This window comes from Salvelinus fontinalis, unplaced genomic scaffold (genome assembly GCF_029448725.1).
Source record: "Salvelinus fontinalis isolate EN_2023a unplaced genomic scaffold, ASM2944872v1 scaffold_0806, whole genome shotgun sequence".
NCBI classification, from domain to species: Eukaryota; Metazoa; Chordata; class Actinopteri; order Salmoniformes; family Salmonidae; genus Salvelinus; species Salvelinus fontinalis.
The window spans coordinates 1-70,617 of record NW_026601015.1 but is presented as its reverse complement, the minus strand read 5'-3'; the positions used below and the strand labels follow the sequence as shown (position 1 = coordinate 70,617).

General features: G+C 45.0%; 5 protein-coding genes across 8 annotated transcripts in view; 2 read left to right on the top strand and 3 right to left on the bottom strand.

Moving 5' to 3' along the window:
• The window catches only part of LOC129847377 (interleukin-12 receptor subunit beta-2-like), a gene marked incomplete at its 3' end in the record, with an annotated part of 27,807 nt that extends 16,831 nt beyond the window's left edge, over positions 1–10,976 (bottom strand). Inside the window, 3 exon segments of the mRNA XM_055915152.1 lie at positions 3,185–3,326; positions 8,848–8,946; positions 10,679–10,976. Of these exon segments, the coding sequence (XP_055771127.1) occupies positions 3,185–3,326; positions 8,848–8,920 (215 nt within the window).
• Positions 10,977–11,890: 914 nt separating this feature from the next.
• LOC129847378 (relaxin-3-like) lies at positions 11,891–15,080 on the bottom strand. Its single transcript, XM_055915153.1, has 2 exons — positions 14,707–15,080; positions 11,891–13,820 (listed from the first exon to the last, which is right to left on the bottom strand). Exons 1-2 carry the CDS (start codon positions 14,867–14,869, stop codon positions 13,555–13,557), a joined length of 429 nt encoding a protein of 142 aa, XP_055771128.1. The 5' UTR covers positions 14,870–15,080; the 3' UTR covers positions 11,891–13,554.
• Positions 15,081–18,972: 3,892 nt separating this feature from the next.
• On the top strand, positions 18,973–37,408 carry LOC129847376 (MHC class II regulatory factor RFX1-like). 2 transcript variants are annotated; one of them, XM_055915151.1, is made up of 19 exons: positions 18,973–19,129; positions 22,814–23,076; positions 23,278–23,406; positions 24,401–24,513; positions 25,243–25,347; positions 26,839–26,936; positions 27,240–27,669; positions 29,526–29,701; positions 30,035–30,154; positions 30,361–30,491; positions 30,893–31,011; positions 31,662–31,771; positions 31,892–32,043; positions 33,706–33,803; positions 33,920–34,069; positions 34,543–34,751; positions 35,005–35,158; positions 35,288–35,333; positions 35,557–37,408. In XM_055915151.1, the coding sequence occupies exons 2-19, from the start codon at positions 22,836–22,838 to the stop codon at positions 35,709–35,711; spliced, it is 2,736 nt and encodes a 911-aa protein (XP_055771126.1). In that variant the 5' UTR covers positions 18,973–19,129; positions 22,814–22,835; the 3' UTR covers positions 35,712–37,408. The 2 variants fall into 2 exon arrangements, with proteins under 2 accessions (XP_055771126.1, XP_055771125.1); XM_055915150.1 differs by having other exon boundaries at positions 18,974–19,129; positions 29,520–29,701.
• Positions 37,409–42,700: 5,292 nt separating this feature from the next.
• Positions 42,701–52,528, bottom strand: LOC129847375 (far upstream element-binding protein 2-like). Of its 3 annotated transcripts, XM_055915146.1 has the most exons (18): positions 52,303–52,528; positions 51,604–51,709; positions 51,406–51,465; positions 50,153–50,189; positions 49,930–49,988; positions 49,456–49,527; positions 49,215–49,272; positions 48,855–49,026; positions 48,465–48,563; positions 48,186–48,293; positions 47,889–47,991; positions 47,595–47,719; positions 46,917–47,228; positions 46,606–46,709; positions 46,378–46,457; positions 45,621–45,842; positions 45,103–45,278; positions 42,701–44,900 (listed from the first exon to the last, which is right to left on the bottom strand). In XM_055915146.1, exons 1-18 carry the CDS (start codon positions 52,426–52,428, stop codon positions 44,892–44,894), a joined length of 2,028 nt encoding a protein of 675 aa, XP_055771121.1. In that variant the 5' UTR covers positions 52,429–52,528; the 3' UTR covers positions 42,701–44,891. The 3 variants fall into 3 exon arrangements, with proteins under 3 accessions (XP_055771121.1, XP_055771123.1, XP_055771122.1); XM_055915148.1 differs by lacking the exons at positions 42,701–44,900; positions 45,103–45,278 and having other exon boundaries at positions 45,813–45,903; XM_055915147.1 differs by lacking the exons at positions 42,701–44,900; positions 45,103–45,278 and having other exon boundaries at positions 45,818–45,908.
• Positions 52,529–52,609: 81 nt separating this feature from the next.
• LOC129847374 (ATPase family AAA domain-containing protein 5-like) lies at positions 52,610–70,552 on the top strand. The gene is made up of 21 exons (XM_055915145.1): positions 52,610–53,470; positions 53,668–53,730; positions 53,847–55,606; positions 55,930–56,020; positions 56,152–56,316; positions 56,596–56,734; positions 57,167–57,233; positions 57,357–57,538; positions 57,829–57,977; positions 58,086–58,551; positions 58,722–58,818; positions 61,332–61,414; positions 61,595–61,728; positions 66,655–66,811; positions 67,299–67,478; positions 67,668–67,916; positions 68,058–68,122; positions 68,357–68,546; positions 68,642–68,805; positions 68,991–69,991; positions 70,289–70,552. The coding sequence occupies exons 2-21, from the start codon at positions 53,680–53,682 to the stop codon at positions 70,446–70,448; spliced, it is 5,550 nt and encodes a 1,849-aa protein (XP_055771120.1). The 5' UTR covers positions 52,610–53,470; positions 53,668–53,679; the 3' UTR covers positions 70,449–70,552.
• The last annotated feature ends 65 nt before the right edge of the window (positions 70,553–70,617 follow it).

Genomic DNA, 70,617 nt, shown 5'->3' with positions numbered 1-70,617 from the left:
GTTGTACTATTTAATGGTTTTGATACAATGATTTATTTCAGAAATTCTGACATAGATTAAGATGTAGTATATTTAATTCAACTGCTAATAATACTAGGTACATTTCATATTCACAAATGGTCTAATTCAAAATCAAACTTATTTCAATTTATAAATGAATTTAAACAATATGGCACTTACTTTAACTAAAATGAAAAACAAAGGCAGATAAAACTTGTTGTATTATTAATGAATTTGATTTGTTTGTTTAGGATTCCTGGCAATGTAAATTGTTTGTATGTATGCTTGTTTGCATGTGACTATTCCTCTTTTGTTTGTTGATATTTGTTAATAAAAAAAAAAACATTTAAATATTTATTTTTAAACACGGTCGTCTCGCGTCGAACTGCGCATGTGCAAACCGTCAAATCCAAAGGCACTCCTTCAAGTCGTTTTTGACGATTATTAAAACGTGTCAGTTTGTCACCTTCACGAGGTTTGAGTAATAACAAGTTTAACTACTTAAAGCTACAATATGTAATTTTTTGGGCAACCGGATCAAATTGACATAGAAATTAGTGTTATAGATCTGTCACTCATGGAAAGGAAGTTTAAGAATAGGTACATATGTTCTATGTGCACTTGGACTCCAATGAAGTTGTAGAAACATCTCAAGGATGATCAATGGAAAGAGGATGCACCTGAGCTCAATTTCAAGTCTCATAGAAACAATTCTGAATACTTATGTAAATAAGGTATTTCTGTTTTACATTTAATCATTTTGAAAAAAGTTTAAAAGTAAAAAAAAAAATGTTTTCGCTTTGTCATTATGGGCTATTGTGTGTAGATTGGTGAGGAAAAACGTAACAAAATGTGTAAAAAGTCAAGGGGTCTGAATACTTTCCAAATGCACTATACGTACATATAACTAGGAATAAAGTGACTAGGCAACAGGATAGATAATAGACAGTAGCAGCAGCATATGTGTGATGAGTCAAAGAAGTCAAAGAAGTTAGTGCAAATATGGTCAGTGCAGATTGTCCGGGTAGCTATTAAACTAACTATTTAGAGGTCTTATGGCTTGGGGATAGACGCTGTATTGGTGTGTGTGGACCATGATAGATCCTTAGTGATGTGGACATCGAGGAACTTGAAGCTCTCGGCCCACTCCATTACAGCCCTGTCGATGTGAATGAGGGGGTGCTTTGCCTTCCTTTTCCTGTAGTCCACGATCAGCTCCTTTGTCTTGCTGACTTTTGAGGGAGAGGTTGTTGCCCTGGCAGTCTCTGATCTCCTCCCTATGGGCTGTCATCGTCGCTGATCATGCCTACCACCGTTGTGTCGTCAGAAAACTTAATGATGGTGTTGGAGTCGTGCACGACCACACAGTTGTGGGTGAACAGGGAGTACAGGAGTGGACTAAGCATGCACCCCTGAGGGGCTGTGTTTAGGGTCATTGTGGCGGATATGTTGTTGTCTACCCTTACCACTTGGGAGTGGCCCGTCAGTAAGTCCAGGATACAGTTGCAGAGGGAGGTGTTCAGTGCCAGGGTCCTTAGCTTAGTGATGAGCTTGGAGGGCATCATGGTGTTGAACGCTGAGCTGTAGTCAATGAACAGCATTCTCACATAGGTGTTCCTCTTGTAAAGGTGGGATAGGGCAGTGTGAAGTGCAATAGAGATTGCGACATCTGTGGATCTGTTGGGGCAGTATGCGAATTGGAGTCGGTCCAGGGTGTCTGGGATGATGAGTACCTTGATGTTCTTGGGCACAGTGACTATGGTGGTCTGCTTGAAACAAGTAGGTATTACAGACTGGCTCAGGGAGAGGTTGAACATGTCAGTGAAGACACTTGTGTGGAGTAAAGGTGATCTAGAGTTTTGTCGTCTGTAGTTGCACAGGTGACATGCTGGTAGAAATGACCTAAGACAGATTTAAGTTTCCCTGCATTATAATCACTGGCCACTAGGAGCACGGCCTCTGGAAGAGCATTTTCTTGTAAGTTAATAGTGCCATACAGCTTGTTGAGTCTTAGTGCCAGCATCGGTTTGTGGTGGTAAATAAACAGCTACAAAAATATAGATGAAAACTCTCTTCGTAAATAGTATGGTCTAAAGCTTATCATGATGTATTCTAACTCAGGTGAGCAGAACCTCAAGTCTTAACATTAGAGAATGCACACCAGCCATTGTTAACAAAGAGACACACACCTCGGCTTTATACCTCTTCAAACAACACAAACAACGCAGTTTGCACTCTTTCAGTTTGTTTGCCAACTCATAGAAGTAGTAAAAACATTTTTTTGACTACTTCAAAATGGAGATGGCCTCAATGGCACTGCCCGAGTGCTCACAGATGCCATAATGGGACATATATAAAGATGATATCTCTATCATTCTCTGTGTTTACCACACATGAATGGAAGAAAAAAAATCCCCCAACTGGTAATTACTAGAGGGAAACTTGTCTGTTTCACTCGCTTGAATGCTTTATCTGAGATTGACACGTCTTTCTGTCGATGGCCTCTCTGTCAAATAAATGATCGCTATTTCAATATTTTATGTGGACTGACAAGGAGGTACGGTAAGACACATAAGCCCGGCCCTGGCACGGGCAGAACCATTGAGCCATCTCCATTTTGAATTAGTCCATTTTCTTCTTCTACTACTTCTATGAGTTGGCAAACAAACTGAAAGGGTGCATACTGCCATCTAGAGTGTGTTGTTTCAACAGGTATAAAGCCAAGGATGGTGATTTACTACCACCTACAGTTATGGAATGTTTACTCACGAGTATAATTCATTGGCTGATCCCTCCTGATGCCCTGGATGGAATCATGTGATCCTTCCTTCACCCATAGGAAGTCCCACCCAGTTGACTACTTTAAAATGGTGAATCCTTTGATGACAATATCCATGCCAAATGGGTTTTATCCATATAGAGTCCTCTATCTAAGGTTATGGTGGTAAATTCCCACTTCCCGCTCGGTTACAAACGCAGCATTAACCCATCGGTTTCTAAACACCACGAGTCACCGCGGGTTTCCAAACACAGCGAATTAACAGCTATTCTTGCATCTGTGTAGGAACAGTATATGATAGTTATGATAGCCTATGTCTGGGTCATTTGTGAATATGATTATATATGTCCTGTATATACTGTATTAAGATGGGATGTATACAGGCTATAGTAGACATGTATTTACCCCTCCGTAGAATTCCAATGCAGGCTGTAGGAGGTGGGGATCTGTGGGTCCTGTCCTGGATCCCAGAAACAGTGGATATCTGCCTGTCGTCCCTCCGTATAGGGGATGTGACACTGTGGAGTGGAGGGAGGAGATGGAGGTCCTGCAGAGAGGGAGGGAGACAATGAGGAGGGAGGTAGAAGTGAATTTCAACTGATAGACAAAAAGAGACAGACAAAAAGAGACAAATCCAATCAAAGTTTATTTGTTATGTACACAGTTTTGCAGATGTTATCACAGATGCAGCAAAATTCTTAAGTTTCTATCTCCAAAAATACAACAATATCTAGCAATACAATAATAATACACACATAATCCAAAAGCTAAAAGAAATAATGAAAAATTAAGACATATCAGAACGAGCAATGTCAGAGTCTGGAATATAAATAATATATATATGAATATGATGGTGTGTATAGACAGTATTGACACTATGTAAATAGAAAAGGATTGTACAGCAGTAGTTTTGTAATTGTTTTATTTTTTTATTTCACCTTTATTTAACCAGGTAGGCCAGTTGAGAACAAGTTCTCATTTACAACTGCGACCTGGCCAAGATAAAGCAAAGCAGTGCGGCACAAATAACAACATAGAGTTACACATGGAATAAACAAATAGAGTCAATAACACAATAGAGAAAAAAGTATATATACAGTATATATAGTATAAAGCATATATACAGTGTGTGCAAATGAGGTAAGATAAGGGAGATAAGGCAATAAATATGCCATAGTGGCGAAATAATTACAATTTAGCAATTAAACACTGGAGTGATAGATGTGCAGAAGATGAATGTGCAAGTAGAGATACTGGGGTGCAAAAGAGAAAAAAAAGAACAGTATGGGGAGGAGGTAGTTAGGTAGGATGGGCTATTTACAGATGGGCTATGTACTAGAGGTCGACCGATTATCATTTTTCAACGCCGATACCGATACCGATTGTTGGAGGACCAAAAAAGCTGATACCGATTAATCTGCCAATGTTTTTTATTTATTTGTAATAATGACAATTAGAAGAATACTGAATGAACACTTATTTTAACTTAATATAATAAATCAATCAAATCAATTTAGCCTCAAATAAATAATGAAACATGTTAAATTTGGTTTAAATAATGCAAAAACAAAGTGTTGGGGAAGAAAGTAAAAGTGCAATATGTGCCATGTAAGAAAGCTAAAGTTTAAGTTCCTTGCTCAGAACATGAGAACATATGAAAGCTGGTGGTTCCTTTTAACATGAGTCTTCAATATTCCAGTTAAGAAGTTTTAGGTTGTAGTTATTCTAGAAATGATAGGACTATTTCTCTCTATACCATTTGTATTTCATATACCTTTGACTATTGGATGTTCTTATAGGCACTTTAGTATTGCCAGTGTAACAGTATAGCTTCCGTCCCTCTTCTCGCCCCTACCTGGGCTCGATCCAGGAACATATCAACAACAGCCACCCTCGAAGCATCGTTACCCATCGCTCCACAAAAGCCGTGGCCCTTACAGAGCAAGGGGAACAACTACTCCAAGTCTCAGCGCGAGTGATGCTTGAAGCGCAGCGAAGAGCTGCTGGCATACGCACGAAAGTGCTGTTTGAATGAATGCTTACGAGCCTGCTGCTGCCTACCATCGCTCAGTCAGACTGCTCTATCAAATATCAAATCATAGACTTAATTATAACATAATAACACACAGAAATACGAGCCTTAGGTCATTAATATGGTCAAATCCGGAAACTATAATTTCGAAAAACAAAACGTTTATTCTGTTCCGTATTTTATCTAACGGATGGCATCCCTAAGTCTAAATATTGCTGTTACATTGCACAACCTTCAATGTTATGTCATAATTATGTACAATTCTGGCAAATTAATTACGGTCTTTGTTAGGAATAAATGTCCTTCACACAGTTCGCAACGAGCTAGGCGGCCCAAACTGCTGCATATACCCTGACTGCCACAATCGGTGTCCAAAAATACCGATTACCGATTGTTATGAAAACTTGAAATCGGCCCCAATTAATCGGCCATTCAGATTAATCGGTCGACCTCTACTATGTACAGGTGCAGTGATCTGTGAGCTGCTCTAACAGCTGGTGTTTAAAGTTAGTGAGGGAGATATATGCCATTCAGTGATTTTTGCAATTCGTTCCAGACGATGGCAGCAGAGAACTGAAAGGAATAGTTATATAGGATGAGCCATGACTAGAATACAGTATATAAATATAAAGTGGGTAAAACATTATTACAGTGGCCTCCCAAATGTCGCAGCGGTCTAAGGCACTGCAGTGCTAGGCGTCACTACAGATCCAGGTTCGATCCCGGGCTGTGTCGCAGCTGGCCGCGACCAGGAGACCCATGAGGCGGTGGACAATTGGCCCAGCGTCGTCCGGGTTAGGGGAGGGTTTGGCCGGCCGGGATGCCCTTGTCCCATCGCGCTCTAGCGACTCCTGTGGTGGGCCGGGCGCATACACGCTGACACGGTCGCCTGTTGTACTGTGTTTCCTCTGACACATTGGTGCGGCTGGCTTCCGGGTTAAGAGAGCAGTGTGTCAAGAAGCAGTGTGGCTTGGCAGGTTTGTGTTTCAAAGGACGCATGGCTCTCGACCTTCGCCTCTCCCGAGTCCGTACGGAAGTTGCAGCAATGGGAAAAGACTGTAACTACCAACTGGGGAGAAAAAGGGGTAATTTAAAAAAATAATAATAACATTATTAAGGTGACCAGTGTTCAATGACTCTATGTACATAGGGCTGCAGTTTCTAAGGTGCAGGGAAGAGTACCGGGTGGTAGCCGGCTAGTGATGACTGTTTAACAGTCTGAGATGGCCTGGAGAAGCTGTTTATCAGTCTCTCGGTCCAGGCTTTGATGTGCCTGTACTGTCTCCACCTTCTTAATGGTAGAGAGAAGAACAGACCATGGTTTGGGTGACTGAGGTCCTCGATGAGCTTCTTAGCCTTCCTGTGACATCGGTGCTCTAGATGTCCTGGAGGGCAGGCAGTTTGTCCCCAATGATGTGTTGGGCTAACGGCACCACCCTCTGGAGAGCCCTGCGGTTGAGGGTGGTGCAGTTGCCGTACCAGGCGGTGATACAGCCCGACAGAATACTCTAGGTGGTGCATCTGCAGAAGTTAGTGAGGGTCTTAGGGGCCAGCCTCCTGAGGTTGAAGGGGCGTTGTTGACCATTTCAGGTCCTAAATGATTTGCACGCTGGGGAACTTGAAGCTTTTGACCCTCTCCACTGCAGCCCTGTCAACGTGGATGGGGGCGTGCTCTCTCCGCTGTCCTTCGTTTTGTTGACGTTGAAGGAGAGGTTATTTTCCTGGCACCACTCCGTCAGGGCTCTCACCTTCTCCCTGTATGCTGTCTCGTTGTTGTTGCTAATCAGGCCTACCAGTGTTGTGTCGTCTGCAAACTTGATGATTGAGTTGGAGACGTGCGTAGCGGTTTCACGAAAACAGATAGTGAGAGAGAAAGAGAGAAATAAAATCCAGATGACATTCACCTTTAAGGGAACTGTGCCAGTTTAGCGTTCCTTCTGTTGTCAATGCATCCTCTTTGACCTAGACCCCCCCTCACACACACACACAACGTTGAAACCACAAGCACACACTGAGAGCGTTTCAAGGAACATGAAGCCCAAACAGGAAATGATAACAAGACAGAGATCTTGCGAGGTGATGACACCCTTCCTCTCTCAGAGTTCCTCTCCTCTTCTAGTATCAGTATGAAACATAAAATCATAACCACACACTAAGGGTTGTGTTCATTAGGCACCAAACAGACGAAAAACGTCTGAAACAGGGTGGAACTACCTGGACTATTCCAATAAGAAACACTCATATGCGTTTTCCATTTAAAAATGTTTTCCGTTGCCTTCTATTATGAACACAACACAAGGTCCATAGCATATGTGATATGACTAACAGGGTGGTGATTAGGAACCATTTACCTCTTGGTCCCCTACGCATTAATTAAGAATGATACTGATATGATCTCTATAGAAGGTTGTGTTGAATAAAATGAAGGAAATGGGGATGCAGAAAGTCTAGCAGATGTTATAGCGGGTGCAGCGAAATGCTTGTGTTACATTGCATGTCAGAGCAAAAACCAAGCCATGAGGTTCAAGGAATTGTTCTTAGAGCTCCGATTGTGTCGAAACACAGATTTGGGGAAGGGTACCAACACATTTCTGCAGCATTGAAGGTCCCCAAGAACACAGTGGCCTCCATCATTCTTAAATGGAAGAAGTTTGGAACCACCAAGAGACTTCCTAGAGCTGGCAGCCCGGCCAAACTGAGCAATCGGGGGAGAAGGGCCTTGGTCAGGGAGGTGAAAAACCCGATGGTCACTCTGACAGAGCTCCAGAGTTCCTCTGTGAAGATGGGAGAAACCTCCAGAAGCACAACCATCTCTGCAGCACTCCACCAATCAGGCCTTTATGGTAGAGTGGCCAGACGGAAGCCACTCCTCAGTAAAAGGCACATGACAGCTCGCTTGGAGTTTGCCAAAAGGCACCTAAAGAACTCTCAGACCATGTGAAACAAGATTCTCTGGTCTGATGAAACTAAGTTTCAACTCTTTGGCCTGAATGCCAAGCGTCTGGAGGAAACCTGGCACCATACCTACTGTGAAGCATGGTGGTGGCAGCATCATGCTGTCAAGATGTTTTTCAGCGGCAGGGACTGGGAGACTAGTCAGGATCATGGGAAAGATAAATGGAGCAAAGTACAGAAAGATCCTTGATGAAAACCTGCTCCAGAGCACTAGGGACCTCAAACTGGTGCGAAGGTTCACCTTCCAACAGGACAACGACCCTAAGCACACAACCAAGACAACACAGGAGTGGCTTCGAGACAAGTCTTAGGAATGTCCTTGAGTGGCCCAGCCAGAGCCCGGACTTGAACCCAATCGAACATCTCTGGAGAGACCTGAAAATAGCTGTGCAGCGGTCCCCATCCAACCTGACGGAGCTTGAGAGGATCTGCAGAGAAGAATGGGAGAAACTCCCCAAATACAGGTGTGCCACGCTTGTAGCGTCATACCCAAGAAAACTCAAGGCTCTAATCACTTTCAAAGGTCCTTCAACAAAGTACTGAGTAAAGGGTCTGAATATTTATGTAAATGTTATATTTCAGTTCTGATATTTTTATGGGGTATTGTGTGTAGATTAATGATGGAAAAAAACAAATTTAATACATTTTAGAATAAGGCTGTAACTTAACGAAAATGTGGAAAAAGTCAATCGGTCTGAATACTTTCCAAATGCACTATAAATACACAGTATGTATAAACAGTATAACAAAAATGCAATGTACAGTAGTAGATATATTAAAATGAGATATGTGAAGAATACAGTACATGAATACACAGTGTGAAAAACAGTATAAAAGAAACGGTCCAGTGTTTAATAATAAGAATGAACTAATAACATAGACATACAATCAGATCAAACATATAGATCAGCATTACGGTTTAGTCCATCTGAATTATTTGAAGAAATCCCAGAGCTGATCAGTGAATGGTGGATCTGAGGGTGTGTCAAATAGAGATTATAAATAGTCACAAGGAAAATTTCCTGGTCACATGACTTTACCAGGAAAAAGATCTGGGATCAGTCCAGTGTGAAGGACTCACCTGGTTGAGGTAAGCAGGTGTGTAGTAGGAGCAGCAGGATCAACAGGAGGCATGGGACTCTGGGCCATGCCATTACTCACACCACTATGCCATCAGCACCTGTGGAAAACATACACACACATTTCTGGGTAACAAATAAAAAGTACCTTACTGTGATTGTTTTCATTTAAAATGATCAACAACAACAACATAGCTTCTTAACAAAGAGCGATTTACAAAGCAAGAATTTTGCAGGGACTGTCTGGGAGGGATCTGAGTAGGGAATGGAAAACTGAAAACTAGCTGTTATTGGCAGAGAGGTTTGAAACTCTCTTTCTTATTGGTCTATTAACTCATTTAACGCCAGGTGATGTCACCAGGCAGGTAAAATCTCCATCCCACCAAAACAGACTGAAATGTCAGGTGGCCTTTTCAAACAGCTCCTACACTAAAATGGCATTATCATAATTTTCACAATTTCACAGTATTATTCCAACCTCATAGTGTGGAAATATATTTAAAACACATTTACATTTAAGTCATTTAGCAGACGCTCTTATCCAGAGCGACTTACAAATTGGAAAGTTCATACATATTCATCCTGGTCCCCCCATGGGAATTGAACCCTGGTCCCCCCGTGGGAATTGAACCCACAACCCTGGCATTGCAAGCGCCATGCTATTCCAACTGAGCCACACGGGACCACAGGGGCATCACTGCACTGGGCCTATAGTCCTTAATTGAAATAATAACAAAGTGTTCAACCGCCTCTGTTTTGGTAAACAGATGAGGGATGGGCCTGGAGAAATGTAACCACTCTCAAATTCATAGGCAGGGCTATGGATGCAAGGACTGACCATGCATGATATCAAAATTATAGTGTTAACCATGCTTTGAGGCTAGACAGTGTTTGTTAACATTTACATTGTTTACAAACATTGAAGTAAAACAAGAATGATCTTTGGTGATAGGTGTTGTTCACACAGTAACGTGCAAACCTTTTCAGTGTTACAGCCAATGATTTATATATACACCAGATGACTGCTAGGGGGCGATGTGCTGAAGCCCCAGTGCCTCCCGCGTGGCACTCCCTTCCTTACTGTTATAATGTCAACATTCGTTTTTGCCACATGTATTCTATTATAGACACCTTAGCTGACAAGGGAAAATCTGTCGTTCTGTCCCTGAACAAGGCAGGTAACCCACTGTTCCTAGGCCGTCATTGAAAATAAGAATTTGTTCTTAACTGACTTGCCTAGTAAAATAATACATACTTTAAAATTATATTATGTGTGCTTAACATAAACATTTTAAATATATACAAATGTTTTCCTTAAAGTACACTTTTTAGAGATTACTAATGTTACTGACCCACTAAAACAACAAAAATTACAAAAATAAATGTAATTTCGTCCATGAAACATTTAATGGAAATACTGTAGAATTTCATTCATTCCTATAGATTGATGTTCCTACCATTGAGTGGCTTCACTCAGTGGCTAATACACAACAATCAGCAATCCAGAGTTTATATACATCATTGGTTACATATCTGTCACTGTCTTCGCCACTGACATATCTGCCACTCTGTGTATTGTGTAGCCGACATACATGTTTTTAAGCCAAAAGCACATGATGACAAAAGCCTCTGGTTTCTATTAACCATTGTTGTCATGTTATGATGCTAATTAGCTTACCATAGCCATAAGTATAGAAATGAGAGTGAACATTCAAAGTCTTGTATTATTTCAAGTCTAAAAACGTTATACTGGTAGGCCTAATGATCAATATGATTTCGGCAAACTGTAAGTTATGTTGAAAAATAAGTGGTTCGAAAAATAAGAGCTATTACCTCGTCGTCAAGAAAGACATCAAAATAACGGAACTTCCATCTTTCGCCGGCATTCTTGAATGAATGTTTGCGATGTTTACGTGCGCAGAAGTTTGGGTGCTTTTCGCTGCACACTGGCTGTATTTCATTCTATGTGATGCTTCCTCCCTTGCATCCTCGCTCACTCCCTTTCCCGAAATGATCAGACTGAATAGGTGAAAGCAATATGGCAGAAACTAGATTGGATGTGTGTGTAGACCTAACTATTTCTCACACACCCAACTTGTCTATGATCCGCAAAGCGGAGTGTAATGAGCCCCGAAGGGAGTGGACACATCTCTAAAAGCTCTGTAATCTGTCTATGACCCGCCTACTTTGTTTTACGGAAATTGCCTTTGGCAGCGATTCTGTATTGCATCAAATTTAACCCTACATAATAATGGTGTTTTCACATATAGTCAGTCCTCTTTAAAATAACTGATTTCAGTCCTCTTTAAAGTGAACTCTGTGGTAAAAAAAGCTAAATATCTCAGTTCTCTTTGTATTCACACTGCCCTTTCCTTTGAATGAGGACTCAATTCTTTTGCCAGTTCACTTCACCTATTTTGTGGCCCGAATCCGTTTTGCATTCACATTTCTATGTCTAGAAGGCAACCAAGATCTTTTTCCAACATTCGCTTAATGCACTGTGGGTTTTTCAAAGTGCAGGCGGAGCCATTCAATCAGAAGGTGTTATCAGACAGCTAGATATACCTTATACCTACTTACATTTTGGAAGCTAATAGATTGCATTTAGTGAAAAGATGAGATATAATAATTGTAATCAGAATATACTTTTAACATGTACATAGTATTGGTAACATAATAAATAGTAGAAGAATAACAACAGATTAAATGATGCTGTAATTGATGTAGGCCACTGCCACTTCCAGATTGTATCCGTTTTGTTCAGTTCCCTTAGGGGCTCTTTTGAGGGGTCAAGTGTGTTTTATTCCAGTGCGATTGTGCTCCATTTGAATGAGTCATTTTATTCAAAACGCAATATTTTTGTGCAGTAGAATTAAAAGTTGCTTTACACATGTCATAGGCCAACTCCATTATGTCCTATGGCCCTATGTTTTCCTATGTCATGATTCTGGCATTGACCGTATCTGTGGCTGGTGGAAAAACTATTAGGGATTTGCGTCAATTCAAATCTGGTATCAGGACAAAATGTGATTCAGAGTCACCGAATATACTTTAAGTATTTTTATTAAACTCAAGCGATAAATGGTAAATGCAATTTTCATATATACGGGTTCTCTGTATCACCTCGCAGGGCAGAACAGAGAACTGGCAGGATGTAAGTAAACAGCTGTTCTTATACTGTGATAGACGTAGTTCCAACCCGTCTGTTGGCCTATCACAGTAGAGGCTGAGCGTGGTTTAAACTTGCTCAGCCTATCGCCGGCGCTCAGGCAGGTCCCAGCCTCTTGGCGCTCCTTGGTGTCCGGCGCTGTTGCTGTGTAGATTACGCTCCCATACCCTAGAGACTGGGGCCAGACAGTTCTGTAACATAGTTTGAGCTATTTGCACCTGCATAGAAAGCATACTGTTCTCGCTCAAGGTCAACCACAGCTTCTCAGCACACTATCTGGGGCAAAATGCCACTTCCAGCACACACACATAGACACCCAGGCGCCCAGGCCAACAGTTGCTAATATTATATTACATGTGATATAGTATTGGGTTATAGTGCAATAAACAGATCCTCACAAAACATACCAAAAGTCGGAATGTTAAGCAAATCAAATCTTTATTAAAACCTTTATAACAGGTTCATAGTCCAAAATAAAACAGATTTGACAGATTTAAAAAAAAATAAGGGCCATGTGAATGACGACAGTGAGTGGACAAAAAGTACAAAGGATCCAAAAACAACAATGGAGAAAAAGGTCTGGAATCCACATTTCATCACAGCTAGCCAAATTCCACACGTATAGAGACAGGAAGATATCGGTATTCAGTCCTAGTCGGTAATGACGTAATAATAAGGAATTCCCGTAGACCACGCCCATAAATTGGGGAAAACCCGCAGATTTTTTTGTTATACAGAAATAACAAAATATGCCGAAATACTCCTGTGTTGTTCAATGTACATGTAGTAAGTAGCCAGGTCAGAAATTCCGACCGGTGGTTCGCAATGGTCCCACGTTGGGAAATAGAGTCTGCGAGAAGAGCCCCGTGGCTTCAGGCTATTCGGTGTGGGAAATGTGGGGATGCGGTGTCCAAGTAGGCTACACGTAGCTATGTGTGTGTGGAAAACATTTCATCACGGTTAACACATTTAACTTGTTTAGCTCATACTGTCCGTTTGTAATTCCACTAGCTGGATAGTCAGATTGTTTGTGTTGTTGGTCTTGGCTAGCTTAATGTTCCGGTCAGTAGCTAGCTCTCACTCAAGTTGCTGCTAGCATTGTCATGAAAAAGGGCATAATAAGGGAAGCCTTACAATATTACGTTTTTCTAAGTAGTGAGAACGCTAGGAGCAGGCACTGTTGAAAAGTAATCTTTAGACATGTTGTACTTTCTTAAATGGAGTTTTGTAATTGACTAAAACAAGCAGACAATAAGAAGATTGCGTTTTAAAAATATAACGTTTTTGCTGTGAGCCAATGGGGAAACCTAGGTAAACACAGGTTGTTTTACAGGCAGGTAGGGTCATGACGTTCAATCTAATACCGACTGGGTCTATTTGGAGAATAAGGTTATATTCTCCCTGCACAGTTAACATGATACTTTAACTCGGAAACACTGGGGAGAGCAGTTAGAAAAACCGAGAGAGAGAGATATGAGAAAATACCAGGTATGTGTATGGCTACGTGTGTGCATGGGAGGGGAGAGAATGGGGTGGATTCTCAGCAAAGGGAGCTGATGTCTCCCTTGCTGCAGCCCCACTTGCAGCAGGCGTTGGACAGGCCCACCACCACATCACGGCCCTTGCGGTCTGACATACGGAGAGCCTCCAGTATCTCCTCTGAGATGAGGGAGCGGGCTGGCCTGCGGATGAACACCCCACCCTCCTGGACATGCTGGAAGGGACCCTCTGGGAACTGGGAGTCTGAGTTCCAGCCTTCAGATGAGTCCTCGTCATGGGAGCTGAAAGGGTCCTGAGGGAAGTCTCCTGAAATGCAGTTTATAGTAGGAGTGTTGAAAAATGATATTGACTCTCAGTGCTGCTCAATTTATACATTCAAAAGTCAAAGATTACTGTGTTTCTATTTCAAATCAAATGTTATTTGTAACATGTGCCAAATACAAGAAAAAATAGATAAGTAATGCAATGTAATAAAAGTTACAAATAATTAAAGAGCAGCAGTAAAATAACCCTAGCGAGGCTATATACAGGGGGTACCGGTACAGAGTCAATGTGAGTAGCAGTAGCGTAAAAGGGGGTGGCAATGCAAATAGTCTGGGTAGTCCTTTGATTAGCTGTTCAGGAGGCTTATGGCTTGGTGGTAGAAGCTGTTTAGAAGCTGTTTGGACCTAGACTTGGTGCTCCGGTACCGACTGACACTCGGTAGCAGAGAGAACAGTCTATGACTAGGGTGGCTGGAGTCTTTGAATTTTTTTTTATCCTTCCTCTGACACCGCCTGGTATAGAGGTCCCGGATGGCAGGAAGTTTGACCCCAGTGATGTACTGAGCCGTACACACTACCCTCTGTAGTGCCTTGCGGTCGGAGGCCGAGCAGTTGCCATACCAGGCAGTGATGCAACGAGTAGGATGCTCTCGATGGGGCAGCTGTAGCACTTTTTGAGGATCTGAGGACCCATGTCAAACATTTTCAGTCTCCTGAGAGGGAATAGGCTTTGTCGTGCCCTCTTCACTACTGTCTTGATGTGTTTGGACCAATGCACAATACATTTAAATGAAAAAATGTAATCGACTGGGTGGACGTAATCGACTGTGCGGATATAATACATTCCAATGGACAAAGCCAGGGATACAAAAAAAGCCAACATAATCCTTTCCCTTTACTCAACAAATCATAAATCACTGATGCCTCACCTGCACTCCCGAGTGACCGTCTCCAGCGAGATCCTCCACAGGTGAAGATGACCGCCCGGATGAACTCCCGGCCACATAGCTTCACTCCATACGTGGGGCGCTCCATCCCCTGCACCCCAGCCACTAACAGACACACAGCTAATACCAGTGGTTTCCACATCATGTCCCAGGAGGTGAAAGAACGAGTGAGCAAAAAAAGGAGGAGAGAGAATAGATTCTTCAATGGTAGACTGGGCTGTTTGGAGCAGGTGTTTTTCTCTGTCTCTCTGTGGTGGCGAGTGTTGTGTGACTTCCCCAGTGACCTGGTATGGGTTTATAAAGGGGTCCTCAGCCATACGAGGTAGACATGGAACTTGCACACGCACACCCTCTCAACCAGGACAGTCATAGATAGGAGAGAGAGATAGACCCAGAGACCTTTATGGAGACAAAGCACTGACCAAAGGTGGCATAATTAGCCAATACTGCTCAAATGCGACGATGATGTCAGAGTAGTTTGTAATCTGATTACAGGAAAAACACATTTTCTGGATGTCAAACCCACGTTTCATTTGAATCCTCACCTGCACCTTTTTTGTGGTCATCACCCACCTCAAACTCACTTGATCACCAGACATTTCTGCTCATGCAAAGCAAGTGTTAATGTGCAGAGCCATGGTGTAGTGGTAACACTCCCTAACACATGTTACTTACAAATCCCATCTGGAGACCCGGGTTCAATTCCTGTGTCCACCCTTCCCACTGTCTCTCCCTCTTGTCTATTTCCTCACTATCTGAATAAAGTGTCAAAACACCTTAAAAAGACATATTTAAACTTGATCAAATCTTCTACAGGGGTACAGTAGGAATGTTGGGTATGATGACACAGTTCAGAAGTGTGATGCCACTGTGTCAAAATGTTGGTATCAAGAACATGTTTTCTCAAACACAAATCCCAAGTTTAGTAAATACAGTATACTACATATGTGCTACATTTCAGTAGTGGAAGATCCAGCCTATCGACGGAGGAGGAGCTGTGATTGTGGACGACGACGAGGAGCTCCATGGCCTGTCTGTCAGATGTCTCTACATCTATGCTCCCTCCTCTCAAGATACTACCTGTATGAACTGCCTATCATCTAAAGGTGACCATCGCCAAAATACTGACAGATCCCTACATTTGTTTTGTTAAATAGTTTCTGGTTGAATTTTGTTTTCAAAGCGACTGAGATTCTACTTGTAATGATAAGCTCTAAATAAAATACATATTTTTATTATTAAATAGTACAGTACTTACTTTCAAGTAAAACTTCAACTCTTCCCCTATACGACTTCACACCTTTTCAGTGCTGACTCTGTGTAACCCCAGCTGCTCTGATTATTCTCCCATGACTTGCTTCTCCCCTCATATTTCTCCATCTCTCTCTGAAAAAAGAGTGATGAAGTCACAGGTGGGGGGTTCACACAGCAAGGAGTAGGGGGTGCGTGCGACGGAATGAGGCAAAGCGGGTGACATTTTCAAAGGCAGATAACATGGAAGTCATCATCTGAGTCAAACAAAGGCTGGGGCCCTATCTGTGTCACTGCATAGTTAAAGGTCTCCCGTTTCAGAATTGACAATGGATTTGTGAATTTGTAATTAATAGGTTGATAACAATGTGAACAACATGGTATTTCAGGGGGGCGTTGGAGACTCATTTGCACATTGTCTGGTGGTGAGTGACCAGGTGAGCAGGTTAAGAGAGCGACATTGATGGCGACTGAATGTGTTGCTTTTTGAATAAATTGTTTGTGGCCAGTATGTAGACTTTGTCTGTATACATGTGTGTGTATGTATGTTTGTGGGTGTTTTTGTATGTAAACTCAGCAAAAAAAGACACGTCCCTTTTTCAGGACCCTGTCTTTCAAAGATAACGTGACTTAGGCATGCTGAAAGGAGGCATGAGGACTGCAGATGTGGCCAGGGAAATAAATTGCAATGTCTGTACTGTAAGACAACGCTACAGGGAGACAGGATGGATAGCTGTTCGTCCTTGCAGTGGCAGACCACGTGTAACAACACCTGCACAGGATCAGTACATCACACCTGCGGGACAGGTACAGGATGGCAACAACAAATGCCCGAGTTACACCAGGAACGCACAATCCCTCCATCAGTGCTCAGACTGTCCGCAATAGGCTGAGAGAGGATGGACTGAGGGCTTGTAGGCCTGTTGTAAGGCAGGTCCTCAGCAGACATCACCGGAAACAATGTCGCCTATGGGCACAAACCCACCGTCGCTGGGCCAGACAGGACTGGCAAAAAATGCTCTTCACTGATGAGTCGTGGTTTTGTCTCATCAGGGGTGATGGTCATATTCGAGTTCATCGTCGAGGGAATGAGCATTACACCGAGGCCTGTACTCTGGAGCAGGATCGATTTGGAGGGTCCGTCATGGTCTGGGGCGGTGTGTCACAGCATCATCAGACTGAGCTTGTTGTCTTTGCAGGCAATCTCAACGCTGTGCGTTACAGGGAAGACATCCTCCTCCCTCATGTGGTAAGCTTCCTACAGGCTCATCCTGACATGACCCTCCAGCATGACAATGCCACCAGCCATACTGATCGTTCTGTGCGTGATTTCCTGCAAGACAGGAATGTCAGTGTTCTGCCATGGCCAGCGAAGAGCCCGGATCTCAATCCCATTGAGCACGTCTGGGACCTGTTGGATCGGAGGGTGAGGGCTAGGACCATTCCCCCCAGAAATGTTCGGGAACTTGCAGGTGCCTTGGTGGAAGAGTAGGGTAACATCTCACAGCAAGAACGGGCAAATCTGGTGCAGTCCATGAGGAGGAGATGCACTGCAGTACTTAATGCAGCTGGTGGCCACACCAGATACTGACTGTTACTTTTGATTTTGACACCCCCTTTGTTCAGGGACACATTATTCCATTTCTGTTAGTCACATGTCTGTGGAACTTGTTCAGTTTGTCTCAGTTGTTGAATCTTGTTATTTTCATACAAATATTTACACATGTTAAGTTTGCTGAAAATAAACGCAGTTGACAGTGAAAGGACGTTTCTTTTTTTGCTGAGTTTATGTTTATGTGTGTGTGCAAGAGCACATTCCCTCACCAATATTTCCCCCTAGACATAACTACTACAAAACAACCAACAAAAATTGGTCACAGTTCTTGCAGCTATGTCGGTTACTGGGTCTGTACTTAGTCACTGGTAATCTTTGAGGGGACTCCTATGGTAGGTACACCTACAGTTCATCCCTTGGCAGTGGTACTGTAAATTGCTTTATCATTGATCCCAACCCAGAGTCTCTCAGAGCATTCACAGTCAGCTCACTGACACACCTATCAGATCACAGCAAAATCCCAGTCTATTTGAAAACCGCAATATTCAATCATCAGGCATCAAAGCAAAAGGGACTGTATAATAATAAGATATGCGATCGATGGTAGGAAAGTAGCGTAGAAAACTACCCCCCAAAAATTGGGCAACAACAAATTCAACCCCTTTTAGAAAACGTTTCACTGCAATAGTTAAACTTGTCATTACAAAGCCTAAAGTAAATTTGACCTTTCAGCTGCCTTATCATATCTAAATATGTCAAGCAGACAACCTAAGAAAATTAACAACAATGACAAATGGTTTGATGAAGAATGCAAAAACCTAAGAAAGAAATTGAGAAACCTATCCAACCAAAAACATAGACCCATGTATTTCACTGTGTTTCCCATGCCAATAAATCATTTTACATTAAATGTGTGAGAGAGAGCAGGAGAGAGAGAGAACAGAATCCATGTTTAACTACTAATTTTCATTCAGTGTTCATATACAGCTTTGTTGTTTTAGACAACTAAATTCACTGATCACTCATCTGAAATATAGTAGCTATGTCACTTTCACTTAACCTTATTGCTCTAAAAGAGCTTGCTACACTAGGTATAGGCCTACTCAATAATAAAGTTGCATGTTTGCAGACCAGGTGACATTGAGGTCGCATTGTGTAACTTAATGTAACATTTTATTTCAACGTATTTGATCAAATAAAACGGCGATCAAACTGAGATACAGTGTTACTACCAAATCACAAGTTGATTGACATTAGAATAATCAAATTTCTATCCCGGATATGGGATACGCCTCAGTTGTTTAATTTCATGTTCAAGCTGGACATGGGTTTCTCACAGATGTGATAAAGTGCTTTGTATCGACAAATTATGTGGTACTGCCACTTTAAAACATGTTGGGAGTTGTCTGCCAATCAACGCGAAAGAGGGGGAGGGAAGAAAGCGGGTGGGTAGCAACAGTTGCCCCGGTGAGGACGAAGCGCCATAGCCACGGTAGCCCTGGCGACAAGAACCCAGCAACGAGAATCAACAACAACAGCCTGAATCCTTGAAAAAAATAAAAACAAAAATACCGGTGGGAAATTCACTTGGAATCAGAGGTGAAACTCTAAACATATTAGATAGCTTACGTGTGCTTCTAACATTTCAAATGAAACATTATGTTGGATGCGGCTGTTTTTTTTGTTGCCTGTTTCAGTAGCCATTTATAGCAAACTGGTTGCCAACGTCTCTAGCTAGCTAACTTGCTTGTTGGCTCATCAATAGTGTCTCTTGAAACGCGGTGTCTCAGTACATTATGCCTGACATGACGCTTTAATACCCAGGCCGTTGTTATGGCGATGTCAAATGCACGATATGGGTACAAAATGGCGGGTGTTGTAGATACGCGAGACAAGCTAACGACCGTTAGCTAGCTCAGCTGTTGACATGCAGCTTGCTGACCAGCTCAAAGCTAATGTTAGCTAGCAGGCTACGTGGAATACCACAGTGGCGTGTGTCAAATAATGTTCTAACTTTACCTATTTTATCAGCTTTAACGCAAAATGTCCTTCTGCCTGGCTGAGACAGAGGTTGACTAGTTTACCAACGTTAGCTAGCTAGTTGCTGCTAGCCAATCTCACTGCGAGCTGATAGTAGTAGCCTGGATAAAAAAAACAAAAGCTAACTAAAGATGCATTGTAATTTGGTAAATAAAGAGAAATAGTCGGCCAGAGCTTTTAGTTCTCAAGCCCGTACGAAGGGTAGAAAGGTGGCACTGAAGTCAAGCAAGCAATGTAAAGAGGGGCGTGTCAGTGAGGGGCGCGACTGACTATATTATGCAGATGTAAGTTACAGTGGCAAGGACCTTGAAATATGGGGGGGCATTTGCGTTAATTCCAAGCATTAACTCATTCACTTGGATAGCTAAACTGAATTTTGTCCAAAAATGTATATCTTCCTCTCATTTTGGCAACAGCATAGGTCATATATAGTTATTTGCTGAGTATTGGCTACTCAATAAAACCAATACTATTGAATAGGTTAAAAAGGGGTGAAATGGTAGTGTTCTTGAAAACATTTTGCTTCACATCTGTAAACCTGCTATACTGTTATAAATTCCACAGAGCAGTGTCTCTTCTGTATATGAGAGAAAGCGAGTGAGAGAAGGGTTTGGTACTTTAGGGAGAAATAGACATGTCAAAGCTAGAGACTGGATATTCTATTCTAAAAGAATGGCCTAAATTCATTAGTTCGTCCAGACACCATGTTATTACCTCTTCATTAACAGTGTAATTTACAAGTGAACTAAAAGTAAAAACAACACCAATGCTTTACGCAGTGTCAATAGACAAGCAGAATGGAGATGGGTTTTCCCACTTTACTCATGTTGCAGTCCCGTGAAGCTCAGTTGGTGTGTTCGATTCCCACGAGGGACCAGTACAAAAAAAAGTATTAAAATGAATGCACTCACTGTAAGTCGCTCTGGATATGAGTGTCTGCTAAATCACAAAAATGTAAATGTAAAAATCCTTCTGGCCTGTAGCGGCAGCAGTCACATTAGAGATGACTGATCGCATTACAGGTAACAGGACACCAAATGCATGCCTTTCTTTCCCTTCAAGCCTTCTCCTCCCCCACACCTCTTCTCTAGCTGTACCACTAACAGTCTTTGGAGGGGAAATCTTAGTCATAAGTGAATTGACTCATTATTAGGCCCAGACAGAATATGTGTAAGGAAACAGAAGTTCCCCATGTGTATAGCAATTTCAATTATGGAATTAATTAAAAGCAGTGCTACAATACATTCATTACGGTGGTATAATTGTTTAAAATGTATGTAAACTGTGTTTAAACTTCTCTGTCTATATTCTGTCTCTTAATGTTGTCTATCACTAGCAACACCATATCACCAAGTACAATTCAGAGTATGTGCAAATGCACATGGGGAATAAAGGTGATTCTGATTCTGAGACAGCGGTAAAAAGCCAGGTGTTGATAAGAAACCTCTCCTGCTGGGTTCCATCTGGCTTCACTGACTCAATCATTATCACGTTAAGGAACAGTCTGGATGATGTTGATGATGATAAGGCTCCATTCAAGATAAAGCAACGATTTAACAATTACTATCTATAGCTACACTGAAGAAAAATATAAACACAACATGTAAAGTGTTGGTCCCATATTTCATTAGCTGAAATAAAAGATCTCAGAAATGTTCCATACACACAAAAAGCTTATTTCTCTCAAATTTTGTGCACAAATTTGTTTACATCCCTGTTGGTGAGCATTTCTCCTTTGCCAAGATAATCCATCCATCTGACAGGTGTGGCATATCAAGAAGCTGATTAAACAGTATGATTACACAGGTGCACCTTGTGTTGGGGAGAATGAAAGGCCACTTTAAAATGTGCAGTTGTATCACACAACACAATGCCACAGATATTTCATGTTTTGAGGGACCGTGCAATTGGCATGCTGACTGAAGGAATGTCCACCAGAACTGTTGCCAGAGAATTGAATGTTCATTTTTCAACAATAAGCCGCCCTAATGTCGTTTTAGAGAATTTGTCAGTACTTACAACCGGCCTCACAACCACAGACCATGTGTAACCACGCCAGCCCAGGATCTCCACATCTGGCTTCTTCACCTGCGGGATCGTCTGAGACCAGGCACCCAGACAGCTGATGAAACTGGGTTTGCACAACTGAAGAGTTTCTGCACGAACTGTCAGAAACAGTCTCGGGGAAGCTCATCTGCGTGCTTGTCATCCTCACCAGGGTCTTGACCTGACTGCAGTTCGGCTTTGTAACCGACATGGGAAAATTCTCCCCTTCGATGGTCACTGGCACGCTGGAGAAGTATTCTCTTCATGTATGAATACCGGTTTCAACTGTACTGGGCAGATGGCAGACAGCGTGTATGGCATTGTGTGAGCGAGCGGTTTGCTGATGTCAAAGTTGTGAACAGAGTGCCCCATAGTGGGGGTGGGGTTATTGTATGGGCAGGCATAAGCTGCGGACAACGAACACAATTGCATTTTATCAATGTCAATTTGAAGTCACAGATATATTGTGAAGAGGCCCATTGTCGTGCCATTCATCTGCCGCCATCAGCTCATGTTTTAGCATGATAATGCACAGCTCCATGTCGCAAGGATCTGTACACAATTCCTGGAAGATGAAAATGTCCCAGTTCTTCCATGACCTGCATACTCACCAGACATGTCACCCATTGAGCACGTTTGGGATGCTCTGGATTGATGTGTACGACAGCGTGTTCCAGTTCCCGCCAATACCCAGCAACTTCGCACAGCCATTGAAGAGGAGTAGGACAACATTCCATAGGCAACCATCAACAGCCTGATCAACTCTATGCGAAGGAGATGCATCGCGATGCATGAAGCAAATGGTGGTCACACCAGATACTGACTGATTTTCTGATCCACGCCCCTACCTTTTTTAAAAAGGTATCTGTGACCAGCGGATGCATATCTGTATTCCCAATCATGTGAAATCCATAGATTAGGGCCTGATGAATTTATTTACATTGACTGATTTCCTTATATGAACTGCAACTCAGTAAAATCTTTGAAATGGTTTCATGTTGCTTTTATATTTTTGTTCATTGTAGATTAGCCTGGTCCTCGATCTGTTTGTGCTCTTCCCAACAACATTGCTGTCATTGTCAAGCCAAACACAAGAATTCCGTCAGGAATTGGCAAGAGAGCAGAATATGACTGGCACCCAGGCTTCAGCTAGATCTCTCAGCTAACAATATTTTATTTTATTTTTCACATATTCAGTGTCTGGGGCCCAGTTCTCGTGATGGCCACGACAGGCTACGTTGGGGAGTTGCAGCCCGTGACGACCCAGCCCCAAGGGGCAGCGAGTGGGAGTGTGACGGTGGCCGGACAGTCCTCAGCCTCCGCTGCCCCACACACCGTGGTAGCTCCTACGCAGCAGTTCCTGGCCGAGCTTCAGACCACGGTGGGGGCTCCTGCAGCCGCAGCAGGACAAACCACACCCCCTGCACAAGCCACTCCCACAGCGGCACAGAAGACAGCAGGTATTGTTTCTGCCAGTAAAAATTTTCATTTGATTGTTATACATTTATTAATTGTGATGTATAAATAAATATTTATATTGTTTCATTGATACATTTATGTACTTTTATGTCATTTTGAGTCATGTCTTATAGGTATGCATCAATTCAGATGCTTATGACAATGTGTATCATGCAATAAATTAACCCTAGTGTCTGTATCAGTTGTCCAGGTGGCGCCCACACAGGCTCCTCCCCCCCAGACCCAGTATGTGACGGCTGAGATCCAGGGTTCCTCATCACAGGCCAACAACGCCCAGAACGCCCCCCAGTACATCGTAGTCACCGTCACAGGTGAGCCGGGCTCAGCATCACATCACATGCTACTGACTGTAGACTTAATTTATCTGAAGTCATGACCGACACTAGCCTGGTCTCAGATCTGTTTGACAACTTCTATGGTCATTGTCACGCAGACCATAAGAGTTGGCAAGAAAGCACAAACACACCTGGGACCAGGCTACATTATTGCGGCATTTCATTCAGAAACCTGACAATTTGTAATTATTTCATTTTATTGACCCTTTATTTAACTAGGCAAGTTAGTGAAGAACAAATTATTATGTACAATGATAGCCTACCAAAAGGCAAAATACCTTCTGCGGAAATGGGGGCTGGGATTAAAAATAAAGCACAAAACATGGTGCAAACATTATTTTAAATGAAATCAAATCAAATTTATTTATATAGCCCTTCTTACATCAGCTGATATCTCAAAGTGCTGTACAGAAACCCAGCCTAAAACCCCAAACAGCAAGCAATGCAGGTGTAGAAGCACGGTGTCTAGGAAAAACTCCCTAGAAAGGCCAAAACCTAGGAAGAAACCTAGAGAGGAACCAGGCTATTAGCTTAGAATAGGTACGATATGCTTTACAGAAATTCTAAATCATAAAACTAAATATAAATTAGAATCAGATTACATTGGTGTCACGTTGTTAGATGGGCCTGAGAGAGAGGAAGTAACAAGTCTCATAGCTTCCTGTTCAAGCTCTGTTCTTGATCTTAAGAGAGACGTTCTGATTCACAGTTTCTACCAAATGAATCTAAAAACCTGCAATGAGTGGAATGTCTCTGACCGCTGTGAACTCTGTCCCTGTGCTCTTGCTTATCATGAAGAGGTTGTGTACTGTAATATGTGGGTGTAGTGGCTCAGAGAGAAGTCAGTTTCATATTAACAGGTCTTTCTCTCTCCCTTTCTCCCTTCCTCCACACCCCTCTCTCCCCCTTTCTCTCCCTTTCTCTCTTTCTCTTTCTCTCTCTCCCTTTCTCTCTCACTCTCTCTCCACAGAGGGCTCTCTCCATTCAAGTGACTCTGTGTCTGACTCCAGCCCTCCTCCAGCTGTGGTACAGCAGACTGGGGTTCCCACACAGGTGGTGCAGCAGGTGCAAGCAGCACAGCAGGTAGAGGTCCCTCCCCCTCTCACATTCACACCTGGGTCATGTTCATTAGGCACCAAACAGAAGAAAACAGATTAAAACAGAGAGGTGACTATCTGGACATTTTTCTGTTTCATGCCCTAATGAACATGATCCTGGTAGACACATGATATTGAACAATTGCAACTCACTTGAAACCACACAGAAAAAACAGTTTATTATTCGCAACTCATCATAAGACTTGGTGAAGCCAAAATAGTGCTGACATAAAGTATTTATGCATCCCTCCAGTATTTGGTGTCCAGCATTGGTGCACTATTATGTGGGAAATGAGAAGTGATAGTTATGGGTTTTACGGTAACAACCTCTGGACAAACCAAGAATTGAGGAAAAAGTATCGAGCATTTGCTGTTCCCCGAGAGAAACTTGGCCGGAAATAGCTCAAAATACTTACTAGTCTCTCAAGCCTATGGTGTCTAACTGCTCTCAGATGGCAAAACAGTAACTCAGATGTTTTATTGTCACACACTGGATAGGTGCAGTGAAATGTGTTGTTTTACAGGGTTAGCCATAGTAGTACGGTGTGAAACATGTGTTAGACAAGTCAGGACATGGGAAGAATGAGGAAAAATGTTCAGTTCTCGTCACACCCAGTTTGAGCTGATGTAACAGGGCTATTATCTTAACTACCAGACGCTATTGTCTTAGCTACACACTGTGTGAATCTATCTGTGTTGTGTTTCCTGTCCTTAGAGGTCAGTGGTGCAGGCAACGTCCCAGATCACAGCCAAGACTGAACAGGGTATCACCACCCAGCTGAGTGTCACCAACCTGCAGCCCATCCACCTCACTCAGGAGGTAAGATGCAAACACACACACAGACACACAGACACACAGACACACAGACACACACACACACACACACACACACACACACACACACACACACACACACACACACACACACACACACACACACACACACACACACACACACACACTCAAAAATGCACTGTATTGCATTGTATTATGTATTCCTTTGGTCCTGCTGAGCCAGATAAACATCACAACATTTCCCTCCTGGTTGGTTGGTTCCAGAGTTCGCATAACAAACAGAGAGAGAGGGATGAGACAGACGTAGGGAGAGACCGAGAGATAGAGGAGGAGTGGACAACAGCAGAGCAGAGCAGGACAGACGCACAGTACTTTGCATGGGTGCCGTCAGACAGACACCCAGACATGCAGACAGACGGACACAGCCTCCAGGAGTACCCCTCCTACTTCCCCCTCTCCCTCCCCCTGGTCATCCCTCCCTTCGCCTTGTCCCTGTCAGTGCTCTCGCTGGGCTGGGAGGGGATGGAGATGGGAGGCTACCCCACGGTCACCACAGCCCAAGGACAGCCACTCCTGTTTGACGCAGCCTCTGCCTTCAGAGTAGGTCAATTAGGTAGAATTTCTGCCTTAGTCTCCCACTACTAAGTGCAGTTTTAACTTAAAGATGCACTGTGCAGAAATTGCTCCGCGATTTCTGGGCTCCCGAGTGGCGCAGCGGTCTAAGGCACTGCATCTCAGTGGAAGAGGTGTCACTACAGTCCCTGGTTCGAATCCAGGCTGTATTACATCCGGCTATGATTGGGAGTCCCATAGGGCGCTGCACAATTGTCCCAGCGTCGTCCTGGTTTGGCCGGGGTAGGCCGTCATTGTAAATAGGAATGACTTGCCTAGTTAAATAAAAGTTAAATAAAAAATAGTTTGCCTGATTTCAGTTTATGTGACAAAACAAGCAAGTGTAAGTGTGGAGAATCATTGTACATCTAAACCGCTGTGAAATATTTTTTTTGTAACCAGAAATATTGTATTTTCAGCTGTTTGAAGCTGGTGTACAAAACCTAGTAAAAGACGCAAACACGAAACTTCTGAACAGGAAGCAGAGAAATACATAGAACACATCTACCACTTCTAAGATTTGTTTTCAGTGAGAATGACAGATCCATAACACAGTTATATGTGAATGGAATTGTTTCGCCCCAAAATGACTTATTGCAGCTTTAAATGGAAGTTAGGTATCCTAGAGAGGCTGTCGTCAGTGGGTAACAGAGTGGAGTGAGATTAAGGCTGAGACAAGTAGGTAGGAAAGAGCAATGTGAAGGGTAAGGGGAGCAGCCTGCAAGTCAAGGTCATTGTCCCATTGAAGTGAATGAGCCTGTGATTGATGTAGTATGCCTCATGATTTGACTACAGTTGAAATATTTGAACACACTTCAAAGGAAATTGGAGGAGGGGGAGTAGATTAGTGTTTTGACCGACTCTGTGTGTGTACTCATGTGTGTGTGTGTGTGTGTGTCCCAGGTGCAGCAGCAGCTCCAGCAGGTGCCAGTGCAGCATGTGTACACCAATCAGGTGCAGTATGTTGAAGGAGGAGACAACAACTACACCACCAGCACAATGTAAGCTTTCCTCTCCACTACTCTCTCTGAACACTACCTGTCTATGGTGATATAATGCTATGCCACTATGCTTATATCGTTTGTTGACTGTTGCTAGCTAGATCACCTCGACTTCTAAAACTAGACAGTGGAGTTGGCCAGACAGCACAGACAGATCTGGGACTGTTATTTTTGTGATGCAGTGGTTTATCTTTCAAGACAACAGTTAAACTGCTGAATTTGAAACTAACTGTCCCTCTCTCCTCCCCTGCTCCCTTCATCCCTCCATCTTCCCCCCTCTTCCCCCCTCCTCCCTCTCTCCAGTCGTTCAGGCAGCTTCACCTACACAGACACCCCTTTGTACACTCAGACCACCGCCGCCCCTTACTACGAAGCCCCTCCCACTTCTGGCTCACAGGTCCCCACCACCGGCACACCCCTGACCGTCTCCGTGACAACGGGCTCCACCGGTGGTGTGTCTATGTACGTGGCTGGCACAGGCCAGATCGTGGCCAATCCGGCGGCCGCCACTGGGGGTGGGGCGACAGTGGTGGCGACAGGGGGAACGGCCAATGGGACTGGGGAAGGGGTGGGGGCTAATGGAAGCGGGGGCAGCTATGTGATCCAGGGGGGGTACATGCTGAGCGGCAACAGTCAGGGGGGCTACTCCTCCCACAACGCCCGCTCCTCTCCTGCCACCGTCAGTACAACAGAGGGCGAGGAGGGTAGTGGCGTACCGTCGGCAGACAAAAAGGTATGAGGCAGAGACGCCAATCTAAATACTATTCTCTCACACACACCTATCAGTGTTCTACTAGTCTCAGTACTAGACTGTAGGAGGGACATGGCTGTTCTACTAGTCTCAGTACTAGACTGTAGGAGGGACATGGCTGTTCTACTAGTCTCAGTACTAGACTGTAGGAGGAACATGGCTGTTTTCCTAGTCTCAGTACTAGACTGTAGGAGGAACATGGCTGTTTTCCTAGTCTCAGTACTAGACTGTAGGAGGGACATGGCTGTTTTCCTAGTCTCAGTACTAGACTGTAGGAGGGACATGGCTGTTCTACTAGTCTCAGTACTAGACTGTAGGAGGGACATGGCTGTTCTACTAGTCTCAGTACTAGACTGTAGGAGGGACATGGCTGTTTTCCTAGTCTCAGTACTAGACTGTAGGAGGGACATGGCTGTTCTACTAGTCTCAGTACTAGACTGTAGGAGGGACATGGCTGTTCTACTAGTCTCAGTACTAGACTGTAGGAGGGACATGGCTGTTCTACTAGTCTTAGTACTAGACTGTAGGAGGGACATGGCTGTTTTCCTAGTCTCAGTACTAGACTGTAGGAGGGACATGGCTGTTTTCCTAGTCTCAGTACTAGACTGTAGGAGGGACATGGCTGTTTTCCTAGTCTCAGTACTAGACTGTAGGAGGGACATGGCTGTTCTACTAGTCTTAGTACTAGACTGTAGGAGGGACATGGCTGTTCTACTAGTCTCAGTACTAGACTGTAGGAGGGACATGGCTGTTCTACTAGTCTTAGTACTAGACTGTAGGAGGGACATGGCTGTTCTACTAGTCTCAGTACTAGACTGTAGGAGGGACATGGCTGTTCTACTAGTCTCAGTACTAGACTGTAGGAGGGACATGGCTGTTCTACTAGTCTCAGTACTAGACTGTAGGAGGGACATGGCTGTTCTACTAGTCTCAGTACTAGACTGTAGGAGGGACATGGCTGTTCTACTAGTCTCAGTACTAGACTGTAGGAGGGACATGGCTGTTCTACTAGTCTCAGTACTAGACTGTAGGAGGGACATGGCTGTTCTACTAGTCTCAGTACTAGACTGTAGGAGGGACATGGCTGTTTTCCTAGTCTCAGTACTAGACTGTAGGAGGGACATGGCTGTTCTACTAGTCTCAGTACTAGACTGTAGGAGGGACATGGCTGTTCTACTAGTCTCAGTACTAGGCTGTAGGAGGGACATGGCTGTTCTACTAGTCTCAGTACTAGACTGTAGGAGGGACATGGCTGTTTTCCTAGTCTCAGTACTAGACTGTAGGAGGGACATGGCTGTTCTACTAGTCTCAGTACTAGACTGTAGGAGGGACATGGCTGTTTTCCTAGTCTCAGTACTAGACTGTAGGAGGGACATGGCTGTTCTACTAGTCTCAGTACTAGACTGTAGGAGGGACATGGCTGTTCTACTAGTCTCAGTACTAGACTGTAGGAGGGACATGGCTGTTCTACTAGTCTCAGTACTAGACTGTAGGAGGAACATGGCTGTTCTACTAGTCTCAGTACTAGACTGTAGGAGGGACATGGCTTCATCATGTTTTCATGCATCTTATAGAAGTGCAACTTTGATTGAAATAAGTCAACTCTGTATTCTTATTTAAATTCCTCCTATTGTAAACTGCCTGTTTGGCAAGCATCCCATCACTATTTATATTTGTTTATGAGTGGTGTTAGGTTCTAGTTTCCAGAGTACAAACTCAACAGACAATCTTTAAACCAAGTTTATTCTGTCCAGAGGGTCTACCTATGACTAGTGTGTGTTTGTTGACTAACCCATCCATCTCTCCTCCCTCTGTGTGTCCCTCTCTGCCAGGTGCAGTGGCTGCTAGATAACTATGAGACAGCTGAAGGGGTCAGTCTGCCTCGCTCCACCCTCTACTGCCACTACCTGCTGCACTGCCAGGAGCAGAAGCTGGAGCCCGTCAACGCTGCCTCCTTTGGGAAGCTGATCAGATCCGTGTTCATGGGGCTACGCACGCGCCGCCTGGGCACCCGGTGAGACGGGTTATATAACACACACACACACACACACACACACAGTACACACAGTACACACACACACACACACACACACAGTACACACACACACACACACACACAGTACACACACACACACACACACACACACACACACACACACACACACACACAGTACACACAGTACACACACACACACACACAGTACACACAGTACACACACACACACACACACACACACACACACAGTACACACACACACACACACACACACACACAGTACACACACACACACAGTGATGCCCCAAAAGCATAGGCTGAATCAGAGGCTGAGTTGTGTGTGTGTTCCAGGGGGAACTCCAAGTACCACTACTACGGCCTGAGAATCAAGGCCTGCTCCTCTCTGATCCGACTGATGGAGGACCAGCAGCACCTGGCCATGAGACAGCAGCCCTTCTCTCAGAAACAGAGGTGGGCTATCAACCTCTCTCTCTCTCTGCATCTCTCTGTCTCTCTCTCTCTCTCACTATCTCTGTCTGCCTTTCTCTCATTTCATTTCTGTATTTCTGTCCTTATTCCTAGAGCTTATTGTGTCATTTTGTTGTATCTCTCTCATTGACGCCTCCCTGCTGTATAAAGGAACTTCATTATTTTCATCATGAACCCCTCCTCCCCAGGTTGAAGCCGGTGCAGAAGGTGGAGGGGATGACCAATGGCACGGCGGCAGGCTCGGGCCAACAGCAGCAACAGCAGGGGGCGGGGCTCTCTGACATCAGCTCCCAAGTGCAGCAGTACCAGCAGTTCCTGGGTGAGAGGGTGGGAGGCGTCAGGTCTGTCAACACTAGGGGGAATTGGGGTAACACCTTATTGTACCGTCTTGTTGTTTACATCATATGGTAACAATAAGGACTGGAGTCAATGAGTAGCTACTTCACTTAGTGTTTACATGACCCCCAAAGAAACGGAAGAGTGATTCAAATGTACCTACTATGTAATAACATTTTACCATATTTTACCAAGTACAGTAGAGAAATACAAAGATACAAATCTCAGAGTTATAGACTGACTGATTAACGGAATGGACAACCGGGACATTTATTAAACGCTAACAAATGAACTTCAGTAGGTTACAGACAGTGTGAAAACAGGTCAGACATTTACAGTATCTGTGTAAATACACAATTAATATTATCTTCTGTCCCCATGCAGACGCGTCTCGGACCCTCCCAGAGTTCCCTGACCTTGACCTGCAGGGGAAGGCCCTACCGGAGGGCATAGAACTGGAGCACATCAAGAGCTTCCAGCTGCTGTATCGGGAACACTGTGAGGTGCCTGTCTGTATGTCACACTGGTTGTTTATATGTACAGTATGTTACTGTGTGTCTGTCTGTCTATAGAGAGGCCTACCCCTGTCTGTCTGTCTGTACAGAGGCCTACCGCTGTTCATCTGTACAGAAGCCTACCCCTGTTTGTCTGTACAGAGGCCTACCCCTGTCTGTCTGTACAGAGGCCTACCCCTGTCTGTCTGTACAGAGGCCTACCCCTGTCTGTCTGTACAGAGGCCTACCCCTGTCTGTCTGTACAGAGGCCTACCCCTGTCTGTCTGTACAGAGGCCTACCCCTGTCTGTTTGTACAGAGGCCTACCCCTGTCTGTCTGTACAGAGGCCTACCCCTGTCTGTCTGTACAGAGGCCTACCCCTGTCTGTTTGTACAGAGGCCTACCCCTGTCTGTCTGTACAGAGACCTACCCCTGTCTGTCTGTACAGAGACCTACCCCTGTCTGTCTGTACAGAGACCTACCCCTGGTGTATGTGTCATTGTTCATTCATCAGTTCTTGTATAGTCCTGTTATGTACATGTCATCTGTACGTCTCGCTGTTGTTTCTGTCGCTCCAGCTGTCCTGTGCATCCTTTGCATAAAGGGAGGAGCTGAGCTAGTTGATACTGATGGTGCTGGTGTTCCCTCTTTGTTTCCAGGCTATTCTGGACGTGACGATCAACCTGCAGTTCACCCTGGTGGAGACCCTGTGGAAGACCTTCTGGAGGTTTGAAGAGAGCCCGAGTGGAGACACTGGCACACTGGCTGTGTACGTCCTGTCCTGGGACTTCAATATGCTACTAAAGCAACTAATTAAAAAAAATATATATCAAGTCATATTTTCGAGAATCCTGTGTCATTTTCTAACGTATCTGTATTGTTGTAACAGACATGATGAGTCTGAGAAGCGCCTGCCTAAGGACTGTCTAGTGATCCTGTGTAAGTACGACCCTGTGCTCCGCTGGAGCCGCGACTGTGACAACACCCTGTACCAGGGCCTGGTGGAGATCCTCATCCCCGACGTGCTGCGGCCCATCCCCAGTGAGTTAGAACGCACTACACAACACATCATACTGATAAAACTACAGAGCAGTATAGAGGGCCTTCAGAACGTTTTCAAACCTCTTGACCTTTTCCACATTTTGTTGTGTTGAAGTCTGAATTTTTAAACGGATTAAATTGAGATTGTTTGTCCCTGGCCTAGACACAATACCCCGTAATGTCAACGTGAACTTATGTATTTACACATTTTTACAAATGAAAATCTGGAATGTCTTGGATCAATAAGTATTCAACCTCTTTGTTATGGCAAGCCTAAATAAGTTCAGGAGTAAAAATGTACTTAACAAGTCACATAAGTTGCATGGACTCGGTGTTAAACACAAATAATAGTGTTTAACATGATTTTTGAGTGACTACCTCTCTGTACCCCACACATACAATTATATGTAAGGTGCCTCAGTCGAGCATTGAATTTCAAGCACAGATTCAACCATAAAGACCTGGAAGGTTTACCAATGCTTCGCAAAGAAGGGCACCTATTGGTAGATGGGTAGTTATTCCACAATACGAACCTAATTGACAGAGTGAAAAGAAATAAGCCTGTACAGAAGGAAAAGATTACAAAACAGGCACTAAAGTAATACTGCAAAAAACATGTGGCAAAGCAATTCACTTTTTGTCCTGAATACAAAGTGTTATGTTTGGGGCAAATCCAATACAACACAGTACTGAGTACCACTCTCCATATTTCCAAGCATAGTGGTGTCTGCATAATGTTATGGGTATGCTTGTAATTGTTAAGGACTGGGGAGTTTTCAGTATAAAAAAAGAAACAGAATGGAGCTAAGCACAGGCAAAGTCCTATAGGAAAACCTGCTTCAGTCTGCTTTCCACCAGACACTGGGAGATGAATTCTCCTTTCAGCAGGACAATAACCTAAAACACAAGGCCAAATCTACACTGGAGTTGCTTACCAAGAAGACAGGGAATGTTCCTGAGTGGCCGAGTTACAGTTTTGACTTACTGTAAATCTGCTTGAAAATCTATGGCAAGACCTGAAAATGGTTGTCTAGCAATGATTAACAACCAATTTGACAGAGCTTGAAGAATTTTTAAAATAATAAATGGGAAAATGTTGCACAATCGATGTGTGGAAGCTCTTAGCTAGAAAGACTGACAGCTGTAATCGCTGCCAAAGGTGATTCTAACATGTATTGACTGAGGGAGTTGAATACTTATCTAATCAAGATATATTAGTGTTTATATATTTTTTGAATTTTTTATTTATTTTTTACAAATGTTAGAATTTTTCTTCCACTTTGACATTACATAGTATTTTTTGTAGATCGTTGACAAAAACATCTATTTTAATCCCACTTTTTACACAACTACATGTTGTGAATAGTTTCTGAAGGCACTGTATAATACTACATAGCACAACATTACACTATATTACAGTACACAAGACATAGCGTTATGCTGCACTACATTATACTATGTGACACGACATAGCACTATATTACACTAATTTATCTACATAACATGACATAGGCCTGGTGGAGATTCTACATAACACAATAAAACACAGAGATCCTCAACTCTCAAAGCTGGTTTGAGTTCAAAGACATTCTGTTCACCCCCACATAGGAGAGCACATTGAGTTCAGCCCTGTGTCAACCCCTCTCTCTCTCCTGTCCACAGGTGCCTTAACTCAAGCCATCCGCAACTTTGCCAAAAGTCTGGAGAGTTGGTTGACCAACGCTATGATGAACATCCCAGAAGAGATGGTCCGCATTAAGGTGTGTGTCTGCTTGCATGCGTGTTGGCCAGCATGTGTTGGTTTCTGCTGTGTGTGTGTGTTCTTGGTGAGGTCTTGTCACGCTCTCTTTTCTCACTTCCTCCTCTCATCCTCCAGGTAACGTCAGCCAGTTCGTTTGCCCAGACGCTGCGCAGGTACACCTCTCTGAACCACCTGGCCCAGGCAGCCAGGGCCGTGCTACAGAACACAGCTCAGATAAACCAGATGCTCAGCGACCTCAACCGTGTGGACTTCGCCAACGTTCAGGTCTGTCTGACCTAAGACCTGTGGTTACAGAGTATAGTAACAGTCAGACACTGTCCAGACCATAGACATGTCATTATATTCATATGATGCAGACCAGCACTGATGGTGATCCCTGTAGTGTTTGTTTGGTATATGTAGTATAATGTCCTAAAGCTCTGTGTGTTGTTGTTGTTGTCCTACTGACATAACACAGGTTGCCTATGTTACCTTGTCATTCAACTACTATATTTTGTAATTGTGAAGTGACAAAAATGAGACAGGATACTGACGACTCTCTCTCTTTCTCTCCCCTTCCTCCCCTCTTTCTTTCACTCTCTCTCCCCTCCTCTGTCTCTTTTCCTCTCCCCCTCCCCCTCTCTCTTTTCCTCTCTGCCCCTGTTTTTCTCGCCCTCCACCTCTCTCTCCCCCTCCTCTGTCTCTTTTTTCCTCTTCCCCTCCTCTCTCTCCCTCTCCTTCCCTCTCTCTCCATACAGGAGCAGGCGTCGTGGGTGTGTCGCTGTGAGGACCGTGTGGTGCAGCAGTTGGAGCAGGACTTCAAGCTGACCCTGCAGCAGCAGAACTCTCTAGAGCAGTGGGCTGCCTGGCTGGACGGGGTGGTCTCCCAGGTCCTAAAGCCCTACCAGGCCAGCGCTGCCTTCCCCAAGGCAGCCAAGCTCTTCCTGCTCAAGTGGTCCTTCTACAGGTGAGAATGGGATTAGTCCCATCTAGTCCCATGACTGCTAAATACGGTTGAACATTTCCAGTAATTTCACACATGTTCAACTTGAATCAAATGGGAATAGGCAGGGAGGGAATCCTCCAACTGGGAAATTTGGGAAAGGTCCTTAAATTTTACAACGCTCCTGTCAGAGACATTTTTTTCCTGGTTAGTCAGGAAATCCAGATTTGTTTATCCATGCCCAACTGATCTGTTCCTCCTCCTCCTCTCCATCCAGTTCCATGGTGATCAGAGACCTGACTCTGCGTAGTGCTGCCAGCTTTGGATCCTTCCACCTGATCAGACTGCTGTATGATGAGTACATGTACTACCTGATAGAACACAGAGTGGCCCAGGCTAAAGGAGAGACACCCATTGCTGTCATGGGAGAGGTACACACACGTATACACACACGTGCACAGTGGCCCAAACCAAAAAAGCTAATGTGCTTTTGATATTAGTTACCATTGTTCAGTTGTTACCAATTCAATTGTTACTGACTAATTTCCAATGTCTCACAGTTCGCCAGTCTTGGCAGGAGTTTGAACCCACTGGATCCAGACAAAGGTAACTACCATCCATGTTGTTTGATACAAAGCACATGGCAGCCAGACATGAAGCTACTTATTGAGGATTGCCCATTCCCAGATCAATCCCTTCCCCTTACGCATTTGTGGAGATCTGAGAGCATAGGGGGTAGGGGTTAGGGACTCATTTGGGATTGGGCAATCTATTCCTATATCCATGGTTTCTGATATTAACCTTCCTCCCACTTGTGTCTGTCTTCCAGAAGAGGAAGAGGAGGAGGAAGAGGAGAGCGATGACGAGTGTCAGGAGCTGTCTCTGCCCTCTGACGGAGCGGGGCTGGGGGAGGAGTCTCTGGAGCCGCCTACCAAGCTGGCCAGAACCGACCAGAGAGTACTCTTCACCACGGGCCAGGACTGAACACACACACACTGATACACACATGCACAAACACACTTACATCCACAGACTGACTTACACAAATACACATACATAACCGCATTGATTGATACACATTTGTATACACACATACACCAAGATACCCTTATATACACTAATATGTACACTAGAGGTTGACACGGGAGAGAAAATTCATTCCTGTTCCGTCTTGCCCTGTAAATTAGTTTTCCTGTAATGCCTGGATCCCGTTTCTATAACCCCGGAACTTTCCTGTCCCATTCTGATAGTAATCGCTCCCGTCCCATTCTGATAGTAATAACTCCCGTCCCATTCTGATAGTAATCGCTCCCGTCCCATTCTGATAGTAATCGCTCCCGTCCCATTCTGATAGTAATCGCTCCCGTCCCATTCTGATAGTAATCGCTCCCGTCTCATTCTGATAGTAATCGCTCCCGTCTCATTCTGATAGTAATCGCTCCCGTCCCATTCTGATAGTAATCGCTCCCGTCCCATTCTGATAGTAATCGCTCCCGTCCCATTCTGATAGTAATCGCTCCCGTCCCATTCTGATAGTAATCGCTCCCGTCCCATTCTGATAGTAATCGCTCCCGTCCCATTCTGATAGTAATCGCTCCCGTCCCATTCTGATAGTAATCGCTCCCGTCCCATTCTGATAGTAATCGCTCCCGTCCCATTCTGATAGTAATCGCTCCCGTCCCATTCTGATAGTAATCGCTCCCGTCCCATTCTGATAGTAATCGCTCCCGTCCCATTCTGATAGTAATCGCTCCCGTCCCATTCTGATAGTAATCGCTCCCGTCCCATTCTGATAGTAATCGCTCCCGTCCCATTCTGATAGTAATCGCTCCCGTCCCATTCTGATAGTAATCGCTCCCGTCCCATTCTGATAGTAATCGCTCCCGTCCCATTCTGATAGTAATCGCTCCCGTCCCATTCTGATAGTAATCACTCCTGTCCCATTCTGATAGTAATCACTCCCGTCTCATGCAGATTTTTACACGCAGAAATAATTTCCTCCGTTACGCCTCGATCACACCAATAGCGTCATTGCATTTTGGTACACCAGATGTACATTCATTTCCACTGGAACGCTGTGTTTGCCTTGCAGCATTGCGTTGCAGAGGCAGTTGCAGTGCGTTCTGTGTGGTGCATCCGTTTGGATTTATCAATGCATCAAACTGTATGCGAAGACAGAAATGGTAGCAGAAGGTGAATGTTGAACTTTTGTTGCACACATATCCAGATGATGCTGCGTACCATTTTGCGTAATGACACTATCGTGTGATCGGGGCGTAAAGTAGTGACTGACTCCAACTGAAGCGAGGCGTGAGAGTGAGCTGGAAGGAAGGAGATTATCATTATATTTAGATTTTTTTTAATTAAGGAAACGGTATTAGGCCTACACAGTTTATTTGAATGAAATGCTCCACACATTACAATCCTGTGGATTGTGGATCCTGTGCTGTCCCGAACATGACTCTAGAACTTCCCATTCCTGACAGACCTGTCAACCTCTAATGTACAGTTTCTACACACATTTGAGTGTAGATACTGTACACACACACACACACACACAATGTTCATACACTCAATGAAAATTGCTGCAGTCTCTACACATAGATGCTGACCCATCAGTGCACACACACACAGACACACACTGACACTCACTGACACACACAGACACACACAGACACAGTCCCAATGGCTGCTGTAAGCACAGATACCACACATGCATGGATGTGCACACAATCACCGGTCCGGCATTGCTGGACAAAGGACACAGGGTGAACTTACACACACACATCCGCCCGACCCATGGAGTAAAGAGAAAGTGTTTGTTGTCACTTGGATGGATCTGTGTATTGAACAAGGACCTGCCATGTTTCTCTGTATTGGTGTCTCTGGCTGACAACAGGGCAGCACAATGTACATGCCAACCTAAACTACCCTCCAACAACTGTCTGCTGTACCAAGGTGGTCCTGAAGATGTGACGGTTAACAGTTTGTTCTCCCTTACCCAACCCTTCTGTATAGGGAGGAACGGAGGGAGGAAGAGGATGGAAGAGGAAATGGCTGCTTACGATTCTGCAGTTCTAGATTGTCCATTTAGCTGTCACTCTCATGTCAATCAAAGCCCAAGAGCCAGTCAGAAGGAGATGGGGCGTGTGGGTGACAGCAGACAGACTGTAAAGAGAGTTGTTGTGTGTGTGTGTGTTTTTGATGCCCGTGGTGTGTGTGTGTGTGTGTGTGTGTGTGTGTGTGTGTGTGTGTGTGTGTGTGTGTGTGTGTGTGTGTGTGTGTGTTTTTGATGCCCGTGGTGTGTGTGTGTGTGTTTTTGATGCCCGTGGTGTGCGTGCGTGCGTGCTGGGGTCCTACTTCTGTGCTGTATTTTTAGGGTGTGAATGAACATGCGTGGATTTTTGTGATCGTGTGTGTGTCTTGTAACGTGTGTCTGGTTGTACGATTGTTGAGTCTGTGCTTCAGAAGAAGTGTTGACTGTATATTTGGTGGATATTTTCAAAGGCATTCAAAATCATTTTGGGTGAATGTTTTTATTGGTTCTTTTTAATTTGATTAGTTCCTTTCCTGAAAAAGAGTGGCGTGGTTTTGGGGGTTCCTGTCACAACCACTCACACACACACACAAAATATAAAACCCTGGTTTAAAGGTCTTTCCATGTCAACCCCATAGATGTGGAAAAGTAGTCCCATTAATTTCTCTCAGCTGCAGTGTCCATCTGCCTCTGCTGCTGAATGTGCAGTTCCGTTAAGAGGGATCAGTTCAATATATATTCCTGTTTGTGTTTTCAAGTGCTTCATTGCCATCTGTTTTATTGGTTTCTGTTGAGACCTTTGTGGCCTCTTGTTAACCACACGTCATTGCGCCAGTCTTATTTTTTATGTTTGTTTTGTCTTTTTCATTTCTGTGCCAAACATTTCTGATTTCAAATAACTACTTTGTTTGTTTACATATTCCAAGAAGGACTGTGCTGGACTGAGTTAAAATGCGATAATATAAAGATATATATGTGTGTCACTCTATTTCCTTTTCATTGTCACAAAGTGAACCTTTCTTTGTCTGGGGATGTGGTGTCAATCTGTCACACACTAAGTATATTTTGTGTGTATGTGTATTTACTGAGAGTCGTTATTGAGTGTGAGTGTGCATGTTTGATTTCAGTTCTCCTCATGTGAGCTCTCCATACATACACAGGCCAAGGGTCCTGCTTCTTTTGCACAGTCACAGTCAATGACTGTCCTTTTATATGGTGAGATGTCAGTAGCCTGGTCCCAAATATGTTTGTACTATCTTGCCAACTCCTGGTTTGACAATGACCTTATAAGTTGGCGAGACAGCACAAACCGATCGGGTGCCAGGCTAGAATATCACAGTTCTGCCTATTTATCACAGACAGTCTCCACTTCAATATCCCTATAGATCTCTCTCATGTACAGTACTGTATATCTGTGTCTGATGGAATCGCAGCGCACAGGTGTAAGGTATTCTGAGGAAGACCCTTACATTCGGTGCCATTGTTGTATGGGTTTAGCATGGTCCCAGATCTGTTTGTGTTGTCTTATAGAAGTTGGAATGACAGCACAAACAGATCTGGGGTCAGGCTCGATGTGAAACGAGACAGGCGAATCAGTCACCTTATCTTCCTCTACATTTCTCATTCTGTCTCGCTCGTTTCCTTCCTGCTAATGTTTTTCTGCTGTTGATTTTTTGTTGAAGCCATTTTCATAAAACATTGTCCACCACTATCAGTTCGGTTGTTGAACATGTATTGTATGAACATTTCATTGCATTTAAGTGTCACAAGAATGTTTTCAAAGGCAGCAATGCATATCTTGAGCACGCAGCGTGGACCTCTAAACCAGCATGTTTAACCCTCTGGGGCGTCTGCTGCTACCACAACTGATGATATATCCTCCCATGTACTGCGGATCTCCCTATACGATGGCCATTCTTTTCCAGACAAAAAATGTTTGTCATTTTTATAGAGTTCAGTTTCTTACTTCTAAAAACAAAAATGGTATTGTGTGGCAGTGTTTTATGAATCTGGTCAAATACACGTATGACTGTGCCTTTGGGAGGTTGTAGAATGCACTTCAAATGTTTTTAATTTCAAAGATATAAAATAAATTAAGAATTTTTTAAGTTGTCACACCCTTGCCTTTGTTTTCTCCTCTGAAATGAACAGACTCGTTTCCGTTGGAGCAGGATGTGGGTATTCTACATTGTGATGTACAAAGACTGTACTTTCCATCACAGTGGCTGTGGTGTATTCATTAGTGCAAACTGTTTTCAGAAAATAAATGTTTCTATTGGACAAATTTATGTAGGTCCCTCCCCATTTCGTCCTGTTTGCTTCTGTTTGGTTCCTAGTAAATAGACCCCTGGTCTGTCACATAGTCTTTGTGGCAAGCACTGCTCAGAATCAAATCAAATTGTATTTTTCACATGCACCGAATACAACACGTGTAGACCTTACAGTGAAATGCTTACTGACATAAGAGCTCATGTTCAGCTTCCTGTCCTCTTTCGGTGTGACAGGAATTGAGAAACTGTAATACTAACACACACACCACACACAAACGAAGGACCACAGTAAATACATTTTCCTGAAAACAGACTGTGGTCAAGTCACGGTGGGGTCTTAACCTACATTGTAATAGACTGTGGTGAAAGCACATTGGAAGGCTTTAAGTGGTTTACTAACTCTTTGATAGACATTTAGTTAATGTGTTGTTGTCTACATGCTGACACACTACAGTTAAGGTAGTCTCGCTGCTCTCGCATAGCCAAACAGGCACTAATTAACCTAGAACTCTGGAAGTAAATAAGAATTTGTTCTTAACTGACTTGCCTAGTTAAATAAAAATAAGTAAAAAGGTGAGGCTACACGAGGCAGCTCTCTAGTTACCCCTAGTGGTGGGAATGGGATAGTAATTTAACTAGGAAAGTCAGTTAAGAACAAATTCTTATTTACAATGACGGCCTACTCCAGCCAAACCCGGACGACACTGGGCCAATCGTGCGCTGTCCTATGGAACTCCCAATCACGGCCGGATGTTATACAGCCTGGAATTGAACCAGGTACTGTAGTGACGCCTCTTGCACAGACCAACTGGCAGGTGTCTTCCCTGACATTTTCAACATGTCCCTGATTGAGTCTGTAATACCAACATGTTTCAAGCAGACCACCATAGTCCCTGTGCCCAAGAACACAAAGGCAACCTGCCTAAATGACTACAAACCCGTAGCACTCACGTCGTAGCCATGAAGTGCTTTGAAAGGCTGGTAATGGCTCACATCAACACCATATTCCCAGAAACCCTAGACCCACCCCAATTTGCATACCGCCCAAACAGATCCACAGATGATGCAATCTCTATTGCACTCCACACTGCCCTTTCCCACCTGGACAAAAGGAACACCTATGTGAGAATGCTATTCATTGACTACAGCTCAGCGTTTAACACCATAGTACCCTCAACGCTCATCACTAAGCTAAGGATCCTGGGACTAAACACCTCCCTCTGCAACTGGATCCTGGACTTTCAGACGCCCCCCCCCCCAGGTGGTGAGGGTAGGTAGCAACACATCTGCCACGCTGATCCTCAACACTGGAACCCCCCAGGGGTGCGTACTCAGTCCCCTCCTATACTCCCTGTTTACCCACGACTGCATGGCCAGGCACGACTCCAACACCATCATTAAGTTTGCAGACGACACAACAGTGGTGGGCCTGATCACCGACAACGACGGAACAGCCTATAGGGAGGAGATCAGAGACCTGGCCGGATGGTGCCAGATTAACAACCTATCCCTCAACGTAACCAAGACTAAGGAGATTATTGTGGGCTACAGGAAAAGGAGGACCGAGTACGCCCCCATTCTCATCGACGGGGCTATAGTCGAGCAGGTTGAGAGCTTCAAGTACCTTGGTGTCCACATCAACAAACTAGAATGGTCCAAACACACTAAGACAATCATGAAGAGGGCACGACAAATCCTATTCCCCCTCAGGAAACTAAAAAGATTTGGCACGGGTCCTCAGATCCTCAAAAGGTTCTACAGCTGCAACATCGAGAGCATCCTGACTGGTTGCATCACTGCCTGGTAAGGCAATTACTCGGCCTCCGACTGCAAGGCACTACAGAGGGTAGTGCGTACGGCCCAGTTCATCACTGTGGCTAAGCTGCCTGCCATCCAGGACCTCTACACCAGGCGGTGTCAGATGAAGGCCCTAAAAATTGTCAAAGACCCCAGCCACCCCAGTCATAGACTGTTCTCTCTACTACCGCATGGCAAGCGGTACGGGAGTGCCAAGTCTAGGACAAAAAGGCTTCTCAACAGTTTTTACCCCCAAGCCATATGACTCCTGAACAGGTAATCAAATGGCTACCCAGACTATTTGCAGTGTGCCCCCCCCCCCCCAACCACGCTTTTACGCTGTTGCTACTCTGTTTATCATATATCATTATCATATCACATAGTCACTTTAACTATACATTTATGTACATACTACCTCAATTGGCCCGACCAACCAGTGCCCCCGCACATTGGCTAACCGGGCTATCTGCATTGTGTCCTGCCACCCCCTTTTACGCTACTGCTACTCTGTTCATCATATATGCAGTCACTTTAACCATATCAACATGTACATACTACCTCAATCAACCCGACTAACCGGTGCCTGTATGTAGCTTCGCTACTGTTATTTTTCACTGTCTTTTTACTGTTTTTGTATTTCTTTACTTACTTATTGTTCACCTAATACCTTTTTTGCACTGTTGGTTAGAGCCTGTAAGTAATCATTTCATTGTAAGTTCTACTCCTGTTGTATTCGGCGCATGTGACAAATAAACTTTGATTTGATTAGACCGCTGCGACACTCGGGAGCCCAAACACTAGTCTTGCTCCTTGATAAAGCATTATGGAACACGCTAACAGAAACAAAACTGGACACACAAGTTTAAAAATATGTTGACTTCTCACCCTTTTAATTCAACAGAATATTGCTGCTGGTGGTCATTTTATTCACAATATCAACACTGTGCCCTGCAAAATGCAGACTCCAATACAGTGCCCAAGCTGCCATTCTTCCTCAAGAGTTAGTGATTCAACATGTCTGGGTCATGTTCATTTGGGCACACCGTACCAAAACGTTTTGCAAAAGAAAATTTGCACTTGTTGGACAAGTCCAGGTAGTCCCTCCCTGTTCCAGTCTGTTAGTCCCTTATGAACATGACCCTGAGGTTAACCTTAACAACCATAAATTGCCATCTTACTCATGACTTCAACCATAGCTTATTCCAGTGCAACCTTAAAACTCACTCTGAATAGGAGTTTTTCCATGACCAGGGACCATAGTTAGGGGTTGCAAAATTCCAGGAACTTTCAATAAATTCCCTGGTTTTCCAGAAATTCGTGTTGGAGGATTCTGGATTTCCTGCTTATTCCCTCCTGATTCTGGGAATCCTCCAACCGGTATTTCAGGGAAACCAGGGAATTTATTGAAAGTTCCTGGAATTTTGCAACCAGCCCCGTTTAAAACCTATAACTATGGCCAAAAGATTTTCCTTGAGCAGGGAAAACTCCTGTCCCCAATGACCATCAGAAGGCGATCTAACTGGCGGGAGGTCAGGACATCCCATCAGAAGGCGATCTAATTGGCGGGAGGTCAGGACATCCCATCAGAAGGTGATCTAACTGGTGGGAGGTCAGGACATCCCATCAGAAGGTCATCTAACTGGCGGGAGGTCAGGACATCCCATCAGAAGGTGATCTAACCGGCGGGAGATCAGGACATCCCATCAGAAGGTGATCTAACTGGCGGGAGGTCAGGACATCCCATCAGAAGGTGATCTAACTGGCGGGAGGTCAGGACATCCCATCAGAAGGCGATCTAACTGGCGGGAGGTCAGGACATCCCATCAGAAGGTGATCTAACTGGCGGGAGGTCAGGACATCCCATCAGAAGGTGATCTAACTGGCGGGAGGTCAGGACATCCCATCAGAAGGCGATCTAACTGGCGGGAGGTCAGGACATCCCATCAGAAGGTGATCTAACTGGCGGGAGGTCAGGACATCCCATCAGAAGGTGATCTAACTGGCGGGAGGTCAGGACATCCCATCAGAAGGTGATCTAACTGGCGGGATGTCAGGACATCCCTTATTGGAACTTTATTCAAAACAATTGAACAATAAAAAACAAAAACATACAATGTAGAAGACCGTGTCACAGATCAAGGAAAACTAAAACTTCTAACACCGTTCGTCTCCCGTGCAACAGGTTGAGTTAAACAGACTAGTGTTATGTGATGTTTGCAGTAGGTAACTTCCCACTGTAGATATACCCGTGGCTATGTTAACTAGCGTTCCACAATCACGGAAGTCTTCCGCTGTGCAACCACTCATACAGACACGCACGTTTATCATCACTTGTGGGGACACATTCTAAACACTGTACAGTCACACACACGGAAAACAAAAATATAATTCACAGAACATAAAATCAAAACCAAAGCTCAAAATGTATGAAGACCAAGAAACTTAGGTGATGGGAATGTTCCAAATGAAGGAGAAATCAAACTACCAAGCAATTAAAAGCAAAACCTCCCACTCTTAATCATTTTACCATTCATGTAATTAATTGTAATCTTTATAAATAAATGTTAATTTCAGTAAATGCAGTATTAGTAGTGTAGGACTAGAAGTAAGTCACTTGAATAGCCAGTTTGGCTGTGGTAAATAAAATAAAAAAAGGGGAAAGTGCGATTTCATTGGGTGAGTGATGAGCATTTCTGGAAGTAAATCTGGCTTTCATGGTTCAGAGTTCAAATCTCCCAAGTTCATGTTTTTATTGACAGATGACGGAAAAAACAAGGGAAGATTTCAGGGAACCAAAATGAAAGACAACTAGAAATCCATCCCATTATTCAGCTCACAGGCAAAGCAATAGTTTCTCTTCGCATATTTATTGAAACAAGTGGTGAGTTGGTGGATGGGGAAAGGGGAGGGACAGGGAAAGGACTGCCAGCACAATCCCTTCAGAACAAAAAATATAGATATAATAAAATTCAGAAAAATGGCCGGACTCTGTTGACTGGTTGGGTTAAGTGGTAGTAGCCTTTCTTTATTCTCGCTCTTTATGAGTCTCAGCCGAGCCGCTCACTGTGTCTGGAGAGAAAGAACAGGGTAAGAGTACCGAGTCAGAACCACAACAACCAGTAACATCTTCAGCCTGGATGACAAAAACAGACTGCAACCCAGGACAGTACACCTCAGGACAGAATGCACACACCTAGGCAATATACAAAACACAACTTGTTAGACATACACATCTGAGTGCTCTCACAGTACACACAGAGTGTAACTTTACCTGCTGGCCTTGCTGAGGGGTGGCAGGCTGTCCTGGAGCCTGTCCTGTTTGGCCGTAGTAAGCAGACTGCTGCCTGTAGTACTCTGCCCAGGCTGCACTGTAGTCCTGCTGGCCTCCACCTGGGGCTGCTGGGGCACCTGCTGCTCCTGGCCCTGCTGCAGAGCCTCCTGCCTGGGCTGGGGGAGCAGAGAAGAGGGGGTATTTTGGATGAAGAAGAGATATGCTATGATCGACAAGGTTAACATGAAAGATTCATGTTCTTACAGCACTGGTTCACTTCAAAATTAAAGTTTGTCAGATGATTTTAGACCTTGAAAGTAATCTAAAGTCAAGCGTAGTCAACAGCCCACAACAGTAGACAGCTATACGCCTCGATACAAAATTAAATGGGAAAGATAGACACTGTCTAAAATGACAAAATTAGACAGTGCCCATCTTTCCTATTCTAAGAGGGAAACACCTGCCGTCTTTCCTCCTGTGGTGTTATTCTAGTAACTATAGTAGACCAGTGGTCTCACCAACACCCATCTTCTTGTAGTACTCCTCCCAGGCCTTGGTGTAGTCAGGCTGGCCCCCAGGGGTCTGGCTGGCCTGGGGCTGGTCTCCAGGTGCTGGGCCACCAGCGGTGGGGTTGGTGGGGGGCTGGCCGGGCCCTGCTCCCCCTGGCTGCCCTCCCTGGTAGTACTGGCCATAATAGGCTGCCCAGGCTGCGTTAGGGTCCGCGGCACCGGCTGCCTTGCCTAAAAAAGATGGCAGTTGGAGGTGAGGTCCTCATAGGGCTGAGCGTGCCCTGCTACCTGCCTGTGCTTAGAAACCAGGGGGCAGAGAGAGATAGGGTGAGTTATTATCAATAGCCAACACAGAAAGACATTCTCCCATCACAGATGATTTTGATAATAGTTGCAGGGTTATGTACCACTAAAAGCTAGCCTGGCCCCAGTTTGTGCTGTACTCCTATGGACATTGTGACAGCAGACAATGGAGTTGGCAAGACAGCAGAAACATATCTGGGACCAGGCTAACTAAAGCCTGCTCTCTGTTGTAACCACTGTTTTGAAATGACAAGGAGATAAAACTATATGGTAGGAAAGCCCAAAAGAGACCACTGGTAGGCTGGGTGGAGTTGACTCCATATTGCTTTCCCTTTCTCAGTCTTTTCAAATAAGTGATTACAGCGAGAGAAAACATTGGGAGGCCATTGAAAGTTATAGTTCCAATGTAACCATTTCCTGTCCACAGTGAGGGTCTGAAAGGTCAATGTTGCAGGTCACTCACTGGGGTCGTGGGGTGCTTGGGGCTGCCACTGCTGGTAGGTGTTGCCCCAGCCCTGTGGGGGATAACCATGAAGACCTCCACTTGGGGGGGATAGAGAAAACCCAGTTACTACTCAGTAGACTTCCATTGGTCCAATCAATGATTGTATCGTTGTAATGTAACATTTTAGCCAGTAGAGGCTTGTAAAAGCCAGAGTTTGTGATGACTACATTTCCAGTCTCCACTCACTGTGGTCCAGGGGCTCCTGGGGGTCCTGGGTTATAGGGATCAGGATTATAGGGACCCATGGGGCCTGGTCCACCAGGACCTGGACAAACAGGACAGAGGGGACCCTGGAAAGCACAACCAGTTAGATGCATGGACATTATGTTCACATCTATGGTGAAACGACTGAAAGCAAATTAATCGCCAGTTTGACTCCATTGATTGTGCGTTGAAGCAATCATGTCCATTTCCCCAAATGAGTTTTCCAACACCACAAACCCATCCATCCATCCTTCCACCCTTTCCTCCTTACCCTGAGCAGGAACCCTGCATACCTCGATCTTGTCCTCGATGAGCTGCTTGGCGTGATCTATCTGCTGCGGAGAGCCTCGAATGACAAAGAGCTTGAAGTTAGGGTCCCCGTTGGGGGGCAGCTGGCGGGAGATCTCCACAAAGGCCCCAGTCTGCTGGTTGATGGCCTTGATGTTCTCCCCGCCCCGTCCGATCACCAGGCCACACTTGTGGGCCGGAATGGAGAAAGTCATCTCCCCTCCTCCACAACCAGGGGGACCCCAGCTCCCCTGGCCCCCTCGGCTGCGGCCCCTGCCGCCACCACTCGGGGACATGCCTGGAGGCCCGGGAGGACCCTGAGAAGGAAGGAGGGTGGAAGAGAGAGAGAAAGAGGGTCTTAATACAATTTATATTTAAGTCCTGGTCCTGGACGTCAGAAAGTCAGAGTTTGTTTAAGATGATGATATTTACCTCCTAATAACAGTAATGTACTGTATGGGGAATTGTGGGAATGCTCTAACACTAGGACTATCATTTGTCTAGGTTATGGAGTCCATTTGTTTACATTGTTCCAGTGGTTCACTAAATGCGTTGAGTGTTGTATGTTCCACAAGGCACGGAATCATGGCAGCTCCAATACACTTGTATCTAAACAGTTCCAAGCTAGCGTGTGAGCAGTGGCTGTTTTTCAGATACTCTACGTGCGTGTGTGAGGTATGTACCTCCTGTCCTCCCTCCTCTCTGACCCTGATGCTCTGCAGTAGCTCCTGGATGATCTGGGCAGCATTGTCACAGCAGTCTGGTGGGCCCATGATGTGGGCCATCTTATCTGGACCTGTGCCATCATCTACAAAGACAGGACATTTCCTCTGAGTCTTGTGCAACACCACATACAGAATGTAAAGCTTGTTAGTTGACACCACATAACTTGTGGTTAAACTGTGTAAATTAGTTGAGTAGCAGTAGTTCATATGACATGACTATGAAACGTTATATACCTGGTTTAAGTTATATACCTGGTTTAAACTGTATCCTAACTCCTGCGTCGTTCTGAATCTTCTTGATCATCTCCCCGTTGCGACCAATCACCACCCCGACAGAGTGTCGCGGCACTGGAACCTAGCCAATCAGAGAGCAGGTTAGACAGTGCCAAATAGATTAGATTGATAGCTAAAGGAAGGTGCTCACTCTCTTATGAATAAAACATCAGACCTGTGATGGGGAATGTGAGTCCCTCTCCACACACACACACACACACACACACACACACACACACACACACACACACACACACAAAGAGCCCTCTGACTTACGTCCATGGCTCTTCCACCTCCCCCCATGCGGGAGCCGTACTCGTTCCTGTCTCCGAAGCCAGGCTGATCCCTCTCCCTCAGTATCTCCTGCACCAACTCCATGGCTTGCTGTGCAGACCCACAGGACAGATATTCAAACTCAAACAACTTTATTAAGTCTCCTTAGGGAGAACAGCTATTAGCACATTAAAAGTTGCTACCAAATCCCCCATCTGCAGAGCTGCAGTACAGCATGCCAATTCAATGTGGGATACAGATTGTAGCAAGGCCTTGTGTTACCTCCACTTTGTATGGCTCCCCGATGATGCGCAGGGGCTTGTCCATGTTGGGTCCCTGAGACGCGTCCTGAATCAGGATCATCTTCACTCCTGCTCGCTCCTGTCAACGCCGCAGACAGACAGCATGGTCAGCTCTGCTCAACCTACTGATGGCAATGATTCACAACACTCACATGGTCCATGAAATACTTGTGTAATGAGATACGAGAATTTCCTGCTTATATTTCTTTCATGCTTGCTCTGTAGATTTAACAACCAAAAAATTAATTTGCATGACTGCACACATCAGCCTGTTTGCGATGAAACTGTCAACATCTCAAAACACACGCCTCAATGTGTTGTGGAACACTTCTCTGGCTACTGGTGAGGCCGACTGACTGTCTGTATATACCTGTAGCTGTTTGATAGTCTCCCCTCCCTTGCCGATGATGAGGCCAGCCTTGCCTGCGGGAATCATCATCTCCTGCCCTGAGCCACTCTGTCCATTGGTCGCCTCGTGGAAGGATGAGGGGGGTGTGCCCCTCCCCCGAGACACAATCTCATCCAATAAAATCTTGGCTTTCCTAGTCAGAATGGAAGAGAGGGGGGTGGGTCAACTCAACTGATGAGTGCAATAGCACACATTAATAGTGGAACTACGAGATATGCCATACATAAAGATAGAGCTGTGTAAATTCAGTGGCTAGAGGCGAACAGCATCTTGTGATAACAATACAAAAATATCACAATTAGCTAGTAGGATCTCACTTACTGTACGGAGTCTGGGGACCCTGTGAGAGAGACACTCCTCTCTGGTAAACCTCCACTGTCTGAAAACAACCAACAGTCAATAACACACACACGCGCACACACACAACCATAAAAACAGATGAAGAGTTCAACTATAGCTCTGCTCCTAACCATTGACTATAAAGGCCACACTTTCCACAGTCCCTCACCTGGGGCTATCTGAACCATTGACTATAAAGGCCACACTTTCCACAGTCCCTCACCTGGGGCTATCTGAACCTTGCAGCCTGATTCCTGCTGGATCTTGTTGATCTGTTCTCCGCCCCGGCCAATGACTGGAGGAGAGGAAGAGAGGAGAGTTGTATTTTTTATTGATTATGATGTTCATGATGTGTCCAGTAATGTTCAAATTCAACACGAAAAAAATAATCCAAATCAAATGTATTTGTCACATACACATGGTTAGGAGATATTAATGCGAATGTAGCTAAATGCTTGTGCTTCTAGTTCCGACCATGCAGTAATATCTAACAAGTAATCTAATCTAACAATTTCACAACAACTACCTTATACACACACACAAGTGTAAAGGAATGAATAAGAATATATCAATGAGCGATGGCCGAACGGCATAGGCAAGGTGCAGTAGATGGTAGAGTACAGTATATACATATGAGATGAGTAATGTAGGGTATGTAAACATTATATAAAGTGGCATTTGGAGAAAGTGCACTTACTGAGTCCCACCATTCCATCAGGAACACTGTACTCCTCTGAGGTGGTTGTGAGCCTGGCACTGTGGGAGAGAGAAGCAAAGCACAACAGTTCGTTATCCAAATCGTCAACATATTGTCACCAATAATCTTCTGCTGAAGAACTAATTCCAATCCCCAATACTATTTCACTTCATTTTAGAGACCTACTTGGATTGTTATGGATTAAATGATGCTAATGACTTGCCTCTGCTGGGCCAGTGCTGCCAGTTGGGCTCCAATAGCTGTAAAAGGAAAGAGAGAAAGAAAGAGAGATATATAGAGAGAGAACAGGGCTCAGATTACTGACACACTGCAAAATGAGGACAAGACAAACACAGGTGATGCTCACAGTGACAGACCAGGGGAGAGGGGCATGACAGTACAGACACCGACCAGGGAAGAGTGGTGAAACAGTACTGACACAGACCAGGGGAGAGGGGCCCGGACAGTACAGACACCGACCAGGGGAGAGGGGCCGGACAGTACAGACACCGACCAGGGGAGAGGGGCCGGACAGTACAGACACCGACCAGGGAAGAGTGGTGAAACAGTACTGACACAGACCAGGGGAGAGGGGACGGACAGTACAGACACCGACCAGGGGAGAGGGGCCGGACAGTACAGACACCGACCAGGGGAGAGGGGCCGGACAGTACAGACACCGACCAGGGGAGAGGGGCCGGACAGTACAGACACCGACCAGGGGAGAGGGGCCGGACAGTACAGACACCGACCAGGGGAGAGGGGCCGGACAGTACAGACACCGACCAGGGGAGAGGGGCAGGACAGTACAGACACCGACCAGGGGAGAGGGCACGGACAGTACAGACACCGACCAGGGGAGAGGGGCCGGACAGTACAGACACCGACCAGGGGAGAGGGGCCGGACAGTACAGACACCGACCAGGGGAGAGGGGCCGGACAGTACAGACACCGACCAGGGGAGAGGGCACGGACAGTACAGACACCGACCAGGGGAGAGGGGAGAGGGGCCGGACAGTATAGACACCGACCAGGGGAGAGGGGCCGGACAGTACAGACACCGACCAGGGAAGAGTGGTGAAACAGTACTGACACAGACCAGGGGAGAGGGGCCGGACAGTACAGACACCGACCAGGGGAGAGGGGCCGGACAGTACAGACACCGACCAGGGAAGAGTGGTGAAACAGTACAGACACCGACCAGGGAAGAGTGGTGAAACAGTACTGACACAGACCAGGGGAGAGGGGACGGACAGTACAGACACAGACCAGGGGAGAGGGGACGGACTGTACTGACACAGACCAGGGGAGAGGGGCCGGACAGTACAGACACCGACCAGGGGAGAGGGGCCGGACAGTACAGACACCGACCAGGGGAGAGGACAGTACAGACAGACCAGGGGAGACAGTTGACATTCATGTAAGACATGGAGCAGGATTAGTAGGTAGTAGGAGACACGAGGAAGAGTAACTTACAGAGAGCTGTGGCTGAGTCCACGTCACTCTGTGGAGCCATTTTCTTGCTCTCAGGTTGATCTGTGGGAAGAAAAAAAAACAAGTAAACAAAGGTTGAATCTGATCTCACAATAATCTGTGTGCACACACTCCAGTTATCAGACGTTCACATTGGCAGTGGCCCTTTCACAGTCCCCAGTAGTGTGTGTGTGTGTGTACCTGGGTCCTCCAACTGTCGTTTCTGTGCTGTGAAGGGAAAGACGTCTGGTGCATTGATGTTGTTCATAGGGGCTACCCCTGCACATTCACCAATCTTGGCAGCAATCTGATGCACAAAAGTTGAAGTCACTTGAACACATAACAGATATTCAAAGATTATATCATGACATGATGAGAATGTCTGATTTATTTGTGCTGGTCCTGGGTATTAACTAACGTTGATCAGCAACTTCAAATATTACATGAGATGCTAATTGTTTGTGAGCTGAATGATGTCAATCAAATGATGTCAAGGATATATACTTTGTTGGGAATGCACTCAAAAACACAGACACGCTGAGGGCTCGGAGCCCGCTTGTCTGTCATCAGGACTTTGTCTTTGCATGCAGCAGAAGCAGCCAGCTCTCAATAGCACAACAACATTGGGAGACGGCTAACTCAACTTGCATGCATTGGTAACAACATCATAACGGTATTTCTGCAGTGGCACGTCAACTGGGTCTTCAAATTCACTTGACTTATAACGTTAACTAGGTAGCTATAATAATCATAACTGGCAACCGTATTGATTGCTCGCCAAACATAGTCAGCCAGCTTTGCAAGCTAACAACCACGAAACAAGACAATAGTCACATTTTCTTCACCCCTTCCCAGTGGCGCTCACGCGCATTGCTACAATGCCTCCCGCTTCTGTCTCACCTGCCGGGCCCGTTGTACCGCGTCTGCAAAGGCATCTTTTTTTATTCCACCACCGTTACCGATAGCTAGATGTCCGCCGAGAGGAGCTCCAACCCCGGGTGCCGGTACCGAGCTGTACTCCGACATGTTTGCGGAGGGGAGATAGAAGAAAATACGAAAGTTAAAGTGGTGTTTAGGCCAGGTCAGACTGCGCAGGAGCGGGAAGTCAGACGATCAAATATTCCGGGAGGGGAAAGCAACCGGAGATGGAGCACTGAGAGCGGGAACAAGGTTTAGATGACTTTTCTACAAATAATGTAAAAACATAAAGTTATATTAACAGTATCTGAAGACACTTTATTACAAAATATGAATTTCAACCCCCAACGTTTCGGACAATTTTGAAAATAACTTTTGTCAAAGGCAGTCAAAATAACCTTCACATCTTCCAATGACAGGGACTGTCTGTGCCTATACGGTTTATGGTCTGTGCACTGATCAGAGTATGCATTTGTAGTAGCTGTCATAATTTCCACCTGTGCAGTACATTTATTAGCAAACCTTGATGGATCATCACGAATACAAGCAACGAATAACATCTACTTCACTCTCATTTATTTCAAAACTAGACAGCAGTGGGTTGATCTTTTATCTGCTTTTGCTGTATTTGTTTAGAAACAGAACTGCTAATTATTTACAATATCACGTGGGGTGGAGTCTTGCAGTCAAAACATCAACAACTGTTCGTGACGTGTACATGTTCTGCCACTGTGAGTGGTGGAGTTGGTGACGCTGAAGCGAAAGGCAATTTGGCGCCCTTTGGGCTAGACGAGTCAGGCGGGATTTTTGGAAGACTGAAACCAAACTACCAGTGTACCCTATATACGGAATTATTGCTTATATGTGTCTTTAATTCGTCTTTAATATCTAGAATTTACTTTGCAGTTACATGTTAACTTCGTTGTAGTTTAGTTACGCGTTTTGGGCAGCTTGCTAGCCGACTATTTCCCAACTAACGTTAGCCATGCCATCCAACAATAGTCGGATATAGCTAGATAGATAGATATTATTTTAAGATATTTATTTCCCTAGACAGACAGTTAGTTATCAAGCTATCAACTTTGCCACACAATGACAGTTCGCGTAGCTTAGAGGTTGTGTCTTCTAGAGGGATCAAGGAGAAGAGCTGGTAAGTTGTGTTCTTTTGTTTTCGCTGACTACCACATTCACCATTGATCTGTCCCTTAACTAGCTATCTATCTACAGTTGCTGCTTTTCAGGTTAACTGACTACTACTAGTTAGTAGGTAAGTTACCTAAGTACTTAACTGAACCAGAATGCACCAACTAGTTAGTCACTGCAACTAAAACCATTTAATTATTTTAGGTCAGTGAAATTATGGCTGGTGTCGTTGCTATGGCATCTGTCATTGAAGATTTTGAAACTCAGGTATGTGCAACCAAATTCCATCTGTCTACACTAGCCTGTGTCAACGCATTGGATTTATTTTTTTCATTGCATAGTTTTAATAATTGAGAGCGTAATCATCTCACCTTGTTTTACAGCCATGCAAGAGATCATGCAAAGATGCCCTTGCTCCTCCTGTCAAGATGATCACAAACTACTTTTCCCCTGTGCCCAAGCCCATGGAGAAACCATTCTCCCCACCCAGGTCCAACAACATCATGGATTACTTCAGCCGGAAGACCACACCAGTTAGAGAGAAAGGTAGTACCCCAGAGCAGACTAAGGAGAACCGCCTGGGGCCCCAGCCCTCTGAATCACCAGCCAGCCTAGACAGCCCTGTGAGGCTGCCAGCCAAGCCCCCTCAGAAACAGGGCAGGAAGCCCAGCAAAGTTGCCCGGCAGTTACAGGAGACTGATGCTGATGCAGGTTCCACTGAGACGGAGGAGTGTGTGGTCTTAGAGGGGCCAGGAGACAGTGAGGGGTCAGAGGGCAACGTAGTGAGCAGCAGCTGTGGCTTCCTGGGTAGTGACACAGCTGCCCTGCTGGCCCAGTTCAGTGCTGATGCTGGCATGGCTGGAGACACCTGTGGTAAGATTGACCCTGGCGCGGCATGTCCTGAGAAGGCTCAAAAAGACAATCATCCCAAGGTGGACTCTAAAAAAAGGGCTCCTGCAAAGAAAAAGGAAAGTTGCGACGGTTCTCCTAAAATTCCTAGAAAAGACAAGGTGACTGTCAGTAAGGCTAAAGCCAAGCAGCAGGAGGATAAGGAAACGGGGGAGTATGTGCCCGAGGTCCAGGAGGCTGAGCTCTCTTTGTGTGATGCAAGCTTCGAGGTGAACGTGGGTGAGGCGTCTCAGTTGAACGGGAGCACCGTCACCATCTCCTTTGAGGACTTCCTGCAGACTCGGGGCCAGGGAGAGGAGAAAGTGGGGGAGAAAAGCGGAGTCGACCCGGAGCCAGAAGACACGTTGGATGTACCCAAAGCCAATGAGCTTTGTCCCCTGCAGATATCTCCTCGAACCCTCACCATCCAAGCTGAGGTGCACACCATTTCCCCCGGCCACGAGCCAGTCCTGGTTGCAGAGAAAAAGATGGCCTCCATCTTCTCCAGGGAAAAAGAGGGGAGCCTAGCACCTGTAGTGGTGAAGACCGCTTCCTCTTCTTGTCCCCAGTCTAGACCGGAGCTGCTGCATGCCCCAAAAAGGAAGTCCAACGTGGTCCTGCAGGAGGAGGACCTGGAGCTCAGTGTCGTTGAGTCTGAATCATCCACTCCCAAGTGCAGCCAGACTGAGCGAAAGCAGTTCATGAGTGCTTTCAAGCAGCCAGCCAAGCCCGGCAAGGGTCCTGGGAAGCAGCCTGTGGACAAGGCCTTGGGGGAGGCTGGGGAGGAAGCCGCTGAGGAGGAGAACCACTCTGCTGCCCCAACAGAGGAGCAGCCAGGTAAAAATGCAGCTAAGAAGAAACCGCAGAGACGAGGGAGGAAGAAGGCCTTGGAGCAGGAGTCAGTTCCCTCACCTGCGGCACAAGAAGACCATGTTCCCATGGAGACTGACGATGTGGAGACTGATTCTAAACCCAAAGGGAAGTCCAACACTGAGGCTAAACCTGAAGCAGAACCCACCACCTCCACATCAACAACAGTCAGGAGGTCCTCCAGAGAAGCCCCTTGCAGGCAGACACCTGTTGTTGATCCAGTAACCCCAGTGAGGAAAACAAAAAAAGAAAGAGTGAAAGATGTTGCAGCAGTCACCGAGGACTGCCTGGTCCAGATGTCCACCCCGAAGTCAGACAAGTCCAGACACAGGGTGTTCAGAGCACAGATGGTCTGTCCACCAGACAAGACAGGAAGTCCCATCAGGTGAGGGATGGCCAAGATGTCTTTAAGCATAGTTTTTAATTGTCTCGCTTGTGCATCCTGTTGGTCAGTAACAGAGAGGCAATAGGTTTGGACAAAGATTGACTCGTCCACAATGGAGGCCTGTCCCTAGTCTGGACACTGTTTTAAAGGCAGGACGATACATTACTAGCGACAGTAGTGCTTTAGCTTCATGCTGACTTTGTAATATCTAGTTTGCATTGTATATGTTTGAAAATTAACATTTTGGGCATTTCATTTGTTTTTGCTGTTTCGACTACCTTGGCATAAACTATTATCATTTTATTGTTACCTTGAACCTTCAGGATGAAATTTACCAGAGTTGTCTTCCAAAGCTCTGCATCAAAGTCTGAGGGTGGAAGTGATTTTGAAATCCTCAGTCCCCTAGCTACTAAGGTAATTATAGCCTCTGTTTTTATCAGTTGGAATATGAAACGGATGTTTTGAATTAGCAGCTATAATTCAGCACACACTTTCCTTTCACTTGTAGTTTTTCTTCTTAAACCCATTTGAATCCTCTTCATCAGGAATCCAATGCATCCAAAAAGAGAAAAAAGGCAAAGAAGTTGGTGGAGAAAGCCCGGGAGATACAGCAGAGTAAAAAGGCAGCAGCGGATAAGGAGGGTCAGAGGTCTTTACGACGCTCCTCCCGGAGCCAGGTCTTGGTCAAGAAGAGCTACAGTGAAGACGAGGTACACTACAGTCCTAATGACATTTCAGTTAAAGATTGTAGGTTTTTCCTTACTTGGGAGAAAATGTTCTACTCTCGCTCAGTGTGTAGTTGTACTGTACAATTCATGCTCCATTGATAACAATTGTCATATTAGAGATGATGCATGTACTTTTCAATCCACCTGACTGTCTTGTTTTCCTGTCCATTTCTCCAACTGAGACGAAGCACAAGTACAGAAAGGCTTTGTTTCATAGATAACCCACTAACCCTTTATTTTTGCGAACCACTGTTTGTGCAGGACTCAGTGGTTTGTGTGGAGGATAGCCAGGATGGCTCTGCTCTGACTGCCAAGGAGAAGGGCAAAGCTCAGAAACGCAGTCTAAATGATGTATTGGGGAAAAAAGCACCTGCCAGCAAGGAGGCCAATAATCCAGCAGGTACTTTATCACTGTTGTTGACATAAGTCGTAACATGATTATAGAAATCATTATAGAAATCTATAATTTGCTCACCCTGAAGTGTTCTGGCTACAGGATATACACAGGCTGTAGTTATTTTTTAGAAAGGGAATTTTTGACATTACACAATTAATTTTCAAAGCCTGGAGGAGAAGGTGAAGTGTATTATTTGTGTATCGTGACAAGGTGAAAGCCGTACTTTGTTATGATTGTTAATTAAGCATTTCATTGTTTAAAGCAATACATTTGTTAAATGTAATTTGTATTTTGTGCACACATTCTTGATGAAATCTTGTCTTATACGGGCTAAGCACCAATTGCTGTATGATTATGATTTTATTTATTTTTGGTATATGTATGTATAGAAGGACACTAACATTAATGTTTTGTGTATTTTTTTACCTTCCAAAGTGGCTCCCATGTTCCTTGGGAAAAAAGCACCGAGGACATCAGTCATATCCATCTTTGATGATCGCAGGTAAGCTTATTACAGACCTGCAGCTTATTATCGATAACACAGTTTGGTCTATATTCAAACTTTTTGCATACCTCAACAAGACCTTTGACCTTACACCCGTATTGTGCCTCTTACCCCTTATAGCCGTGATGGTTCAGAGAACTCTCAGGATGATGAACAGTTCCGAGCCCGCAGAGAGTTCCTGAAGAGTGGCTTCCCAGAGTCCTTCAAGAAGCAGATAGCCAAAACCGTTGCCACCAATGAGGCCTACGCAGTCTCCTGCTCCTCCTTCCAGCCTGTAGTGCACGTGCTGCAGACGTCACAGGGTGTGTTTTTTCTCCTTGCTAGCTCTGTCCCTTCCGTCCAAGTGTTCTTATTAGTTGCATAAAGGGTGCCACACACGGATGTTTAGATTTTTTGAATGGCCATTTTTACGACTGTAAATCTTAAGCAACTGATAGATAATAAGTGTGCACTGCACTGAGGTTTTTATTAAATAATTTGTGTGCCGTAACTGGGATTTGAACTGGAAACCTTAGCCTTTTCAGCGCACTTCCTGTTCAAGTGTTCCCTCTGTGTTCTCCATCTAATTATGTTTTTCTTGGCCCTTTGACAGAGTGTCCTCTCTGGAGTCTACCATGGCCTGTTTCTCCTCGCTTACACTTCCTGAAGGAGCTTCGATGTCTACCATCAAACCAGCTCCCATCCCACGATAGTTCCACTTGCTGTAAGACTGAGCCAGCCTCCAGAGCCCACACTGAAAGGGTATGTTGTAATATTATTTTATACATTTCATATTTCACTGGTAATATTTACTGGTGTAGTTTTGTTTGTTAATCAACTTTAGATAATGGAATCATTTGTTCTGAACAGGGGTCTGGCTGGCGAGAAGATTTCTCTGAGCCCATTCGTAAGCTCCTAATGGGGGAGATCAGTGCATCCAACCCTCCTTTCCCCGTCCAGCGGTTTCTCACACGCTTCCTGAAGAGGCGGACGGACCACCTCCAGGAATGCACAGCTTCAGAGGCAGACCCCAGTACCAAACTCGCCAGCAGTGCCCCAGCATCGACAGAGCCTGTGGGGGGAAAGAGGAAGAGAGGGGGTGAGGGGGCCGTGGGAAAGGTGGCCAAGAAGCAGAGGTCCAGGAGGTCGGAGGAGAAGATCATTGTGATCGACGGGGACACCATCTCCCCTGAACCTGAGCCACCCAGGAGGGGAGGGCGAGGGAGGAGGCGCAAGCAACAGGAGAATGAGGAGATGAAAACACCACTCCCCTCCCTAAAGGACCCTGTGCTACTCCTGGAGGACTCGCCACTGGCTAGCAACTCTGTCAAAGATGGTAAGAGGGCAAATAAGAAATGTAGTTCTCTGTAAAACCTCTTATCTTGCCGTATCTGTGGTAGCTGAAACATGGCCTTTCAGTTAGATTCTTAAATGTGCTTCTTTTTCATAACATTACAAAATAAATTTTTGAATAGTCTTTAGTAACTGCTTTTTTTATTCCACCAGACTCCGTAAAAGAGGATGTGTTGTGGACAGAGAAGTACCAACCACAGCACTCCAATGACGTCATAGGCAACACTGCCTCAGTGAGGAGGCTGCACAGGTAAGGGATTGTGGTGTATCTACTGAATGACTCAACTGAATAGCTCAGTATCTAGGTGTACTAGGCACCCTGCTGGCTCTACACAGGTTTTACAGATATACAGTACATGGCCAAAAGTATGTGGACACCTGCTCGTCAAACATCTCGTTCCAAAATCATGGGCATTAATATGCAGTCGGCATTCCAATTCCTCCCAAAGGTGTTTGATGTTGAAGTCAGGGCTCTGTGCAGGCCACTCAAGTTCTTCCACACCGATCTCAACAAAACATTTCTGTGTGGACCTCGCTTTGTGCACGGGGCATGCTGAAACAGGGAAAGGCTTTCCCCAAACTGTTGCCACAAAGTTGGAAGCACAGAATCGTCTAGAATGTCATTGTATGCTGTTAAGATTTCCCTTCACTGGAACTAAGGGGCCTAGCCCAAACCATGAAAACAGCCCCAGACCATTTATTCCTCCTCCACCAAACTTGACAGTTTGCACTATGCATTCGGGCAGGTAGCGTTGGCATTGTGCATGGTGATCTTAGGCTTGTGTGTGGCTGCTTGGCCATGGAAACCCATTTTCATGAAGCTCCCGACGAACAGTTCTTGTGCTGACGTTGCTTCCAGGGGCAGTTTGGAACTCGGTAGTGAGTGTTGCAACCGAGGACAGACAGATTTTTATGCACTTGTCGTGACGTTGTATTAGTTAATGTGATGACTGCTGCCCATCGAATGATTTAAAGGTTTATAATTGCGTGATTAAATTAATCAAGCCATTATTAACTAACATGGGGCACCATGGGAAAATTAGTTTTATTGCTTGATTAATTTAATCACGCAATTATAAACCTTTAATCATTCGATGGGCAGCAGTCATCACATTAACTAATACAACGTCACGACAAGTGCATAAAAATCTGTCTGTCCTCGGTTGCAACACTCACTACCGAGTTCCAAACTGCCTCTGGAAGCAACGTCAGCACACTGTTACCCAAATTGGGGATTTCAAAGAGAGAGAAAGTACACGAGAGAAACATACATTTGGGTGCATTTGTCAGCTATGCTTATTTTGACCCTAACCTTGCCCCGAACTGCTGCCCTTATGGGTCAGAATATAATGATGTAATTACATGTTGAAGGTCTCTGTGGATTCTCCACGTGGACTGTTTAGGCTTCTCAATGACGCGCTTCTCTGATGCAACTCTCTGGTTGTCCTCACGATGTCAGTGTCCTTTTTGCTTAGTGGTCTGATTCCTCGTCTGAAAGGGTTCTTCTGAGGACAGCCAGCCCTGTAGCTCAGGGCTCACAGTGTAGGAATGAAACAGTGTAGATACGATTCGATGGGGAGTGGAGGTCGAGTGGTCCGGCATGAATTCACCCGCTTAGACATAGCTACTCCTCCGTAGCATGGATAGAATAAGGTTCCTTTGTCTTCAACCTCGTGTTGCGTTTTGAGTTCGTTGACTACTCAGACCTTGCTGCAGCTCGGGTCACTTAGTCTGATATGTTAATTCTTAACTCACATGTCTTATACCCTCAGGTCAGAAATGGGCGTAACCGCATTTAGGGCAATTCTCTGGGCGTACCAAGTTAAAAGGCAAGGTCTAGATTTGACTCAAATCCAATTTTAGACAACATCACATTTAATCTTTACCAAAACATTCTCTTTGATTTGGACATTTACCACACAACATACAATGTATAAACATCAAGCATATACTAAGAAAACTCTTAAAGTTACAATGTTTTCGTAATAACGTCATCCTTTAACCTTTAATAACAAAACAAAAATGACATTAATTTTCATATTCCATCTATCGTCATTACCACCATTGTGGCTGACGGAAACCATTGTTCCAAAGTTCATTTATTGCATGTTTAATGTTCTGAGGCTGGTTTTCCATAGTGAGAGGACAAAGGAAATTTGTCTGTTGCCTAAGATTTACCATGGGCTTGAGGGGTCATAAAACCCCCACATCTTCATACCCCTAGATCTCTCCTCCTCTGTTAGGGGTGAGAGATAATCTGTAGGGTTGTAGTCTCCTGTGACCTGATCAGGACAGTCATGACACACTTCAGCACTCGCGGTCCCGTTCTGTGAGCTTGTGTGGCCTACCACTTTGCGGCTTAGCCGTTGTTGCCCCTAGACGTTTCCACTTTACAATAACATCACTTAGAGTTGACCGGTGCAGCTCTAGCAGGGCAGAAATTTGACAAACTGACTTGTTGGAAAGGTGGCATCCTATGATGCTGCCACGTTGAAAGTCACTGAGCTCTCCAATAAGGCCATTCTACTACTAATGTTTGTCTAGGAAGTTTGCATGGCTGTGTGCTAGATTTTTATACACTTGTCAGCAATGGTGTGGCTGAAATAGCCAAATCCACAATTTTTTTTATGGGTGTCCACATACTTAGTGTATGTAAAAGGTGTGAATCAATGGCTTTATGAGCTTTATTGAAAGCCTGTGTGTTACATGCCATTAGTTCAATTAATCTTTCATGTAATTTTGCATAAACCAATCCGTTTGCAGTTGGCTGAGGGAATGGAAGCTCAGAGCTGACCGGGAAGAGAGGAAGAAACAGAAGGAAAAGAAACAGGAGGATAACAGCAATGGTAAGAGACGGTCACCTTGGGGAACATGGCTGAGCCCTCTATTCTAAGCTTTTGCTCATGTATTTTCAGATGGCACTATGACTGTTTGAGCACCAACACATTTATATAAAAGTAACTATTTTTCAAAGTTACCACAGAGTAAACCTAAAACAGCCTGATGTTCCCCTCTTGGCCACACAGACTCATGGGACACTGAAGACGGGGACTCTCAGGAGGGGGAAGACTTTATGTGTAACACCCTGCTGATCACTGGTCCCACGGGGGTCGGCAAGACCGCTGCCGTCTACGCCTGCGCCCAGGAACTCGGCTTTAAGGTCTGTTCATTCTTCACTCCACTTGCCTAACACAGCGGTCACCAACCTTTTATGCTTTGTGACCCACTGTTCTCTATTAAAAATCCTTGTCTTTTTTTTATCAAGATGTTTCTGCATACAAATTTGAATGCACTCACTTTACACTCTGAATCAGTCAATCAATCAAATGTATTTATAAAGCCCTTTTTACATCAGCTGATGTCACAAAGGGCTTTACAGAAACCCAGCCTAAAACCCCAAACGGCAAGTAATGCAGATGTAGAAGCACGGTGGCTAGGAAAAACAGCAGCACAACCAGGTGGACTGGGGACAGCCAGGAGTCATCAGGCCAGGTAGTCCTGAGGCATAATCCAAGGGCTCAGGACCTCCAGGAGGGAGAGATGGAAAGAGAGAATTTGAGGCAGAGGCAGAGAATCCCAGTGTAGAGAGGGGAGCTGGCCAGGCAGAGACAACAAGGTCGGTCCGGTGCCTTGCCTTTCACCTTCGCACTCCTGGGCCAGACTACACTCAATCCTAGGTCCCACTGAAGAGATGAGTCTTCAATAAAGACCTTAAGGTCGAAACCGAGTCTGCGTCTCACATGGATAGGCAGACTATTCCATAAAAATTGAGCTTTATAGGAGAAAGCCTTACCTCCAGCTCTTTGCTTCGAAATTCTAGGGACAATAAGGAGGCCTGCGTCTTGTGACCGTAGCGTACGTGTAGGTATGCACGGCAGGACCAAATCTGAGAGAGAGGTAGGAGCAAGCCCATGTAATACTTTGTAGGTTAGCAGTAAAACCTTGAAATCAGCCCTTGCCTTAACAGGAAGCCAGTGTAGAGAGGCTAGCACTGGAGGAATATGATCAAATTTGGTGTTCTAGTCAAGATTCTAGCAGCTGTGTTTAGTTTATTTAGTGCTTTATCTGGGTAGCTGGCGAGTACTGCATTGCAGTAGTCTAATCTAGAAGTGACAAATACATGGATTAGCTTTTCTGCATTTTTGGACAAAAAAAGTTTCTGGTTTTTGCAATGTTACGAAGATGGAACAAATCTTTCCTTGAAATAGTATTGATATGTTCGTCAAAAGAGATCAAGGTCCCCAGTAACGCTGAGGTCCTTCAGTTTTATCCAACAGCAGATCTTTGTTTCTTTGGACCGAGAACTAGCGTCTCTGTGTTGTTTGAAAGTTAAACATTTGCCGCCACCCAATTCCTTATGTCTGAAGCACAGGCTTCCAGGGTAGGCAATTTTGGGGCTTCACCATGTTTTATTGAAATGTACAGTTGTGAGTCGTCCTCATAGCAGTGAAAGTTGACGTTGTGTTTCCGAATTACATCATCAAGAGGTAGTGTGTGTGTGTATATATACAGAAAACAATAGTGGTCTTAAAACAGAACCTTGAGGAACACTGAAACTTACAATTGATTTGTCAGAGGACAAACCATCCACAGAGACGAACTGATATCTTTCCGAAAGATAAGATCTTTGCTCCTAGACAAATTAGGGTTTCCAATCTCTCCAAAAGAATGTGGTGATCGATGGTGTCAAAAGCAGCGCTAAGGTCTAGGAGCACGAGGGCCGATGCAGAGCCTTGATTTAAAAGGTCATTTACCACCTTCACGAGTGGTAAATGACCAGACTGATACATTTCATATACATTATTTATCTTCAGGAAGGCAATGAGTTTCTGTGCAACAGCTTTTTCAAAAATGTTTGAGAAGAATGGGAGATTCGATATACAGTGATCCCTCGCCACTTCGCGGTTCACTTATCGCGGATTCGCTATTTCGCGGATTTTCATAATGCATTTTTTTTTTTTTTTTTGGTGCATTGTGCTCTGCATTCTGATTCGCTAAAAACTCACTCCCGCTTCTTGTATCAAAACATGCTACGAATTGTGCTATCATTTTGTCGTCTCGTGCAGTTATGTGTACGTACATCGCTTAGCAACCATGGTGCGAATGGCCACTGAACTTAAGCGAGTAGCTGAGGAATGGGACCCTTTGATGAGCCGTTCATTACAGTTCTCCAACGTAATCGATGGTGGCATGTCGGTGTACAAGGATCTTTTTGCAAAGAAGAAAAAAGAGCGACAACAGCTGCCTATCACTATGTTCTTCTCCCGAACAAACACACCTGCACCGCGGGCTTCAGAAGAAGAGAACACTGCAGAGCGCAGTCAGGATGCAGCGGCCCAGTCTGAAGAGCAGTGAAACGGCCTACACGTGAGTCACTGTATTTGTATACATGTAATAGTTGCTAATTGTAAAAAAAAAAAAATATTCTATTTCGCGGATTTCACTTATCGCGGGTCATTTTCGGAACGTAACCCCCGCGATAAACGAGGGATTACTGTAGACCAATTTTAGTTTTTTTTTAGTCAAGGTTTGGCTTTTTCAAGAGGCTTTTTTACTGCCACTTTTAGTGAGTTTGGTATACATCCGGCCAGCAGCATACCACCCTGCATACCACTGCTGGCTTGCTTCTGAAGCTAAGCAGGGTTGGTCCTGGTCAGTCCCTGGATGGGAGACCAGATGCTGCTGGAAGTGGTATTGGAGGGCCAGTAGGAGGCACTCTTTCCTCTGGTCTAATAAAATATCCCAATGCCCCAGGGCAGTGATTGGGTGCTGTCTTTCGGATGGGACGTTAAACGGGTGTCCTGACTCTCTGAGGTCATTAAAGATCCCATGGCACTTATCGTAAGAGTAGGGGTGTTAACCCCGGTGTCCTGGCTAAATTCCCAATCTGGCCCTCAAACCATCATGGTCACCTAATAATCCCCAGTTTACAATTGGCTCATTCATCCCCCTCCTCTCCCCTGTAACTATTCCCCAGGTCGTTGCTGCAAATGAGAACGTGTTCTCAGTCAACTTACCTGGTAAAATAACGGTTAAATAAATAAATAAATAAAATAGTGAGCCATTTATTATGTTCAACATAGGAGGGCCAAGCACAGGAAGTAGCGCTTTACTTCTGCACCATCGAGGGCATCTTGACTGGTTGCATCACTGCCTGGTATGGCAACTGCTTAGCCTCCGACTGCAAGGCTCTAAAGAGGGTAGTGCGTACGGCCCAGTACATCACTGGGGCAAAGCTTCCTGCCATCCATGACCTCTATACCAGGCGGTGTCAGAGGATGGCCCTAAGAATTGTTAAAGACTCCAGCCACAATAGTCATAGACTGTTCTCTCTGCTACCACATGGCAAGCGGTATCGGAGCGCCACGGATAGGTTCAAGAGGCTTCTCAACAGCTTCTACCCCCAAGCCATAAGACTCCTGAACATCTAATCAAATGGCTGCCCACCCCCTCTTTTACACCGCTGCTACTCTCTGTTATTATCTATGCATAGTCACTTTAATAACTCTACCTACATGTACATATTACCTCAACTAACCAGTGCCCCTGCACATTGACTCAGTACCGGTACCCCTTGTATATAGTCTCGCTATTGTTATTTTTCTGCTGCTCTTTAATTACTTGTTCCTTTTATTTCTTATTCTTATTTGTATTTTTTTAAACTGCATTGTTGGTTAGGGGCTTGTAAGTAAGCATTTCACTGTAAGGTGGACCTGTTGTATTTGGCGCATTGATTTGATTTATGTAGTTTAGTTGGAATAGGGTCCAGTATGCAGCTTGAGGGTTTAGAGGTCATGACTATTTTCATGAATGTGTCAGGAGACACAGGATTAAACAACTTGAGTGTCTCCATTTGATCCTAGGTCCTGGCAGTTCTGTGTTGACCTAGGACAATTAAAGTCACCCACAATTAGAATATTATCTGCCATGACTACAAGGTCCGATAGGGCCTCAGTGAGGAACACTGTATACGGCCCAGGAGGCCTGTTAACAGTAGCAATAAAAAGTGATTGAGTAGCAACACCTCCGCCTTTGCGGGATGTGTGGGGGATATGGTCACTAGTGTAACCAGGAGGAGAGGCCTCATTTAACACAGTAAATTCATCAGGCTTGCGACATGTTTCAGTCAGGCCAATCACATCAAGATTATGATCAGTGATTAGTTCATTGACTATGACTGCCTTGGAAGTGTCGTGTCTTTGCTATGCCGGATTAAGTGTTATGACATGCTATTCTATAAAATACTTTCTCCGTAATTTATATTACCTGATTGAGCTAATCATGTAAATGTAATTAGCTAGAGAGGAGGGGCACCACGAAATAATATTTATAGAGCTGTTATCTTCCGAATAAACTCTTAAAGACCTAGTAATATTTTACATCAATAGCAGTCAATATTAATCGTCACCTTATTTCAGTCTCATCTGAAAGTTGTAAATTCTTGGTTATCTTCACGAACCCTGGCTAACAAGTTGAATCAGCAATACAAAATTGGGTTTAATTATTTATTTACTAAATACCTAACTAAATCACACAGAATTACATATACACAGAATAAATCATACCTTGATTACAAATTACGTCATAAAGGAAAACGTCCCTAGCGGACAGAACAGATATGACAGCTGGTTACCCAAAGGAAAGTGGGCTGGGTTTGAGTGAAAGAGCGGGAAGACTGAAGAACAAAGGGAGAAGCGATGTCTCTATCGGGCCGAAGGCAGCTACTCTATCGTAAATACAGAATCTTATGCATTCTAAATTACCGCCCATTTGGAAAAGGAAAATGCTATAAATATTTTCTCTGAGTTGCGCTTCATTCATTCATTCATTCATTTAACTAGGCAAAGGAAAGAGTGGTTCCTACTGGTCTTCCAACACCACTTCCAGCAGCATCTGGTTTCCCAACCAGGGACCGACCAGGACCAACCCTGCTTAGCTTTAAAGGCAAGCCAGTAGAGGGATGCAGGGTGGGATTCTGCTGGGTGCCCTCAAATCTTTTAACATCTGTCTTAACTGTCTGTGTAATATATTAGCTATGTATGCTACTTTGAAGGCAGGAAGTCTAATCTGTGTCATCCTTCTCCAGGTGTTTGAGGTGAATGCGTCGTCCCAGCGGAGCGGCCGTCAGATCCTGTCCCAGCTGAGGGAGGCCACCCAGTCCCACCAGGTGGACATCCAGGGGGTCAACGCCCATAAGCCGTGCTACTTCAGTAGCTCCACCACCAGGCCTGGATCCTCACCACGTAAGTTTAGAAGACGTTTGCCTTTCTTCTTGCAGCCCAGTGTTTCTTTGAACAAAATTATCTCTTAGGACTGCTTTGATAGAAAGTAGATAGTTTGACACTGATAAAAATCTATAAGAGATAAACGGGTAACAAACCTGAGAACCATCTCTCATTGGCCTAAATCTATGGTATCTTCAGGTTACATGCCAGTTTCATTTTACACTTACATGTTAGTCATTTAGCAGACGCTCTTATCCAGAGCGACTTACAAGAGCAATAAGTGCAGGAACAATTCGAATGAAATGCCTTGCTCAAGGACTCCTAGACAGATTGTTCACCTAGTCGGCTTGGGATTCAAACCAGCGACCTTACGGTTACTGGCCCACCCGTCTTAACCGCTATGCTACCAGCCGCCAGTTTCTTGAGTTATGTGACCCATAGTATATAAAGTAGGATTTCTAAAGATCCAGGTTGACAGGTGATGATTCTGCTGTCCATCTCCCAGGGAAAGTGTACTCTCCTCGAAGGGTGGTGTCCTCCCCCAGGAAGCCCCCCCAGTCCCCCCGTGAAGCCAAGAGGGGAGGACTGGCCCCCACCTCCCTGGCCAACTTCTTCAAAATGGGCCGACCTGGTCCCACCAACAAGGAACCTGCCAGTGCCAGTCAAGACCAGAAGCAACCAACCGGTTAGAATGAATTACTTGTCCTTCTTCCTCCCTAGCTTGAGGTTTCTGTCAGTCAGGTGTTAAACAGTCTAGGCCCCTAAATTAAACACAGCAGGGAAGCTTTATTCCCTTCAGTTACTATTTTGGATAAACCCTAGTCTAGTCTGCATACACACGTCAGAACTAAATATCAGTGTTATTCTCTTCCAGCTGTTCCCAAGAAGACCAGTAAAGCCAAGGAGAGGTCCAGTAAGACTGAAGAGCCTCAGAACGGACCAGCAGCAGCAGCCAACACCAAGGACTCCTCCTCCTCCAGTGAAGAGCAGAGCAGGAAGACAGCCACGTCACTCATTCTCTTTGAGGAGGTGGATGTCGTCTTTGATGACGACTCTGGGTTCCTGGCTGCCATCAAAACGTTCATGACCACCACCAAGAGACCGGTGATCCTCACCACCAGTGGTGAGTGGGGGAGCAATCCACATTTCATGGTGGGAAGACTAAGTTGTGGTTCATGGTTGTATGTTTGTACACTGTGTCAAATGAATAGCACAGACCAGAAGGTGACATGCACTGTGAGTTGAACCTGTTTCTCTCTTCTAGATCCCACCTTCAGTACCATGTTTGATGGCTACTTTGAGGAGATCCATTTCAAAACCCCCTCAGTGGTAAGAAAACCAATAAACTACAAACCGATTTTTTTCTTTTGCTGGATGTTTTGTTGTTGTCATGTACTCAAGTAACGTTGAAGGTATATTTTAAGCATGCTTTCTAGTTGCACAGGAAGAATGTTCATTTTATAATAGGAAACTCGTATTGTCGTTTGCGTATGTTAGTGTGTAACTCTTTCATACAGGTGCATGGGTGTGTGTGGTTGTAACACCTCTCTTTCTCCTATACAGGTGAATGTGGGGAGCTACCTGCAGCTGCTGTGCCTGGCTGAGAACATGCGTACGGACGCCCGCGACGTCTCCTCTCTGCTACACCTGAACGGTTGTGACATCCGCCAGAGCCTTCTACACCTGCAGTTCTGGAGCCGCTCCACAGGGGGGCGGAAGCTATCCCGTCCTCTCCCAGACTCAGACCCCATAGGTGAGGACAGAGTAATGTTCACTGAATAACTGTATAAACAACGCTGCCAATTAATACTGATGGTGATAAATGTTGTTTTTATGTTGCATATTCAGCGACACATCTCCAGCCAAAGACAGAGGAAACTGCAGGTGGCTCTGTGGTGAGTGAGGGGGTGACCCCAGCAGGACCCCTGCCCCCCTGTGACACAGGCTGCACAGAGAGCATGCTGGGGCTGCTGAACATGGAGCCAGAGAGGGACATGCAGGATCTGTTCAAGGTTGGTTGTCAAAAGTCCATCTCTTTCCTCCTTGTTGTCTTAAGAGGACACTCAAGACCGGTCTCTTGTGGTATGATCTCTCATAATTACAATCCCTATGTCAAACCACCTTCTCAGAGTCACTTTATTATCTGTAAGTTAGTGTGGAAGTATTGAAGGTTAACCACCATCTATTGTCTCCTCAGAGCCAGTCCACAGTGGAGCCAGGTTGCTGGGAGCTGCTGACCACAAGCAAGAGGAGAGGAATGGACCTGCTCTACTCCAACATGGAGGCCCTGCTTCCCCTACCCACCACACACCTCACTGTCACAACCCACAGGTGGCCACAGGAAGTGAGCAACCGGACACAGGAAGAGTCCAGCGCTGATCCACAGGAAATAGCCACTAGTATGAATAGTATAAAGCCAGAGATTGATCTACCACCTCAGACTGAGGTTGATCCACTGCCCCACTCCAGGCTCCAGCAGGTGGCAGAGGGGTCAGAGACAGACGGGAGCCCGGTGAAGGTATCCTCTAGAATGAAGAAGAAGAAGCAGCTGGGTACCCGAGAGGACCTGGACCCCTTTCACTCAGACTCTGATTCCGACGACGCCTTCCTCTCCCTCCACACTAAACCACCTCCCAACCCCCCTCAGACACAGATGGAAGGGGAGGACAGTCAGGACGATTCTACCAGCAACAAGGTTGAATTAGAATCTGTGAAGGCTAGAGAGGAAGAGGTAAAGGAGAAGGCCCCTGCCCCGGTGAGGATGAGGGTGCCGCTTACCCCGGAGCAGAGGATGAAGAGTGAGCCTGTGTCCCACTGCCTGGGCTCCCTGGCAGAGTTCCTCGACCACATGTCCCTCCTGGACTCCTCCCTTTGCCTCCACACCTCACCTGTAGGTAGCGCCAGACACGCACACAGGACGTTCGGCCTGAGAGCCGAGACTAAAGACGGGATGAATGATGAGCCCAGGGAGGAGTGCCATGGAGGGAGCTGGGTGGAGGGGGAGAGAGCGGGGGAGATCCAGGCTGCTGTGGAGGCTCTGAGCTTCCAGAGGTGCAGGGCCGGGGTGGAGGAGGCGTGGGGTAAAGCTCAGGGTCTAGAGGGGGAACTGGGGAAGGAGGCTGTGAACGAGCTCACACTCCCTGTGGCCCCGCACAGACAGGGCTTCAGAATCACCCAGGACAGCCCCTGTGAACCAAAGTGAGTCGTCTTGTCTGTTTCTCCTTCACTGTATGGCTTCTAATGATCAGTTGGCAGGGTATTGCTTACTATGAAAAGTATTATGAATTTATAATTTATATGTAAAATATTGTATTCATGTATTAATAACTTATTTAATCAGTGAGTATCATTTTAGTATTCAACATCTCAAAGAAAAGTTTAATTTGGTAATAAATTGAACACATTTATGTATTAAGCCCCTTTTACATTAGAAGTTGTCACTAAATGCATTTTAAGGAATCTAACCTATCCTGTTTGCTGCTGTTGTTCCTCCAGGGTTCTCCAGAGGAGGAGGGAGGTGATGGACATTCTACCCAGCCGAGTGGCAGGGACACTGGGTAACAGACCTGCTGCAGCCCTGGACTTCCTTCCCTTCCTACGGACCATATGCCGATCAGAGACGCTCAAGGAGCAGTTCAAGGTTAAACGCAGGTGAGAGGTCAGGGTTATGGATGTGGAAATCAGGATTAGAGTTAAACAGGGTTTTAGGGGGACACCCAGCTCTGAACCACCCCAAATCTGTCTCATTCTGTATAGATTGATACCTAGAGACTAAGCTGCTCTCCATTCAGTATAGATTGATACCTAGAGACTAAGCTGCTCTC

Coding starts and splice junctions, on each gene's coding strand:
- LOC129847378 (XM_055915153.1), bottom strand. CDS start 14,869: ATGATGTGGAAACCACTGGTATTAGCTGTGTGTCTGTTAGTGGCTGGG. Junction 13,821..14,706: donor ACGGTCACTCGGGAGTGCAG/GTGAGGCATCAG, acceptor ACTGCATTTCAG/GAGACTTCCCTCAGGACCCT.
- LOC129847375 (XM_055915146.1), bottom strand. CDS start 52,428: ATGTCGGAGTACAGCTCGGTACCGGCACCCGGGGTTGGAGCTCCTCTC. Junction 51,466..51,603: donor ACGACAGTTGGAGGACCCAG/GTACACACACAC, acceptor TTCTTCCCACAG/ATCAACCTGAGAGCAAGAAA. Junction 46,458..46,605: donor CCAGGAGCCCCTGGACCACA/GTGAGTGGAGAC, acceptor ATCCCCCCCAAG/TGGAGGTCTTCATGGTTATC.
- LOC129847376 (XM_055915150.1), top strand. CDS start 22,836: ATGGCCACGACAGGCTACGTTGGGGAGTTGCAGCCCGTGACGACCCAG. Junction 23,407..24,400: donor CATCGTAGTCACCGTCACAG/GTGAGCCGGGCT, acceptor CTCTCTCCACAG/AGGGCTCTCTCCATTCAAGT. Junction 32,044..33,705: donor CGTGCTGCGGCCCATCCCCA/GTGAGTTAGAAC, acceptor TCCTGTCCACAG/GTGCCTTAACTCAAGCCATC.
- LOC129847374 (XM_055915145.1), top strand. CDS start 53,680: ATGGCTGGTGTCGTTGCTATGGCATCTGTCATTGAAGATTTTGAAACT. Junction 66,812..67,298: donor CAGGCCTGGATCCTCACCAC/GTAAGTTTAGAA, acceptor TCCATCTCCCAG/GGAAAGTGTACTCTCCTCGA. Junction 67,917..68,057: donor GGTGATCCTCACCACCAGTG/GTGAGTGGGGGA, acceptor TCTCTCTTCTAG/ATCCCACCTTCAGTACCATG.